The 72,089-nt window shown below is 35.5% G+C and overlaps 2 protein-coding genes across 2 annotated transcripts; both read left to right on the top strand.

Moving 5' to 3' along the window:
• The first annotated feature begins 21,467 nt into the window (after positions 1–21,467).
• Positions 21,468–22,298, top strand: LOC131067403 (uncharacterized). The gene has a single exon (XM_058002387.2). It carries the CDS (start codon positions 21,535–21,537, stop codon positions 22,126–22,128), a length of 594 nt encoding a protein of 197 aa, XP_057858370.2. The 5' UTR covers positions 21,468–21,534; the 3' UTR covers positions 22,129–22,298.
• Positions 22,299–49,099: 26,801 nt separating this feature from the next.
• LOC131067404 (uncharacterized) lies at positions 49,100–49,768 on the top strand. The gene has a single exon (XM_058002388.2). It carries the CDS (start codon positions 49,107–49,109, stop codon positions 49,686–49,688), a length of 582 nt encoding a protein of 193 aa, XP_057858371.2. The 5' UTR covers positions 49,100–49,106; the 3' UTR covers positions 49,689–49,768.
• The last annotated feature ends 22,321 nt before the right edge of the window (positions 49,769–72,089 follow it).

Below are 72,089 nucleotides of genomic sequence, written 5' to 3'. Positions count from 1 at the left end.
TTGTTGAAACATTTGAGAGCTTTTCTCTTTGTGGAATATCCTAGGAATATTCTCTCATCACATTTTGCATCAAACTTGCTCTGATGTTCACTCCCCTTGATATAAAATTTGCTACCAAATACTCTAAAGTAGCTTACCACTGGTGTCTTACCGGTCCAATACTCATAAGGAGTTTTATCCTTACCATTCTTCATGAATACCCAGTTCATTGTGTATACTGCAGTGCTCACCGCTTCTCTCCAAAAGGTGTGAGAAACTTTTCCTTGGATCAACATTGTTCTAGCTGCTTCAACTACAGTCCGGTTGTTTCTCACTACTAGGCCATTCTGTTGTGGAGTCCGGGGGGCAGACAGTTGCCTCTTGATGTCGTTCTCTTCACAATACTTGTTGAATTCATCGGAAGTGAATTCTCCTCCTTGATAAGTTCTTAGGCACTTAATCCTCTTACCGCTTTCTTTTTCAACTAGTGCTCTGAAGGCTTTGAACTTTCTAAAAGCTTCAGACTTGTCCTTCAAGAATGTGACCCACATCATTCTTGAGCAATTATCAGTAAGAATAATAAAATACCTATCTCCCTGCACACTCCCAGTTTTCATAGGACCACACAAATTAGTATGCACAAGATCAAGTAAATTATCTATAGTGAAAGATTTACCTTTGAAGGTTGAGGAAGACATTTTCCCCAATTGACACTCTCTGCACAAAGGATTCTCTGATTTTCTCAACATAGGCAATCCTCTAACTGCCTTGATCTTACTGGCCTTCACAATATTATCAAAATTTACATGGCAGAGTCTCCTATGCCATATCCAGCTATCATCAAACTTAGCCATTAGACATGTACTGATATTTGCATTCAACTGAAATAGGTTACCTTTGGTCTGCATATCGGTGCCATTAGTTCACCACTCTTACCTTTTATTTTACACACTCCATCTCTGAATTCCAGAGTGAGTCCATTATCATTCAGCTGGGCAACACTCAAAAGGTTGTGTCTGAGACCTTCTACCCAATACACATTATCAACACTGCTTTTTCCATTCAGAGAGATGGACCCTCTGCCTTTTACCATACATGGTGCATCATTACCAAATTGGACCACACCACCATCATACTCTTCCATAGATAGAAACTTACTCCGGTCACCAATTATAGGGTGAGAACAGCCACTGTCAATAATCCACTCATTAGAATTATCAAAGCGGGAGACAAGAGCCTTCTTGTTTGACACATCTTCCTTAACTACTACAAACATAATGTCTTCACTTTCTTCATCTTCTAATTCCTCATCAGTGACACCTTTATCAATTGCTGCAAAACAGTTTCTCATGTTTCCTCCTTTGAACTTCTTAAACTTCTTCAATTTGTCCTTATTATCACCATTAGGATAGTTTACAACAATGTGTCATATCCTATTGCAAGAAAAACATTTGAAAGGGAGCTTACCTATGTATTTACCAGTTCCCTTAGGAATTTTCTTAGCAAGAAGAGCTTCAAATTCCATCAGGATCTCCTCATCATCCATTTCTCTACTTTGTCTTGGTTCACCACTGGTACTAGCTTCTTTGCCCTTTCTAGATTGTGCAGCAAATGCTCTAAAGGCTTAGACTACCATCATAATTATTTAGCTCATAAGCTATCAACTTAGCAATGATGGAGTCTAGGGATACCTTTGTCTTGTCTATAGACCTCAACTCCTAAATAGCAGCAACCCTTATTGCATAGACCAGTAATAAGGATCTCAAGACTTTGCTAACGACACTGGAATCATCTATTATACCACCTGCACTCTTGATGTCTCCAACAACAGTTTTGATTCTTATTCCATATTGTTGAATGGTCTCTCCTTCAACCATCTGCATGTCTTCAAACTTTCTCCTAAGGCTATCTTCCTTATCTTGTTTCACATGCTCATGACCACCATAGTTATTCTCTAGAGCATCTCATACTTCTTTGGGATTGTCTTTATCCTAAACATCAATAAACTCAATGTCAGATAGACTTCTGATTAGGGCTTCCATGACTTGCCCATTCTCCTGAATCTCTCTCTTTTGACCATCGGTGAGAGTACCGATAGGGATAACATAAGCATTCTCATCATAGCTCCAGTGTTGAGCACCCATGCTTTTGATGTATATCTTCATTCTATCCTTCCATATTTTAAATTTGTCTCTATTGAACTTTGGACCTTCCCTCTTCATCATTAGAGTAGGATCTTTTCCTCAAGCGGTTAAGCTTACAACATAGAGGACCTGGAGGATGCTCTGATACCAATTGATAAATAAATGATGAACAGTTAGTACCAAACAGGTACTGAGAGGGGGGGGTGAATCCGTATAGGCAAAAACACTTTTCTTGAACTGGTTTGACTGCAAACACTGCACTTTGACTGGCAAGCACTAACACCTGTCTAAACCAGATTACTACCAGTAAAACATAGTGAGAATGTGAAAGACATAAACCAGTAACCCTTAGCTTTCCATACAATCTAATACCTCATTTCCACTTCACTCTTATGCATAAACAAGTAATCTATCATCAGAAGTATAATGACTGCTAGTTCAACATGTTTTACCACTTTGACATAAAACACTAAACCATCACATGAAAGGCATCACACATGACACACTAGTTTTTCACGTGGAAACCCAACCGGGAAAAACCACGGTGGGGATGAATACCCATAAGTTGTTCTTGAACTCTTTTGAAGTCCGCTCTGTTAGGAGCCTAGTCCGGTTAAAGACTTATTGCAATAGGTTCTGCTAGGAACTGATCCTGCTAGGGATCACCCCGTTAAGGGATGGCTAAATACCCGGTTAAAGGTTAGAACCCTGTTAAAGGTTACCTCGCAAGAGGATTTGAAGAACTCATTGAATTGAGTCACCCTGTTAAAGGATTTACACAGAAGCCTGTTAAAGCTACCCGGTTAAGGGATTTTCCAATTGCTGAAATGGTTAGAAGTCAACAGGTAATACACTGATCTGATAACAACACTCAATGCCAAGGCAGATCCACTTTAATTCCTTTTCTTCTGCAATCACACTCTGCAGGTATCAACACACTTCTCCGGTCTAGCAAGAATCAAGTATCACTCTAGGATACACACATAACATTTGCCAACAACTTCAAAATGAAAAACATCATCAACCTTATAGGAAACAAATAGGTCGGTAGCATAAATCCTAAACCCTAAACATTTAGGTTTTACAATCCAGTCGGTTCAATCCTGACCGTTTACAGAGACTTCGCACATTCCTGAGGTAGATAGGATCAATCTCTATGCAAGATCCTCAAGGAAATCCTTCACGCGCACAAGGTTGACGTGGCAACACTTATCTTGTCTTCATTACAATGCTAACTCATCACAAGATGTCATCGGTTGAAACACACAATCTTGGAATGCATCAATCGGAAACCCTGAAGCTGAGACTACCAACCGGTAGTCATGCCAAATGAAACCCTGATACAAAACTTCCATTTATTGGTTCTCATTCCAACATAATACCGGTTCACCTTGAACAAACATACCGTTTCACTTTTTCACAAATACCGGTTTACATCATCATACCGGTTCTCTTTCTAGTTTGCTTACTACAACATATCGGTTCATACTTCAGCATATTGACATCAATGACAACATACAATATCATCATGTCATCATGCTTTGCACATATGCCAACATTCATGTAGGTCATTCTTACACAATTGATGAGCCTGTAATTTGTCCATATTATTCCATGTTCTGTGTCACTTTACCTCATGTTTATAATGTCCTTCCAAGTCATTTCCAAACATTATCTTGGTTTTATGAAGCATTAACTAGGATTAATGGTCTTTGATGTGCATTTGTATGTCTGGCTAGTTAATGCTTAAAAATGGTAAAGTATTATAGTAAATGGTTATTGTTGAATGTAAAGTATTTTGGAATGATTAATATATCGTTTTTGATTGGTCTAATTCTTTCATGCAGCTAGAAAGAAGAAGGAACATGTTAGTAATTGTCATATGTAATTATTGACTAGAAGTGCTAAAAAAGTCAAAGAAACCAATTTCAGTAAAATAGAAACATCTCACTCGTTACTTAACGAAATTCAAATCTTCAAAACGATTTGGAAAGATTAAAAGGAGATCTAAAAATGTTTTAAACTGTTTGGGTTGATTCACAATAGTCAATGAGAAACATTCACTAGAAGTTGATTGAGACAAACTAGCAGTTTTTTCAGGTAGTAGTTAAGGAATGAATTCTAATTCAAATTGGACTCTTCTACCTCTTGATGATTTCATGTATTTGGAGTTATTGAAATCAAGTAACATGGGAGAAACTTGTGGAAACAATATTTGGTGATTCATAAATAATTATAACATGGTTTGTACACATGTTCAATCATGATTGTATTTTATAGTTGTAAGAGTTTGAAGAGGATTAGAACTCTCCCAACTCTTGTTAGTTTACTCTTTATTATTAGTCATGAGTAGAATAAGCCATCTCCTTGTTATCATGGAAGAAATGACATTTGTAATAATTTGTTAAGTTTGTAATTAATCCAACTCTTAAGTCTCATGCATAAATTTGAGATCTTGTTGAGTTGTGAGAGTGGTGTTGAGAGAGTATCCAGTTAGTGTTGAGTCTTATTAATGGTGTCCAACTTCAATCAGCAAGCCTGGTATATGTCCATGTAATCTTTGATTTGCAATAAGAAGATGATTTGAGAAATGAAGCTTGTAGATTGGATGTTGAATGCTAATGACAAATTGAAGCCACTCAAGCAAGGGCCACTTGAGGAAGTGTGACTCCATTGTAGTTTAGTTTTGCAGTAGTTTATAGATTGTTTGAAAAAAGATTTAATATTGGAAAGGATTGTTTGAAAGAATATTTAGTGAAAATTGCAAAGAAAAATGAAGACTTACAAGAAAAGTTGAAATTTCTTGCAAATGAAAATAGTTCTGAAAAAGGTGAAACAAAAAAGTTTAAAGGACAAAATATCCAGTTAGATCAATTTCTTGTAACATGCAGAAGCAAAAATGAGAGTCTTAAGGTAAAAAATTCATTGTGTGATATCTCATGTGATTGAATTGATCTATATTCTTTATTTGATATTGGCGATGTAGCTAAGCCTTATTTATTTAAAGAGCTTGTTGTTGAATATAATGATGTGTTTGAATCTACAAATTTTTTAGGTTTTAATGTTAGCAGCAAAGGATGGTTTGAAAAGAATATTGGTTTCAAGATCATAAAGAAAATGAGGTGTAAAGAAAGAAGGTTTGCTAAAGAATGGACAAGGAATTAGAGATTCCTTTTAGTCAATTGTGAGGTTAAAAAGTGAAGGCCTTGGATATGGTAAGAGAGAGAAATAACATTACAAGTGTTATAGGTTCAAACTAATTACTTCAAAGAATGGAATGCATGTAATGTTGTCATTGTCATAGGAAAGAACATAAAAATGGATATTGTTGGGATCTTATTGAAGAAGCATTTTGAAAAAAAATGTTGGAATAGAGAGTGGAATAGACAATCTATGGAAGATCAAGTATGCAGATTAATTATGGATGGATTGATGGATCCAATTGACAAAATTTACAAATATGTTGAAATGGTTGTATAAGCCGTAATGTTCTCATGTGAAAAGAAAAAGTGGCAAAATATGTTAGTGTGAATGAGGTTATTTTCTATCTAATCATTAGTGTAACCTATTCACATATTAATTTTACTTAAGAGTTAAGTTAATTTTCCTTATATCCTAGGTGCCATTTCTAGAAGTTAGTTATAATGTGGCTATGTCTCATTATATACTTTTAGTCATTTAGACATTTAATATTTCACTCGGGCATTTAATATTTTGCATTGAACATTTGATGTTTGTAACAAAGGTAGTTGACATACCTCATCACACCTTGCATATATAATCAAGGTGCTTGTAGATTGTAACATATCCAATTACATTTATATATCAACCGATCATTTCTCAATATTCAAGCAAGCTCTTGTTGCAACATTTTCTTATGGACGGTCTCTTTCTTGATCAATCCTTAAAGTTTGCAGCTTAATTATGGGCTCATTAGCATTTAAACAAAACAAGGTTTGGATATTGCCATCTGATTGATGATTGCTTGTTATGATTAACACATTGAAAGGTGTCATGTAGTTTAAAATATTGAGTCTTTTCTATGTTAGAGAAATGAAGGGAAAACCTTGCAATCTTTCAAGGAGAGAAATAAGTAAATGAGTAATTCAATTTTACATGAAGTGTATTATTACTTAGTTTTTTTTTTAATAAAACATATTAAGCATGAAAGATACTAAATACGAGAAACTTACAATAGTATAGGAACATATAACATGTCGAGAGAAAGAGATACAAACAAAATGGGAGTAGTGCTCAACCATTTAGGCAACAAAAGACTAAAAACATACTAATAAAAAGGGGGGGGTGCACAAAATATGGGAGTTGAGCTCAACCATTAAAGAAACAGATTCACTATATGGAGGAGGAGAGAGGAGAGATCACTGCTTGGTAGACTCCAATGGCGATCGAGTATTGAATTTTTTCACCATCGTTAACAGACCATAGAAGAAGTCTTTGATCCTACTTATGTGACCGTCAGAAAAGAGGTCATCATTGTTGGCAAGGAACATGTCTATTGGAGAAAAGTCATCATAAATGATGCATGACATGAAGAGGGACCATACCTTGTGTGTTTTTTATGCCTCATCCTCCGAAGCCATGTCAAAAACTTCACCAAGAGGGCCTGAGATTGCATTCACATCAGTTTCAACAACTACTTGAGCAATTGAAAGCCAAAACTTCTCTAATATTATTTTGCTTCCCACCATGAATACCCAATCTGGGAATGCAATTGTCTGCAATGAGGGAGTGAAGAAGAAATCAAAGATCTAACCATCATGAATATGGTTGTCTCCACCCCCAAAATGGTAATGAAGGATTTGAGTGATGGCATCCCTAACATCAATATCCACTTTTTGAAAGAGGTGTTTGCATTGTTGCTATAAAGACTCACTCAAACACAAACAATTCACTCCAAATTGAAAAGCCATATCCAGTCGAAGCAAAGAGATCTTGATGAACTTGGATGCTTGCAGTTCTAGCTTAAAATGATTGAGAAGTAAGTCAATGTAGGATGGAGAAGATAAAAATGAGAGTGATCTTTGCAACACACAACAACACGTGACAAGATATAAGCAAGTAAAGGCATGTGAGCTTGAATCACAAGATTCACACATGTGATCAAGAGACTTCATGACTACAAAGCTTGCATCAATCCATCTAAATAAAAGCCTAATTTCTGTCAAAGTATTGACAGAGAAATCTTGGACTAACCCACATAGACACTCTCCCAACTCAACAAAGTACCAAAGTGAAGAGAAGGCAAACAAGATGTGGACAAGGACCCTTGAAAAGATATTTAAGGGCAAAAAAAAGTAATGTTAGAACTACAAAAAATAGTTTGAAATGAGATATATGCATGTGATGGAATCATGGGAGAGGGCAGAGGCATCAAATGGAAAAAGATATAACAAAAGAAGTCAAGCAAGGACCATGAAAAAATAATTGGGGAAAAACATTTCCATCAACTAAAAGAGGAAAAAGTGAAGTCCAAGCTGGAAGCGAGCCACAAGATGTAGAGTGAAAACAAATAACCTCAAGTCTATACAGAGCAAGACTTGATAGACAATCAAGTAGTCAGAAAAAGAATGCCCTTAATAGGCATGTGAACCGTTCTAGAAGCTAAATGAAGGTTGCCTCTAGTAGGAATGTCAAAACCTAATATCAAACAAATAGAAAAAGTTAGTTGATAGGAGTATCTTCAGTGACCAAGCAATAAAGACATGAATTTGACATGATTTCAATATCATTATAATACCTCTCCTTCATTTCAAGAGAGCAACCCACATTTGCCAACTTATTTGCAACCCTGTTAGCTTCTCTAAAGCAATGGAGAAGGTGGTAGCAGTCAAATAACAACAGAAACTCCCATGCTTCTTGAAGTATGTAGAGAATTTTCTAGTTTGGAGATGATCTATTTTTCAATGTTGATATGATGATCTGAGAATCTTCTTCGATGATTAGGTTTTTCACCTTAGCATTTACTGCTAACTTAAGACCCTCAACTAAAGCCCTTGCTTCAGTCATGTTATTCGAATCATTAGGAGTTTTGGCAGCCAGTGTCATTATGGCCACACCCTTGGGGTCTCTCAGAGTAAAACCCACACCAGAGATACCAAGGTTACCTTTAGAAGCCCCATCAAAGTTTAGTTTGATAAAGTTATCGTCAAAGGGTTTCCATTTGATTTCTTTTCTATTGATGCCTTTAGGAGTATTGTTCAAAAAACTCCCTTTGAATAGATGGGATATGGATTTCCATTCTAACAAAATCTTATCATCCACCGAAGTGAAACAAGAGTCAACTCTTTTTTGTCTAATGGTGTAGGCATTAACTAATTATGCTATTGCTTTTTCAATATTCATGATGACCCCCTCCAGATTGTTTTTCTCATGCCTAAAGATGGGTTTGTTTCTCTTCCACCAAATGTTCCAGATGAGGATGGAGGTAGAAACCTTCAAGATAACAAATAAAATAATTTTTGGTGGAGGATAGGCTGGGAATCAAAAACTTCAAGAAGATCTGCCTACAGTAGAGCACTCCAGAGTAGCTTTCCTTGTAGTCATATCTAGCATGATCTTGAGAATGGTCAGTTCAAGAATAAGTGGTTTTTTTTCTTGTTTTGAATCACAAAGAACACAATTAAAAGGAGGAGCAATGCCCAAATGAGAAAGTCTCACTAGTTAAGATTATGCCCTTTAGAGCCAACTAAGCAAATGAACTTCCCTTTGGTAGTCTTGCTGTTGTAGGAGCACCTAACACAAAGGCACAAAAGGAGTCTATAGGAGGATAAAAATCAATTCATAAGTATATTCAATTACATTTTCATTTGTAATGTCATTTTGAGTCAATATGAATCAATATGTAAGGGTAAAAGAGCCCATTGTAATGAGTTGCCAAATTGTCCTAATAAGGTCTCTAATTAGTCATTTGGTAAAATTTGTATAAAATAACCTTTGAGGGGTAAAATGGTGACAAAAATACATTAGTAGTCCATCCTAATATGTTGTGAAGGTTCTTTTGAAGGTTTAAAGTCATTTGAGTCAAAAGATGTAAAAGTTGTAAAATGCAACTTTTCAAAAATTGTAAAAAGACCAAAATGGGAAGTTGTATGGTCATAAGAGGAAGTTGGGTAGTTGTAACTTCCATTTGAAGATGAAAAGGATATAAAACCTCTGTAATGTTCATTCATAAGAGTATGTAAAAATTGGAGAAGGAATTGAAAAGTATTGGAAACATTTTGGTATCATATTTTCATTGTTTTCAATCTCTTGTTTTGTGGCCTTGAAAGTTTTTCCTCTTGTTTCCAAGCCTTGTACGACCATGTATAGCCTGGAAACAAGTCTATTTCTATAATGATAGTTTATTATATTGAATAATATTTCCATTTCTTTTGGTTTGAGTTGATTTCATGCATTTCTGAGAAAGATATGAGAGTTTTGGTGAAAACTGTCAAAAACCCGTCCAAATTGGGGTTTGTGGAGAGTTTCACTAAAATATTTTGATTGTGCCATTGGAAATTGTTGTAACTTTGGTATTTGATAGAGGGTTGAGTTATATTTCAAATGAATTTAGTTTCAATGTGATTGGTTAATTATTTTATGAGATATTTGATGCCCTGGGCGGACTAGGAATGCAGATTTCTTGTTTTTTTTTGTAACAGTCAAAATGGTCTCGGTGCAGAGACCATAACTCGTAACTCCACCATTGGATTGTTCTCAATTTTGGATATGGTTTTATAAACCCAGTTTTCTACAGCCTCACTGAAGATATCTTCAAAATATTGTCAGGTTTGAAAGTTATTAATAATAGAGTACGGGTCTATCAGACTGTCATTAACTGGGACAACAGAATGCATTGTTTGGGTCTTGAATAATGTTTAAAGGGTTATAAATGATATGAAAGATTTGATATTGGATTGGTTGGTTGATAGTAATCTTGTTAGATTCCTCAAACATATCAAGGTTGCAGATTGATGATTATTTTGGATCATTGAGCACCCTAGGATTGGGACTCCATGGTTGTTTTGGGGTTCTTGGTTGGTTTTTCATGATGCTTTGCATCACTTGCATTTGTTCAACAAAAGGAATACCATCTCCTCTTTGTAACCTCTCTAGGATCCTCAATGAGATTGTATCCTTGTTTGATTGAATATATCATGGATGAAGAGGGGGACCATATGAGGAAATCCATGGTGTCCTTGTAATGTAGGTGATGCTCTGCAAAAAGGATTAGAAAATCTGTTTGATGGCAACACACACAAGAGCACAAGAAACAAACGTTAGTGTTAGCAACAAAAGATTATCCTAAACAGGCATATCAAGAGAGATATTAAGCATGAAATAGAAAGCATATAAACATAAAATGAAATAGCTAATCAAGATGCTCATAGTTGCTCCTCCCTTGTTCCTCTCCTCTCCAAGTCCCAAATGAGTGTAGCTCTCAGCTTTTAGCACTAGCCATGGATGCCATATGGAGATTCAAGATGGTTGAATATGATAAGCAAATACTATGCAAGAGTAGATAGTGATGCTATGAAAAAGCTCTATGCTAATGCTAGTATAACAACAATACTCTAAAATGCTTCTCCTTTTGCTTGAGGAGAAGGGTTCTATTTATAGAAGAAATGGAGAAATGAAGGGTTAAGATTGAGCAATCTTAACAAGGGTTAGGATTGAAAGTTGGGGATCCATGTGCACAATTGGCACCAATAAAATGGTGACAAGTGTCAACATAGGATTGGGTTGAGAGAAGAGGTTGGAGGCATTAAAGGCCTGAGAAGACCTCATGGTTATCTAGAAGGTAAGGGTCAAGTCTAAATTAAGATTACCCATTGGATTAAGAGTTAATCCAAGGATAAACCTTTGTGCAAATGATTAAGAGATAATCATGGTCAAAGCATTAAAGGCTTGATGAGACCTTTGGGTTGGGTAGAGGTTGAGTCAAAACAAATGTTTTAACCATGTGGGAGGGTTTGAGGTAACCATTAATGGTTATTGGAGACTTTGGGGATTAAGTGGTTGAAGGTTGAAAGCCTTCAATGGTTATCAAAGACTTTGAGGGTTAATTTGTTGAACACACAAAGCATTAATTGCTTTTCAAAGACTTTGGAGTCTTTGAGAAGTGAATCCAATTTGCTTAGGAATGTGACAATATTTAGGGGATGGATTAGGCTAATTAGGAAGGGTTTAGAAGAATCTAGAAGGGGTTTAGGCATACAAGTGGATTTTGTAGGAAAATGCAAGTGGGAGAAATTTTGGTATTTTCAATTAAAATAAAATCATTTATTTCAATTAAATGGTGTAATTTGCATTTGGATAAATATTCAAATAAATATTAATTTATTTAAATGAGAAAAATGAAGATAAAGCATTAAAATGCTTGAAGACTTTGAGGGAAACCATTAAAGGCTTGAAGACTTTAAGGAAAACCATTAAAGTCTTAAGAAGACTATAGAAGGAAGCCATCAAGTTTGAAGACTTTAAAGCCATCAAGTTTGACTACTTTAAGGGAAACCATTAAAGGTTTCAAGTGGGTGAGGATAAATAGGATTTTAAATAAATAATTTATTTAAAATAGTTGTGCAACTTGCTTTTGTAGGAAAATACAAGTGGGTGGAGGATAAAGGTGATTTAAATAAACTATTTATTTAAAATAATTGTGCAACTTGCATTTGTAGGAAAATGCAAGTGGGTGGAGGATAAAGGTGATTTAAATAAATGTTAATTTATTTAAATGTGAGAGGTGGGATTTTGGGGGTTTTAAATAAATATTAATTTATTTAAATGTGAGAGAATATTTAATTAAATAAATATGATTTATTTATTTAATTAATGGTCTAAATTTGGTTAAGTGAATTAAATCAAATAAATTGAATAATTTATTTAATTAATAGGAGAAGAGGGTTAAGATGAATTAATTAAATATTAATTTAATTAATTATTAATTGATGGTTAAATAATCAAATAAATACTAAGTATTCATTTAATTAAGTGGACAGATTTATGTGACTACATTTGCCCCTCTTTGAGACGGTGCGGTTTATCGCGTCGTTTCAAAGAAAGAAAAATAGGTGTGAAGAAATGCCCCATAAAATGTAAATTTAATGGGTGGTATGCCCCCTCGAGAGATGGGCCGAATTTTTTTTGAAAAATCGGGCGATCTCTCGAAAAAGAATGAAAAGTGGAGGGGAGGTAGAATAGAAGAAATTAGAACTAATGATGAAAGAATGGGAGAAAATGGAGTGAATATGAAGAAACAACAAGCCAGCGAGTACCCTGAGGTCATGCAAGAGATACATAGCAGATGTAGTGTGGGGTTTGGATTGATGCTATACAATTGATCAAAATTGGTTGGACAATCTGGTGCAATCGGTTGAATTGCCCCGGTCAAGTCAAAGCATGACAGTTGATGTCAGTTGGTCGCTTGGACATGATAAAGTCTGAGTAAGTGAATCAAAGTGACCTGATGTGACTTAGACAATTGATGTAATTGCCCGATGAAGTCAAGGTATATGAAGCAAAATACTCGTTGAGACGTAGACAATTGATGTAATTGTCCGTTGGATTGTGTTTGATTGGCTAATCAATTGATAGTATGTGCGTGTGATGGATGGTTGTGGGGAATCATGGGAGCCCCGTTGAGACTAGGTCATTATGATAAATGCCTGATGTAGTCTAGGATTACCATGATCGATTACCTGTTGAGACCCGAAGATACTTGATCAGAGTATCTGTTGATAGTCTAGGTGTGTGTGAGACGATGTATCTGTGCAGATAGAGTAACTTTCTTGACTTATTGGATGACTTAGGATAGGAAACACAATCCCTCCTATTTAGAGATGGATGGTGATGAACGTGGCTTGATTAGGTTGATTGGGACATGATGTAGGGTATGTGATGGTGATTATCGAGATGGGGAGGGTGAGGGGGGGTGCAATGTTAGATAGAAGAAATGGAGGACCTATTACATTCCTATGGAAGAAGAGGAAAATAGAGTATCCATTGTCATTACTATGTATGAATGATATGCAGCTATTTATGAATGTATGGATGGATGGAATGCAATATATACAAATGAGATGGAATGATGATCCATGGTGCATTATTTTTCATCATTGAGCTTTAAAATGTTGTAAGAAAATACAAGCAACTTGACATAAAGATTCAAGATGACCAGAGTCTTTCTTACATGGATTTTGATATAGCAAGTTAATACAAGCAACTTGATATAATGGATCAAGTTGACCTGAGTATTGCTTGCGGAATAGACAAGGATTATCTCCGTTCATGCATGACTTGGATCGTCCTCCTTGATCTTAGGCTGATCATATCCTGAGACAAGTGCATACCGTACTAAGAAATAAAACCTTTATCCAATTTGGATGAGGAGGAACCAAAGAATGAGCAGTGTACCTGTAAACAAACAGTATATACATAAAGAATAAAAGAATATGGATCCTTGGTAATGGTTCATGCTCATATGGTCGAGGTATACGCTGTAGTCAGCAAGCCGTAGTGATCTATGACTGCATTTGGCATAAGATCACGTAGCTTGGTGAACTTCCCACGTAGACACCATTAGTACATGCCCCAGAACTTCATCGGAAATAATGCGCAAACGATACAAAACCATGCTGAAAGATCCTGATACAGATAAACGAACGATTTGTACTCACAAATCAACCAAGTATTTGATAGCTTAACATAATTTTCTTGTCAAAGAAAACGTCATCTTGTCTTTGTTTTTGATAAGGAAGGATGCATCCTTGTTTTTAAAGACAGGTTGGATTGTTGATGTCGATTGTGTGGTTTGATTGGTAAATGGTCAGTTGTGATAAATTTAGCCCACATCTTGATATTTCTTCGACTTTGGTACTACATACCTTATGAATCCCGCCGTGGCAGGTAAGGATGTGATATACTAAGTCTTGCACGAGCATAACAAATAGATGATCCCTATGATGGGGGAGTCACCACTTTTATCAAGCCACAAGTGACTTTTCAAAAAGCTATGTTTCTACTCAAGGAAATATGTATGGTGAGTATCTTGGGAGCAAAACCATCTATGCTCTTGCACTAAATTATATCGCAAATATCCTCAATCAATAGAACGGGTGGGCTACTACTTAAAGGTGTTTAGTCATGTTCGATGTTTTTGGACATAAGTTCATTCTGCAGTGACTCACTTAAGAGCCTTGTAACTGGTGGTGGGGCCCATTTGTCCTTTCGGCCAGTTACACTGTAGGAACAACTATACCCAAGGCTACAGCTTTCGCTCACACCTGATTTCTATAGCGGCTCGAAGGATTTACCGCTCAAGGTCGTTCCCAAGAGTGATGTGTCTCTTGGCAGGCCTCTCTTAAAAAGATAAAATTTTGAGTGTTACTAACACTTTTCTCTTGCACCTAGGACCACGAAAGCCAAGGGAGAGGATAGTGTGTGTTAGAAGTAGGACCACTCGACCAACTCTTTGCACAAGTGTGCCAAGCACGAAAAACACTTGTTCTTTTTAATCTGTCATTGCAATGTGATCTAACTATTTGGAGATGTTGCTCCAACAATCATGGTGTTCTTTTTAATTTTCAAAGGCAATTGTTTGAGTAAACTAGAATTTGAAAATCCTGGTCAACTTAATGAAAAACACGTTTGCATGAAGTAAAATTGCTTTGAAAATGAGACAAGTTGATTGTGAATTTTATTTGCACCAAAAATGGAAGTGTGGATTGTGAGTTTTATCTCGATGCAAGAAATAAAATTTGCCTTGTTGATTTTAAGCACCAAAACGAAGTTTGTTTTCTAACTTGCAAAAAAAATAAAGTTGTTTTTGTATAAGTTTGTGGTTCTTTTTACCTTTGAACAATGAAATTCTTTTTAATAGCCCCAAACAAATGTGTGATTCTTTTTCAAAAGCCCAAATTTGAAATGTGAAGTTAATTTTAAACCAAAATAAAAAGTGAATTCATTTTTAAAACCAACTTCAAAAACAAGTTAGTAAAAAATATAAAACTACTCTTTAATCTAATTTAAATCTGCACAAAAGAGAAAAATAGTTAGTAAAATCCGCCTATTTGGTGGGCTTCTACAAGCCTAAATTTTTTATTTTTTTTTGGTTTTTTATTTTTTTTGGTTACAAAGTGATTTGTACAACGTTTTGTTACAATAGCGCTAGTTTGCGTTTGAACAGAGGCACTATTTAACACAAATGTATTAAAAGAAAGGGAAAGACAGAGAAGGGAAAAGCACTGAAACAGGGGGAATAGCGCCAAAATAATGCCAAACGCACCAAAACAGTGTCAAAATCGCAACCTGTGTGACATTTTCAACATTCAAACATGTTATTGGTTAAAAAAAAAAAAAAAATTGATCTTTTTGGTGTTTGGATTCACGTCGGGTTCACCAAATGATGCTCTGCAAAAAGGATTAGAAAATCTGTTTGATGGCAACACACACAAGAGCACAAGAAACAAACGTTAGTGTTAGCAACAAAAGATTATCCTAAACAGGCATATCAAGAGAGATATTAAGCATGAAATAGAAAGCATATAAACATAAAATGAAATAGCTAATCAAGATGCTCATAGTTGCTCCTCCCTTGTTCCTCTCCTCTCCAAGTCCCAAATGAGTGTAGCTCTCAGCTTTTAGCACTAGCCATGGATGCCATATGGAGATTCAAGATGGTTGAATATGATAAGCAAATACTATGCAAGAGTAGATAGTGATGCTATGAAAAAGCTCTATGCTAATGCTAGTATAACAACAATACTCTAAAATGCTTCTCCTTTTGCTTGAGGAGAAGGGTTCTATTTATAGAAGAAATGGAGAAATGAAGGGTTAAGATTGAGCAATCTTAACAAGGGTTAGGATTGAAAGTTGGGGATCCATGTGCACAATTGGCACCAATAAAATGGTGACAAGTGTCAACATAGGATTGGGTTGAGAGAAGAGGTTGGAGGCATTAAAGGCCTGAGAAGACCTCATGGTTATCTAGAAGGTAAGGGTCAAGTCTAAATTAAGATTACCCATTGGATTAAGAGTTAATCCAAGGATAAACCTTTGTGCAAATGATTAAGAGATAATCATGGTCAAAGCATTAAAGGCTTGATGAGACCTTTGGGTTGGGTAGAGGTTGAGTCAAAACAAATGTTTTAACCATGTGGGAGGGTTTGAGGTAACCATTAATGGTTATTGGAGACTTTGGGGATTAAGTGGTTGAAGGTTGAAAGCCTTCAATGGTTATCAAAGACTTTGAGGGTTAATTTGTTGAACACACAAAGCATTAATTGCTTTTCAAAGACTTTGGAGTCTTTGAGAAGTGAATCCAATTTGCTTAGGAATGTGACAATATTTAGGGGATGGATTAGGCTAATTAGGAAGGGTTTAGAAGAATCTAGAAGGGGTTTAGGCATACAAGTGGATTTTGTAGGAAAATGCAAGTGGGAGAAATTTTGGTATTTTCAATTAAAATAAAATCATTTATTTCAATTAAATGGTGTAATTTGCATTTGGATAAATATTCAAATAAATATTAATTTATTTAAATGAGAAAAATGAAGATAAAGCATTAAAATGCTTGAAGACTTTGAGGGAAACCATTAAAGGCTTGAAGACTTTAAGGAAAACCATTAAAGTCTTAAGAAGACTATAGAAGGAAGCCATCAAGTTTGAAGACTTTAAAGCCATCAAGTTTGACTACTTTAAGGGAAACCATTAAAGGTTTCAAGTGGGTGAGGATAAATAGGATTTTAAATAAATAATTTATTTAAAATAGTTGTGCAACTTGCTTTTGTAGGAAAATACAAGTGGGTGGAGGATAAAGGTGATTTAAATAAACTATTTATTTAAAATAATTGTGCAACTTGCATTTGTAGGAAAATGCAAGTGGGTGGAGGATAAAGGTGATTTAAATAAATGTTAATTTATTTAAATGTGAGAGGTGGGATTTTGGGGGTTTTAAATAAATATTAATTTATTTAAATGTGAGAGAATATTTAATTAAATAAATATGATTTATTTATTTAATTAATGGTCTAAATTTGGTTAAGTGAATTAAATCAAATAAATTGAATAATTTATTTAATTAATAGGAGAAGAGGGTTAAGATGAATTAATTAAATATTAATTTAATTAATTATTAATTGATGGTTAAATAATCAAATAAATACTAAGTATTCATTTAATTAAGTGGACAGATTTATGTGACTACAGTAGGAATCTCTTTTTTGAGTTTAGTTTGGAGGATGATTCTTTGGTCTAAAGGAATTGGTATTGAAGAGAGATCTTTCCAATGAGCAAAATTTAATCCATTATTAGCTTTTTGGTAGAAATAACCACTCACATCGACACCCATCCTTCTTTAAGGATAGCTTTTGTTTGAGATAATGCATCCACATTGGATAGAGGAGGAAAGCCATTCCATGAATCTTCCCAAAATAGGACTTTCCTCCCATTATGAATAACCCAAGTGAGGAAGGGGAGGAAGATCCGCCTACAACTAATCATGGAGTTTCACATCTGAGAACCAGATGGAGGATTTAATACTGTGAAGATTCTTTGTGGATCATTGGAATCCAAATGTTTCGATCTCAATATAGCAACCTATTTTGAGTTGTGGTTGGGAAACATTCTCCATACCAGCTTTGCTCCTAGAGCCAAATTTTTGCTTTCCATATTGTGTATACCTGATCCACTTGCTAATTTGGGCAAGCATACTTTGTCCTAGAATATAAGATGAAGATTTTCTTTAGAATCCTTATGGCCTTTCGAGAGGAAGTTCTTGAGTTTAGATTCTATGGCGGCCAATACACCCTTGGGAATGGGGAGAATTGACATTATGTAATTTGGGATGGTAGCCAAAACTGTTTTGATCATGAGGAGTCTTCCATAGTGAAAGCCAATTATTCTTCCATGAAGAGAATTTGTTTCGAATGGAATTTGAATGGCTGTCCCAAAAGGACTTTTTGTTTTTTTCCACAAAGAGTGGGATATCAAGGTATTTATTTAGGAGAGATTCCCGCTTGAACCTGAGGAAATCAGAAAGTCTTGAGAGATTCAGGGGGAACAATTGTGGAAGAATATTTTGGACTTAGCTACATTGACTTTTTGACCTATTACCGCACAATATTTGTCTAGAACTTGTTTGATTGTTTGTGCCTCTTGTAATGTTGCTACCCAAAAAGGATTGTGTCATCCGCAAAGAGGATGTGAGTGATTGCAACATCTGAGTTGGGAATGCTGATACCTTTCCACAAATGAAGGCTATATTAGCTGAAATAGATCTACTCACAGCTTCGCCCAAGATGATGAATAGATATGGTGAAAGAGGGTCACCTTGCCAGATGATTAAGGAGACCTCTGTTTTGAGTTGTATCATGATGTAATCCATTGGAATGAATGAAAGTAAGTTTTTTTACTTGTGGAAAAATTTCTTTCTGTTGTCTCTCTATTTCAAAATTACAGATTTCAAGCATCAGTTATCAACTCGTAGGCGATGCACAAAATGGATATGTTGAAAATGCTTTGAAACTCCCAAGCATATCCAACTAGCTGGCGTAAAGCCCAACCTGCACCAAAATAGAGCATGGGTATCCATAAAAGCATAATGGAAAGGTGATTTTGAGCATGGATAAGAGCAATTTCCCAGGGCAAGTTATTCATATCTAGACTCACGAACTACAACAAAGGAAGCTTTCCTAAATCTGCAGGAGCATGACCGCTCTATTCATTTACTTTCAAAGAAACTCTCAACTATCACTACTCAATTCATTTAATGCCTAGTCCTAGTAAGAATTGACACATGACCATCTTTTTTTGGACGACGAACTTTGATTTGGGTACACACTGGTTGATGACATTGACTCGATTAGTGTGGACATTGAACTCGCTATGTCAATCTTGTAAGTGTATAGAACTAGTGCTTGACCTCTAGAAACACAAAAACAAATTATTTAAGTCATTGTCAACAACAAGTAAATGAGCAAAGGATAATTAATGTGCAGAGGCTAAGATGTGAAATATGCCGACATAATGAACTAGTTCACCATGAATGCCTAATCAAGCTCGACCAAGGTGATGACAAGTTTCACATAGGGATAAGGGAATACACTTTGGAAGATTCTTATGTAGAGGTGCAATAGTTTGTTGATACGACACCTCATAAAGAGACTAAGTCTTATTAATCATTCTTGGCGAGATTACTTGACTGAGGTTAAAAAACATATACTAAAAGAGAAGGTAGGCACGAATTTTTAATGAACATATGACATGAGGGTTATTCAAGCCAATAAATGGAACCATAAACATCATCTCAAAGTTGTTGTCAACAAAATATCGGAGGCAAAAGATTTTTGGACAAGAAAACTGAAATTTATTAATTGAAAGATGATATTTATATAGGGATAAGGGACATACACTTTGAAAGATGCTTATACCAAATCAAAAAAAAATAAGTGGTAGGAGATTGTATTCAGTAAAGATCAATTAGAAAATTGATTGTAAGGGTGTGATAGTTTGTTTGTAAGTCACCTTCTCATAAAGATAGTAGGAAAATTACTTGACCAAGGTGACAAATATGAAACTAAAAGAGAAGGTAGGCCACAAATTGCATGAAAATATGACATGAGGGTTATTCAAGGCAATGAATGAAGCCATAAAAATCATCTTCAATTTGTTGTCAACATATTGTTGGAGGTAAGTTGAGATTTTTGGACAATAGAAGTAAAATTTAAAGTTGAAAAATGATATTCACATAAGGGGCATACACTTTGAAAGATGCTTATACCAAACCAAATAAATGGTAGGATATTGTATCAAATAAAGCTCAATTACAAAATTGATTGTAGAGGTGCAATAGTTTGTTGCTAAGTCACCTTCTCATAAAGACACTAGACCTTATTAATCATTATTGAAAAATTACTTCACCAAGGTAACAAACATGAAATTGAAAGAGAAGGTAGGGTGAAAATTGCATGAATATATGTCATAAAGGTTATTTAAGGTAATGAATGATGACATAAATCATCTTGAATTTGTGTCCACGGATTATTGGATTGGACAAGAAAAGTACATTTTAATTTGAAAGATGATATCATATGACATTTTCTAGAAGATAGAACCTTGACATATAAACATATAGAATTGAATAAGACAAGAATACATATAAAAATGTACCTAAACATTGTCAAAATTATATTTTCATATAAAACACAAATTGAAGAACAAACTAACACACCAAAACTTAAATAAATTAGTTGTCTATGCGTAAGCGGTGAGTAATGGGGCTGCAACTTTTTTTTAAGTAATAAATGCTTGGATTCATCCAAGGAGTTTGGATATGATAACCAACTTGGATGCCTCTCTTAGAGCATGAAAATGTTGTAAGAGAATGGATTGTGGTGGTAGAATCTTTAAACATATGAGCTAGAGTGAAAACTTGATTTACAAGTGTTGAAGGAGTGAACATTGAAGAGGAGAAAGGAAGGGATGTATGTAACATCTATTCTTCAAGATACTATAAACATGAGCCTTGCTAGTAGCTTCATTCTTGTAATTTCATTGCTCCAATATAAAAAATAAATATAGACACAAGCCTCTCTTTTTATAGATTTTTTTTTCAAAATATATGTTATGTGAAATATGTTATTGATTTACCTTCTCTCAATCCCTATTTGATTATGCATTGGTTAAATCCAATTTTACCCTCCCTAATAACCACCATAAATGCCTCACCTCACCATATGCTGAACAATTTTGGCTCTTTTATGTGGGACACATCTATTCTGGCTCTAAAACGGCAATACGAATTGACTGACACGCGGGTTAGTCGCACGTTTTACACTGTCGATTTTGCAATAAACAGCTGCGATTGACTAACACGTCGCTATCACACTGTACAGAAAGTCTGTTTTGGAACCAGAATAGCTTGACCTCTTATGTGCCATAAAAATATATCAACCTCCATTTAATAAACACTGTCATTGTATTGTCCTCCATTCATCAAATTTGAAGTAGGCAGTACTATCACCTTCGTAGAACAAACCCGAGTCTTCCACCATGAAGTCGTCTACCTAAATCCACCAACAAAAATAATGAAAATCCTACTTTAATACAACCAAGTCTACTTTAATCAAATAAAATGTCCACAATCAACTGTGATAATTACTGTCACCGACTCCATTAACGAAGATGGCAAATACATATTTCAAAGCTAAAGAACAGTTTAATGGTTCCCAGTTTTTGAATTAATGGCGCCACCTGTTTTTCGAAGGTCGCGAAGGTTGAGATTTCTCACGGCCAAACTCTGACAAACTTAATTGTCAAAGTCCGTCTGGAGCCCACTTCAAAACTTCTGTGCTCAATAAGCCATTATAAGAATTCTCTGCACCAGAGAAAATCTCAAATTTCATTGCATAAGCAAATGGGGAGTTATCTATCTTGTGCTTCTTATTCTTCCGTTGTGCCATATAACACTGTTAAAGTTCTGGCTTTTAATGGTGGTCTGCAAGAATTTCATACAGAGATGAAGGTTGCAGAGATTATGCTGGAGAATCCTCAGCATTTTGTGTGTCACTCAGATTCTCTGGAGGTTGGCCGGCGAATAAATGCTCTGTCAGCAGATAATGATTTGGAACTCGGGCATCTGTATTTGGTTCTACCAATGTCTAAATTGCAGAGGGTGCTTTCTGGTTCAGAAATGGCTTCCATTGCATTCAGGGCTAACTCTGCCATGAAAAAAAGCTCTAAGAGTGTTGTGAAGACTCTTCCAGGGCTTGTGGGTGTAAAACCTCTTGTTAATGGAGGAGGAATGTGCCTGCAAGACAATGATCATTTGGGTGGAGAATTTCATTATGGACCCAATGATCTAATAAAAACTGAAGAGGTGCCAAAGTTGAACATGGAAGATCTCTCTGATTTGCAGATGGGTTTGGTAAAATATATTAGATTACGCAGTTGCAGGTCTTGGAAGCCAAGATTAGAAACCATTAGAGAAGCTGAAAGCCTCGGGGTATGACAAAGATTCTTTTCTACAAGATGTAAGATAAGGAATAAAAATTTGGTGAAAAGGAATCTTATATTAGAGATGATGATAACTAATAGTTAAAATAAAAGAAATTTCGAAAAAACTGTGCATTTTATCTGTAATCATTATTTAAGATTATGATTAAGATAAGAGATTTAAGAGATTTTTTTTGGGTTGATTGAAACGTTTTTTTATTTAGAGTTTTGAGTTTGTGAGGTTACAAAAGAGGATCTCATGAGTATTTTGTTCAGTGGGGATTTTAAGTTAATGAAAACATTTTGACTCAGCAGCGACCTGGCAGGGAATGTAAGGTCTGTGAGTATGTTGGCCCAGTTAAAGTTATTGATGACAATATCAACAATGCTATGATTTAAGCATCACATCATGTCATGAATAACTAATAAAATCAAATTATAAAAAAATTTAAGCATCACATTGTGCCATGAACAACTAATAAAAGCAAATTATGAGAATATTGTATATATAATTTTTCTATAATTATAATTGAATTTGTAGATGATAGAGATTGAAATGCAGATATTTTCTTAGTAGTTATTTCATTACCATAGATGAGATCTAATGTTTGGAGAAAGTTTTGGAAATGGTTTTTTGAAACTTTTACCAATTCAGTATAGGAGTACAAAGCTTTAGGCTGAAACCTCTTTGACTACTAGTCAAGGACTGAGCGGTGTCAATTTTGTCAAATTTGCATGGGGAGTGATCCCGAACTCATCCCTTATGATGATGGGACTGGCACTCAACACGACTTGATCTCTGGTGGGCTCATTTAGAACCATTCAGCTTCACCAATAGATCCAGAATCCATCAAGACTATGTATTACATTTTAAGAAAGTATTACTTTAAATATCTGAAAATTTGAATGAACCCTAAATTTTATTTTTACCAAGAAAACCGTGAAAGCTCAATCATTACCAATTGAAATGATATTCATCATGACCAAACAATGGCCTGAAATTTTACTATTATACCAATAAAATTATTAATATAATTTATCAAAATTAGTTTGTAACTTTGTAATGATGGAGAAGTTCAAACTTGATTGCAAAGTTACATTAATTGTAATTAGTGGAGTACTAAAAGAGATGGGAGACTGAATTTTAATTGCATTTGATAAATATCTGAAAGAAATAGCTTTCATGATATTTTAATGAAAGAGAGAACCTGTTCAATAACTTTGATGATTAGAATTATCAGATTTCTACAATCCATAATGATAAATCTATTGTTGCTTCTGGATTTGATTGTGTGATTTTATTTGCATAAGCATTCATTCTTGTCCTGGCATTCTCTAAACATCCTGATGATGGATCACAGAGTGTGATCTAAAATGTTGATGCAAATAAAGTCACACAATCAAATCCAGAAGCAACAATAGATTTAACTTTGATGATATTTTAATGGATTAAAGATATAGAGAACCTATTCCAAATTGATTCAAGGTAAGGGTGGACTTCCATCTTAGTATAGGATTATATTATCTCATTTATATGAATTTCACAAACTTTCAATAATGGAGAATATAGTTAGGGTTCCCAAATCATTGAAATTTGGATTGTTTCATGATTTATATTTTCTTATATGTTTGAGCACTGAAATCTCACATATGTAAGAAGACTGGAATATGATTTGATGATTAGATAATCATTAGAAGCCATTCAAATAAAGGAATACACAAAATTCTTTGTGCAACATACAGAATGTATCTTTGATCGTGGTTAATAATTAATTAAAACTAAAAAAAAAATTATATTCTACTTTTTAATTAATTAATAATCAGTAAAAAATGAATCTTATATGTTGTATAGACAAAAATGGAATATACTACTCTCTCTTTTATGTCACTAATAGATTTCGGCTAATTTTAATAAAAACAAAATATTGTCAAAGCCATTCTTATAGCTAAGAACAATCTTTGGATTAAGAATAATTGTCTTTCAAGTGCCACTTTTGTCGCCAAAGTGAGATCTTTTCTCAAATTTTTTTTTTTTTGATAATCTTAAAACATGATTAATTAATCACTTATGTGTTAAGATGAAGCATTTTGTTCTTCACAGCAATATTTCAAAATCTAATCATTTGGGAGACCAAATTATACTTATTTTGAAGAGGAATTATCTCACATAGTTAATTAAGGAGTCAAAAAGTACAAATTGATTAAGTTGATCTTTTAGTCAAATTGAGAATAATGTATCTTCTAAGTGGTGTTTTAATGAAAAGATATAAACTTTTATCCTATTAAAATATGATAAGAAATGTTGGAGTAAGTTAACATTTATAAGTTGTAAAAATTAATTAAATCTAAAAGATTATATTGTAGTGAATTATTTTTTAAACTGTGATAGTAATTTATTAGCTTTTCTTTCATTTTTTTTTTTTTTCTCATAAAAGTGGATTATTCCACTAAAAAAACATGGGAAGAAAACCTCCCGTCACAGCTCAACCTATAGTATCTAACAGATCAGTTTATACACCCTAATAATTTTCAAATTCTGTGTGGAGCCCACTTCAAAACTTCTGTGATCTAATAAACCATTATAAGAATTCTCTGCACAAGAGAAAATCTCGAATCATTGCATAAGCAAATGGGGAGTTATCTATCCCGTGCTTCTTATTCGTCTGTTGTGCCATATAACACTGTTAAAGTTATGCTTTTTAATGGCGGTCTGCAGGAATTTCATACAGAGATGAAGGTTGCAGAGATTATGCTAGAAAATCCTCAGCATTTTGTGTCACTCAGATTCTCTGGAGATTGGCCGGCGAATAAATCCTCTGTCAGCAGATTGTGAATTAGAAGTTGGGCATCTGTATTTGGTTCTCCCAATGTCCAAATTGCAGAGTGTGCTTTCTGGCTCAGAAATGGCATCCATTGCATTTAGTGCTAACTCTGCCATGAAAAAATGCTCAAAGAATGGTGTGAAGAGTCTTCCAGGGCTTGTGGGTGTGAGACCTCTTGTTAATGGAGAAGGAACCTGCCTACAAGACAATGATCATTTGGGTGGAGAATTTCATTATAGACCCAATGATCTAAAAACTGATGAGGTGCCAAAGTTGAACATGGAAGATTTCTCTGAATTGCAGATGGGTTTGGGAAAATATATTAGATTAAGCAGTTGCAGGTTTTGGAAGCCAAGATTAGAAACCATTAGAGAAGCTGAAAGGCTTGGGGTATGACAAAGATTAATTTCTATAACATGTAAGGTAAGGAATAAAAATCTGGTGAAAAAGAATCTTATATTAGAGATGATAAGAAGTAATATTTAAAATAAAAGAAATTTTGAAAAAACTGTGCATTTTATATGTAATCATTATTTAAGATTATGGTTAAGATGAGGGGGGGTGGGCGGATATTTTTTATTTAGAGTTACGATTCGTGAGGTTAGATCTCATGAGCTTTGTCTAGTGGAGATTTTTTTTAATAAAGGGTAAAAATTTATTTAAAGCAGAAGAAATATAAAGCAAGGGCATCAAACCGCCCTGACAAGATCCACTAAGTGATCTAAAATCCAGGGGTAACGGACCCTTATCCTCAACATCCCAATTATGCATGTGAACAGAAGCCCATTTGGCAACACCATTCCACTCCTTAGGAATATGCAAAAAAGTAACAAAATCCAAAGAAGTAGTCAAATGAAGAATTTGGTTAACAACCAAAATTAACTGCCAACTAACATCCTCAGAATGCGACCGAGTCAACAAATTCACCACCACCTACAAATCGGATTCGCAAATGAGCCTGTGCCAACCAAGAGCACAAGCTCTCTCCACTACAGATAAAAGAGCAAGAGCCTCCATCAAATTATTAGTATGACACCCTTTATAAATAGAAAAAATAAGCTGAATATTCCCCAAACTATCTCTACCAATGCCACCAATACCAGCAGGGCCAGGGTTTCCCCATGAGGACCCATCCGTGTTGATTTTAAGAATACCCTGCGGAGGTGGACTCCACCTCCCCACCCTATATATTTTCCGAAGAGGGTGCATGCATCTATTTCTCAAGATCTGGTGTTGTGGGGGAGGAAGATGAAAATGATAATAGCAACCAACATCACCTGGGTCCACAGCTTCTGACAAGTTGCATCGAGCTGAAATAGTTTCTCCCAGAGAGTGGAGAATTTTCCACCACAAGTGAGGGTCCCCCAACTGGACATCTTGAAAGATCCAATGATTCATTTCCAACCAGATATTCCAAATAATAAAAGAGAGGCCAAGAGTCCAAGCAACTTGAAGAAAAGAGGTTTTAATAGGAGCCTTGCCCCATCTGACAAAAAACTCAGCCAAAGAAGAAACATGCCAACAAGCTTGGTTCCACACTTCCCACCATAAATGACAAATATGTCTAGTGAAGGAGCTCTGGAAAAAGAGATGAGAGACACTATCTTCACTATCACAGTACAAAACACATCTCGAGGGGACCTGAAAAACCTCGCTTGCATAAATTATCCCAAGTAAGACATCGATTTTGGACAACCAACCACATGAAAAATTGCACTTTGGCCATGAAAACTTGTACCAAACTTGCTTCCAACAAGGAACCTGAGTGTCACCAAAAGTTTGTCGTGCCAACTCAGCATACCCAGCAAAAATAGAAAACCTGCCTGACAAAACACTACTTGCCCAAGCCAGAATATCATTCCCAGCCAAGGTAGTGCACTCATGAGACTCCAGAACCTGAGCCAACTCTGTCCTATCAGCCATGAAACCTCCTAGCGGCCATTCCGCTGGATATTTCTAGCAAAAATGAACCACCAACCCATAGTTATAAGCAACCTTATAATGAGCAACCGTATGCTAGCTAGCCACGGTAAAAGAATCACAAAGGTGCTGAAAGTGAGGATAAGTAGAAAGAATAGCAAGATGACCATCCCAAGAATCTAGCCAAAAAGAGCTTGAGAACCTGTGTGACAAATCCAAAAGAGACCATTCTTAACCAACTGAGCTCCCAATTTCAAAGTATTTCAGATCATAGAACCTTGTCCCACCAGAGGAAAGCGAGGAACATCAAACCCATTAGCATTGTTAAGATACTTGTGGGTTAGGATATGAGTTTGGAGCTGATTTTGGCTAGTACACCAATGCGAATACAACTTAGCTGCAAGAACTTGCCCATTCAAAATAGCGGATCGTAAGCCAAGGCCACCCTCATTCTTAGGTTTGCACATAGTTTCCCACTTAACAAGGCTCCATCTAACATTTGAAAAATTACCACTCCACAGAAACTGACAAGAAATTACATCAAATTCTTGAAGAAAATACATGGGAGTAGCTTGAACAAAACACCTGTAGATAAGAAAAGCTTGGATAACAGACTTTAAAAGATTCAATCGAGCAATAGTAGATAACCAGTGATGAGTCCAATGATTAACCTTTTGGTGCAACTTGTCAAGCAAATTCTGCCAGGAGGACATGGGGTATCTACCAATAGTAAGAGGTATGCCCAAATAAACAAAGGGAACAGATCCAATCTGAAATTGTAGAATATCAGCAATATGCCACTAAATGGCCTAAGGAGTATTAAAGAAGAAAATAGAAGATTTATGCTCATTAACTTTCTAGCCTGAAGCAACAAGGTAAATATCCAAGGCCCGCCGAAAAGAATCAACTTTCCGAAGACGAGCCAAACCCATAAGAGCAGTGTCATCCATAAATTGGAGATGAGAGAGTTATGGTAAACCATGACCTCAATGCCAACCATGAATCAAGCCCTGAGAAACCGTATATTTTAGAAAACGGCCTAGGCCATCAGCCATAATAATAAACAAGTAAGGAGAGAGAGGATCCCCTTGGCGAAGGCCCAGGGAAGCACCAAAAGGCTCTGAAGGTTCTCCATTCACAATAACAAAGAAAGAGGAAGAAGTAACACAACTCATAGTCCAACTCACCCACTCTGAACTAAAACCAAAGGCTAAGAGAATTTTTTGAAGAAAAATCCAGTTAACCTGATCATAAGCCTTGGCCATATCTAATTTGATGAACATAGATCTCTCCTTTGAAGCTGTCATAGAGTGAATAGCCTTAGAAGCCACCCCTACCCCATCCAAAATTTGTTTGTCAGCAACAAAGCCCCCTTGTTCCTCTGAAATCACAATGGGGATTTGTAAATGATAGAGATTCAAATGCAAACATTTTCCTGAGAGGTGTCAATTCTACCAAATTTGTATGGGGAATGATACTGAACTCAACCCTTATGATGATGGGACCTAACACTCAACAAGACTTGATCTCTAGTGGGCTCATTTAGAGCCATTCAGCTTCACCAATAGATCGATAATCCATTGACTATGTATTACATTTTAAGAAAGTATTACTTTAAACATCTAAAAAATTGAATTCACTCTAAATTTTATTTTTACCAAGAAAATTGTGAAAGCTCAATCATTACCAATTGTGATGGTATTCATTATGACCAAACAATGGCCTGAAATTTTACTGTTAGACCAATAAAACTATTAATATATTTCTTCAAAATTAGTTTGGAATGATAGAACAAGTTCAAACTTGAACGCAAGGTTATATTAATTGCAATTAGTAGAGTACTAAAAGAGATGTGAGATTGACTTTTAATAGATGCAATGGATTAGAATTTTGTTTCCAACATATTACATTTGATAAATATCTAAAAGAAATAGCTTTCATAATATTTTAATGAAAGAGAGAACGTGTTCAATAACTTTGATGATATTTTAAATGATTAAAGATAGAGAGAACATGTTCCAAATTGTTTCAAGGTAAGGGTGGAAAGTTTGGCCCAACTTCCATCTAAGTATAGGATTATATTATCTCATCTATATGAATTTCACAAACTTTAAGTAATGGGGAATATAGTTAGGGTTCTAAAATCATTGAAATTTGGATTGTTTCATGGTTTATATTTTCTTGTATGTTGACTTTCAAGATTCTACATAAGAAAATTGAAATATGATTTGATGGTTGGATAATTATTAGTAGCCATTGGAAAGAAGAATACATGGAATTCTTTATGCAACATACATGATGTACCTTTGATCATGATTAATAATTAATTTTTAAAAAAATCATCATATTCTAGTTTTTAATTAATTAATAATGAGTCAAAAGTGGGTCCTATATGTTGTATAGACATAAATGTAATATACTACTCTCCCTTTTATGTCACTAATAGATTTCAGTCAATTTTAATAAAAACAAAATATTGTGAGCCATTCTTATAGCTAAGAACAATTTTTAGATTAAAATAATTGCCTTCAAGTGCCACTCGTGTCACCAAAGTGAAATCTTTTCTCAAATTTTATCTTTTGATAATTTTAAAACATGGTTAATTAATCACTTAGGTGTTGAGTTGAAGTATTTTTTTCTCCATAACAATATTTCAAAATCTAATCATTTGGGAGACCAAATTATACTTATTTTGAAGAGAAATTAGCTCATAGTTAAAGGATTCAGTTGATCTTTTAGTCAAATTGAGAATAATTTATCTTCGAAGTACTATTTTAATGAGAAGATATAAACTTTTATCCCATTAAAATATGATAAGAAATATTAGTGTAAAATCAATGTTTAAAATTTGTAAAAATTAATTGAATCTGGAAGGTTATATTGTAGTGAATTATTTTTTAAACTATGATAGTAATTTATTATCTTTCCTTTCAATTGAGATTAGCTAAAAGTTCTTTTTTTTTTTTTCTTTTTTTTTTATAAAAGTGGATAAAACCACTGAATTATATTAATAAAATTATTTTTAACATGTGTCTGGTTCAAAGAGAACTGAAGGGAGAGAACCAGTAAGAAAACCCTTCAGTATTGCTCAAGATAACATAAACCTATCTACCCATTACAAAAAGCCCAAGGGCTCAAAAAGTCCTTCCCAATTACATAACCAACCTCATTAGATATAAAGGAAGCTGCCAGAAGAGACATACAAAAGACAACTTGTGAGAATGAAACATCAGTCAGAAGTGCACCAATCCCAAAAGAAACATCAAAACTAGATCACCCATGTCTAAGAAGCACAAGTCTCCAACCCATTGATTAGAATGAAACCAACAATCAGAAGAGAACCTATGATAAGTGAACCTACCAAAACAAATATTGTGAGCAAACATAAAATAATCCAAATAAGAAGAAGGGAAGGATGTTGAAGACCCCGAGGAACCAGAATAAGACCAAGCCACAGAGTAGCCCACAGCAGCAACCAAAAAAATATCAGAAGGATGAGAGACCATCTCAAATACCAGTCCATCTACATTTTCCAATTTCTCAAGGACAACCACCATCCCCCAATTTTAACAAAACCTCTCCAAATAAAACAACGCATCTTTCCCAATGAATATCAATACCAAAGAAGCAATGAATACAAGAAAACCATCAGCCAACCCCAGATATAAACAAAACCAGTCGAGGGATCATTATGGAAACAACCAACCCCAAGGCACGAAGCCTCATCGAAAGAATAATAACCAATCCCATATCATAATAAGCAAGCAACGTGCAAGAGGAGTGAGCAAACCATAATGACAAGAATAAATCAAAAGACAGAAGGAAGGCAATCAAACAATGATGAGGCGAAATAATTTTTCAGAAACTCATCCCCCACTCATTACCAAAGCACCAAACGAAGATACTGCCAACACATCATCACATAACGTGTAAATGACCAAAAATCTAAAGTGAAGTCGAGCAATTCTACACAAGCCTTCCAACTCATAAACATGATTGCCAATCGCACCACCAGACTGCAAAAAGAGTAATAATAACAATATGCTCACAAACCACCTGCCAACCTGCATTTACTTGAAATAATCAATTTATGCCTAGACAGAACCATAGTCATGCGAATAGAGCATAAATTAATATTCCCAAACAAATAATGGTTCGAGCCAAGATTGTCATGCAGCCACCATAATCACTTAAACACCCAACACAAGGCCAAATTCATCCCAACTTATCAAATAATGATACACCAAACACAAAGCCAATGCAAAACATGAAGGATATAGGTCAAGCAAGAGCAGTCACCACATCCTCCATGCTCCATGAGGAGATACTTACCGAATATACCAATAACAAAGAAGTTGCCATAAGGCAAGACAACACCCTCCCTACTACCATATGCGAAAGAAAAACCACACCCAACAAGGAGTATAATGAAGGCTACAAAAGCAAGACCCATCACCCTTTAAGAAAGAATACTATTGCAAGAAGTTAGAATGTCCGAAGGAAGAACCTCTAAGTACTCAACATCCTCAGAAACAACCCTATAGGCCAAGTAATCCGTAATAACATTAATCTCTCTATAACAATGAGATATAGTAAAGGCAGAGAAACACTTCAACTGCGCAAGAATACGCTCTAACAAGTATTGTAGATGCCAAGAGATACATTTCTTAGCAGAGACCGCCTAAAAAATCAACATTGAGTCCCCTTCAATGACAATGTCTTTAATGTCCAGAGAGATGGCTAGATCAAGACCAAAAGATAACGCCTGAAATTCTGCTACATTATTAGAGCCTACATCAATATATTTTCCCACAGCTTTAATAATCTTAGAAGTATGATCAAAGATGACCACTCCAATTCCAGATTTCCCCGGATTACCCTTAGAAGCCCCATCAAAATTTAACTTGAAGGAGAATTGGGGGGGAAGCATCCATTTGGCCATCCTATGTTTGACAAGTGAAGATAATCTAGCTGTTAAAGCCCCATGGGAAGGCATAACACGAAGTGAACACCACTTCCAGGTTACCCAATTATCCCAATGAGAAAAAGACCTCAGATGTTCCAAATTTTTGTAGATGTAAGAAAGCACCACCTCAGAAATGGAGGATAGGATCTTGTCAAGAACTTCTTCAAGTGAAGCTGATTTATGTTTAAAAATCCTAGAGTTCCTTTCAAACCAGATGCTCCAAACCATAATAGAAGGTGCCACTATCCAAGAGATGGATAAAACCGGGCCTTCTTCCCATTATGGACAACCCAAGAAAGATGCGGTAGAATAACCGATCTACAAGTAACCAGAAAGTTCCAAAATGCAGATCCCTTCAGAAAAGATGAGGCTGTGAAAATCCTTTCTCTAGGGGCCCCCCTTAAGTACTTAGCAAGCATAATGGAATCCCATTTACTCAAAGGGTCCGCGTATAGTTTCCACACCAGTTTAGCCCCCAATGCTTTATTCTGAGCTACTAAATCTCGGATACCCGCTCCTCCCATCTCTTTAGGATGGCAAACTTTATCCCATGCTAGAAGAGGAAGCTTCTTCTTGCCCCCAACATTATCATTCCAAAGAAAGGACCTTAAGGATACCTTAAGATCCTGGACAACTTAGGGGGAGTCTTGAAAATAGACATCAAATATGTAGGGATGTCATTAAGAATAGATTTAATTAAAAGAATCTTACTAGCCAACGTGAGCCATTTATGATTCCAGGAACAAATTCTGGATGATATCACATGAACCACTTTATCCCAAAAAGAGGCCTTGTTTGAGCCAACAAAAAAAGGAATGCCTATATACTTACAAGGGAAGGCCCCCACTTGGAAACCCCAAAAATGAGTGAGTCTATTCATAACCAGGGGGGACACATTCAAAAAGAAAACCTTAGACTTCAACTCATTAACTTTCTTACCAGAAAAAGAAGAGTATTAAGAAATAATTTTCTTGATAATTCTAGCTTATGTCAAGGAGGCAAAACCAAACAAAAGGGTATCATCCACAAAAGGGCAGTGAGATTGTGAAGAAGGATACCCATCAATTTTAATGCTAGACCACAGGACAAATGTTGTAGCATCAAAAATGGACCTACTTAAAGCCTCTGCCAAAAGTATAAACAAAAAAGAAGAGAGAGGATCTCCTTGCCTAACCCCTCGAGAGGAAGAAAAAAACCCCGAAGGAGAACCATTAATCAAAACTGAGAAACGAGTGGAAGATATGCAAGAGAACACCCATTTAACCCAACTATGTCCAAACCCGAAGCGATTCCAGACAACAACAAGGGACTGTCAATTGACACGATCATAAGCTTTAAGCATATCTAGTTTAAGGATCATAGTCAGAGTCTTTTGTCACGAAATGGAGTGCAGAATCTCATGAGCTACAATCGCACCTTCTAAGGTTTCCCTTCCAGGCACAAGGCCACCTTGCTTAGTGGAAACTATCTTGGGAAGGAGCCTAGCCGGCCTAATTGAAATTGCCTTCGTAAAAATCTTATATAAAGTAGTACAAAGGGCAATAGGGCAAAAATTAGAAAAGGAGCTAGGATTATCCACTTTCGGAATAATAGCAATAAGGGTAGTATTGAGTTCTTTCAAGATCGTTCTATTCCTCCTAGAGTCTTCCAAGGCTAGCAGGACATCATTCCCCACAAAATCCCAACACTTTTGAAAGAATAAAGCCATAAAACCATCCGACCGGAGCCTTTTCCGAATGCATGGAAAAGACTACATCTCTTATCTCCTCCAAAGAGAAGGGAGCCATAAGAATCTTATTATCCTCCTGAATCACTAGAGGGGGGATCGAATTAACAAAAGTATTATGTAAGGACATAGGCTCAACCAATAACAGAGACTTAAAAATCCTAACGACTTCAGAGGTAATAATATCCTCATCTAGAAAATTCCTTCCATTAGAATCAATAATACACGAAATTCTATTGTGTTGCCTTCTAAGCTTAGTAGAAGAATGAAAGAATTTGGTATTTCTATCACCCTCTGATAACCAAAGATCCCTAGATTTCTACCTCCAATAAGATTCCTCCCTTGCCAAGACTTCTTCCAGTTGAGTGTTCAAAAATTTAAGCCTATCAAAGGTCACATAAGACATACCCGAGTTGAGAATAATATTATTAATATGTTCTATTTCTTCCTGTATCCTAGCCTTTTCCCCAAAAATATTCTTGAAGTGTAAAGAACTCCAAACTCTAATCTTATTTTTTAAATAAGCCAATTTCTTAACAATCGGATACATCCTTGACCCATAAATATGTGGAGCAGACACCCACCATTGTTTTAACAAAGGCAAAAAAGATTTATCCTTAAACCACATTGGTTCAAACTTGAAAGGAAGTTTCCTAGGAGCCCTATCCTCAAGTATAGAAAACATTATAGGAAAATGATCTCAACCAGTGAAAGGGAGAACTAAGGAAACAAAATCCTAACCAGAATTAAAACAGTTTTCAGATACCAAAAACCGATCTAGTCTTTTAGCAATTTGACAAAAATCTTTTCGCATATTGGTCCATGTGAAAGGAACATTAAGAGGTTTACAATCAACTAAGTTTAAGTTACTGCTAAAGTGGCAAAAATCTGAAATAATATGCTTATTAGGAATGATCCCCCCAGCCTTCTCATCTAGACAAGAAATAGCATTAAAATCACCCTCAAAAATCAAGACGACATCCAACAAAGGAGAGGCCACCAAGGCTAAGTTCTCCCAAAAGTTTCCTTTTTTCCATCACCCCGATAGGACCATAGACATTAAAAAGCCATAATTTAGTATTTGATAACCTACTTTTAACTATTCCAAGCATCCAACTAGATGAGGAGGCAACCAAAGAGAACTCCACACTGGAATCTTTCCAAAGAAAAGCAAGTCCACCTGAAGCCCCTAACGAGGATGAAGCACAAAATTTCCAAGATTTCCAAGAGGAGAATAACAAATCTGCAGAGGATAAATTTAACTTAGTTTCTTGCACCATCACAATATCGCACTTCATTAAGTCAAACTAAGACTTAATCAAGCATATTTTGTTAGGGTCATTTAAGCCCCTAACATTCCAAGATATAATCTTCATTGGCCCAGAGGGGAGGCATCAACTCCCCTCTTTTCACAAAAAGAATTCTGAGAGACCTTTCCCTCAATAAACACCTTATGAAGACTCCTTTTAGAGGCCAAGGCTCTTGTAACCGGCGGGCTAAAAGGCTTTTTGGACCACTTCTTTTTGGAAGACTCCAAAGAAGAAAGAAGGGTTGATTGGATACCAACATCAACTTCCAATTGAGTCTTGACATGCTTAGGCTTTCGGCCCCTCTTCCCAGGAGTAGTAAAAGGAGAAGCGGGGGAGAGGGGGGACTAAATCAAGGGTAAACCATTGGACCCAAGAGGTGCAGTATCAACAGATGCCTTATCCTTGCCTTGATCCAAACCGCCAAGCTCAATGGAATCCTTAGGAATCCAAAGAACCAACAAAATCATTGCCCTCTCTGAATTAAGTACTTCAAAAGAGTTATTTGTAAGGAAAGTAGCTAAGTCATTATCCAATCTACCTAAATCAGCTGAAATCAAAGTAATTACTCTATCAGCTAAAACAGAGTTTAGAGCAATGTTACTATTGCTAACAATATTTTGCACCTGAGCAATAATATGATCATCCAAAACAATAATATAATTATCAACCTCTCGAGGGAGTTCACCATTCTTCTTAACCAAAATAGAAGGCCTAACAGACAAAGGAGTACCCTTAGCAACCCTCTTATCTTTCTCCAAACCCCCAGAATGCAAAGATAAATTACCAACATTAGACAAGCAATTAACAATATCCACATCCACACTAGAGACCTTATCAAAGCCCTCAACAGGAGAAGGAACAGGGCAATTAGATAAATCTGAATTAAGCTCAGTTGAAACATTTTTATCCAAAGGGGGAATAACAGATGCAATATGTGACTCTTTAATACCTGCTTGCACCTTATTCCAAGAGAAAAATTCAATATTTTTATCAACTGAAGAATCAAGGGTTCTTGAAGCAAATTTAATCTTCTTCATATCAAAAAACAAAGGTGAATCCATAACAACAGAAGTGCGACCAAACTCCACCAAATCCCTAACAAGGCCTTGACTTCGTATACCAGAAGAGGACTGAATATTACAAGTTCTAGGAAGAGAAACATTCACAACAACTAAGACACAAATTTTGACCACAAAATAACCATCCTCAAAAATAAAATGTGACAATAAAAATTTGCTAAAAGAGTCCCCAATCCTCCTTAAAATATCAGATTCAACAAATTCAGAGGGCGACATAGGGATTTTAAACCAGGAACAAACTTGTTTAGTAGAAACCTCAGAGGGCTCAAAAAAAGGTTTCCAAGTTTCCGCAAAAATCATTTTTTTTCCTAGCCAAAAATACGAAACATCCAGAGCCTTATCCCTAGCTTCCGCAGAATCGAACACAATAATAAAAGAATTTGCAGATAAAACTTGAAAATACAGGGTACCATACCAGTGTGAATGGATATTACATTGGAGCTTTGAAAGAGGAATGGTGTCACCCCAAACTTGAGTAATGACCCCCAGAGCTTGAAGATCACGAGCCTTCTTTCCTAGAACAATATCAGAGGTATCAATCAAGGGAACCAGAATCTAAACAAAGTGTGACTGCGATGACATTTCAGGGTTCGGCAAAGGGCGAGCAGCTTCCCCCAAAATTGCCTTCGGCGAAGGAACACCCGACTTTACCCTAGTTTCCTTATTCACTGTTCCCTATCATGCCTTATTTTTAGGTTGGGAAGCCCTAACATTTGAAGCTCATTTGCCAACTCGTCGAACACCAAGAGCCTTGGTTCCCATTTAATGGCCCCGATCCCCCCGCTTACGAAAAAAAACCCAAAAATAACCAGAGGAAGGGAAATCATGAAAATCTCGCCTGAAATGTTTACCCCAAGACAAACCCTCATTACCATCGCAAGCACCAGAGTGAGGAAGGCCAGAAGAAACCATTTGTCTGACTGCCATATCCACCCATTGCCTGCCTCGAAATACCCATTGAGGCACATGGTCTGTGTTACGGCCAAATGGATCCTTGGGGGGAATCGGGTTTGTCACCGCTTCATCACCCCACAACACATTCTCCTACATGGCACGCTTCAAAAAACCCTAACTTCGCTCCTTCGAAAAGTCGCCAAAAAAAAATTCAATATCATAAGCATTTAATTACAATTACATTTCAATTAATATTCAAATGTTAGCAATAAAGTCCATTCCTATACCCCGGGTCAGTGGAACAAGAACTAGCACACAATATAGCTTACCCCATGCCTTTGCCCACTACGAAGCGGAGTGGAACTTGTGACCTTGAGGGATGCAAACCCCAAACCCTAGCCAACTCTGCTACAAGTTCTATTTATTACTTACAAAATAGGTTTTAATTTATTAATATCATGAATATATTTGAAATCTCTCTTGATCGAAAATTCAAATATTCTTTTATCAAAAAAATTTCTAAATTGGTTCAATTTTTTTATAACAAGATGTAAAATAATAATAAAAAAATATGAATATTATTTAAAGTTCTAGATAACAGGACACTTAAAAATCAAACAATATTTTAAAGCTATAAATCATAATAAATTCTATAATTTTATTTATTTTTAAAAGATAAAATCTATTCTAGATTTATTCTGTCTAAAGTAATTTTTCACATATAGGAGAATCAAATAAAATGTCAACAATCAACTATAATAACTACTGTCATCGATTCCATCAATGAAAATGGGAAATACATATTCAAAATCTAAAGAACAATTTAATGGTTTCCAGTTTTTGAATTAATGGCACCACCTGTTTTTCTAAGGTCATGAATGCTCAGATTTCTCACTGCAAACTCTTACATTCTGGCACCACCTGTTTTATCTGATAATTTTCATTGTGATTTTAGAGTTAGGATTACAAAGTTATAAGCACACATACATATATGTGGAGAATTTTATATCATCTACAAAGAACGTTTACCATTTCAGTATAGGAGAACGGTTCTTTATATTGAAACCTCTTTGGTTAAGAGTTAAGGATTGAGTGGAATCTATTTTACCAAATTTTGGGGGGGGCACAATATCGAACTCATACCTTGTGTTGTTGGGGCCTTGCACTCAACAAGATTTGATCTCTAATGAATTCCTTTAAAACCATTCAACTTCACCAGTAGATCAAGAACTCATTGATTATGTATTACATTTAAAGAAAATATTACTTTAAATATCTACAAACTTGAATTGACTATGAATTTTACTTCTACCAAAAAAAAAACTATGAAAGCTCAATCATTACCAATTGATTTAACTCTTTAATATACAATTTTATATGATATTCATCATGACCAAACAATGGCCTGAAATTTTTATTTATTTATTTTGATAAAAGTGGGTGAGACCACTAAAATTATATTAAATCTTTAGTTTTTTCATAGGTGTCTGGTTCAAAGAGCATTGAAGGGAAAGAACCAGTAAGAAAACCCTTCAGTATTTCTCAAGAGAACATAAGCCTATCTACCCATTACAAAAGCCCATAGGCATCCCAAATAAACCCCCCAGATACATAGCCAACCACATTAGATATAAAGGAAGTTGTGAGAACCAATCTAGAAGAGAACATCTCAAAATGGAGCCAAAGATGTCCAACAAAATTCAGTGCCATCACCTCAAGAGCCAACCTGTCTATACACCACATATGTCCAAGGCTCTAAAGAAAACAAAACTCAAAGCCAAAAGAGAACCAAGAATAAGTGATCCTGCCAGCACAAATATGGTGAGCAAACATATGCCATTCCAGATAAGAAGTAGAGAAGGATAATGAAGACCCTCAGGAAGAAGGATGAGACTGATCCAAAGAAGTAAAAAAAGGATAAGAAACCCTCTGCAACACCACGTTAACTACTCTTTCCAATTCCTCAAAAAAAGCCACCATCCATCGATTTTGACAAGAACTCTCCATAGAAAACAGAGCATTTTGTTAGAAAGGAAAACAAAACAAAGATAGAATGAATGTCATAACTGCACGCCATCAAGACTATAATAGAGAACGAGATAACTGGATCATAATTATCTTCTCCTCATAAGAGAAAACAACGAGCAAGAAGATGCTCAAGCAATGATGAAACCAACTCATGCCTCACAACATCCCCAATCATTAAAATACAACTCCCTAAATCGCAAATCAACCACAGTGCCAGATGATCCAAAGAAAGGACCAATTACTATCATTAAGATATGAAACCCCATGGTAAAGGCATCAATCTTTCGACCACAAAGAAAAATGATTACCAAATAAAAAATAAAAAATAGAGGATATGACAGTTATTACTAGCATACCCCTACCGAATAGATAATCATTAACATGTAATAAGTGTCAGTACCCAACAGTCCCCAAATTATCGAAAGGAAATCAAAATGCCCACCAACAAAGATAACCAATGACCAAGCATGCAGCCAAGTAGGGCAGACAGATAGTAAAACAAAGGCCCATTCAATACCAACACTACCAGCCAATAAAAAAATGTCCCTCCATCCTCCATACTTAATGAGGAGGTACTACCACATATAGCTACAACAGAGATGCTGCCATAAGGTAGGTCAACATCCCCCCTATAGCCATATAGGGAAGTGAAAAACCACATAAAGCAAGGTGACGGGAGAAGAAAATAGCATAGTAGGAATCTCAATCAAATAGTAGAAGCCACAACAATCTCCCTACTCCATGAGGAAATTCTAACATGAAATGTCAACAACAAAGATATTGTCCCAAAGACCAACACCTTCACTATAGACACTAACGAAAGAAAACCACACCAAGCATAGAAAATGAAGTAGGTTTCTGAAAGGAGGGCCTGCTGAGAAAGAAGCTTCATGCAAGAAACAGGAATGTCCGAAGGAGAAACCTCTAAGAAATCAGCACCCTCAGCAACAACCTTATTCGCTAAGAAATCCGTAATGACATTGATCTCCCTAAAATAGTGAGAGATAGAGAAAGTGCAAAGGTACTTTAATTGCACAAGAATGTGATCTAAAAAATACTGTAAAAGCCAAGAGAGACATTTTTTGTCTATAACCACCTAAAACACCACCATTGAATCGCCTTCAATAACAATATCTTTAATGTTTAATGAAAGAGCAAGATCAAGCCCAAAGGATAAAGCCTGGAACTCAACCACATTATTGGTACCTTGACCAATATATTTTCCCACGGCTTTGATGATCTTTGAAGAATGATAAAAAATAACTACTCCAACACCAGACCTTCTCGGATTCCCCTTAGAAGCCCCATCAAACTGAAGTTTGAATGAAGGGAAGGGTGGAGGACTCCATTTAACCATTTTATGTTTAACAAGAGAAGATAGACCACCTAATATAGCCCCATGGGAAGGCATCAGATGAAGCGAATACCATTTCCAAGTGACCCAATTATCCCAATGAGAGAAAGACCTGAGGTGATCTAATTTTTTATGAATGAAAGAATGTACCACCTCACTAATGGAGGTTTGGATTTTACCAATTAAATCAATCAAGGTGACAGATTTATGTTTGAAAATTCTATAATTCCTTTCAAGCTAGAGATTCCAAATCACCAGTGATGGGGCCACAACCCAAAGGGATGAATAAAACGAAGAGGAAAAAAACAAGGGCCAGGCCATGAATTGCGAAATAGATTAGGACAAATAGCAAAAGACCAACCAAGCATGCCAAATAGCCAATACCAACACTTAGAAGCAAATGGACATAACAGGAAAAGTTGATCCATGGATTCCATACAATAACCACAAAAAACACAAGGAAATACTGTTGTAATCCCAAGTTCGTCCAATTGCATCCCAGTGAGGACTTTATCTTGGACTGCCAACCAAACAAACAACCCTACCTTAGGAAGACAAGACAGATGCCAAAATAGCTTAGAAGGCCAGCAAGAGGGTGAAGAAGTCCGAACCAAAGAATTATAACCATCTTTAATTGAATATGAACCTGCAACATTCTTAACCCAGACCAAGGAGTCCTCTTTATTGTGAAAAACAAGATGTGTTTTGTGAAGTTCTTCCACTAAAGCAAGTATAAGATTATTATCAATAGACAAGGGAGGAATATTCTTCCATTTAGCCACTACACATGGACTTGTGGAAACAATGTCAAAATAATCTGTAACAAAAGGCCCCCAAAGATATGATAGAATATTGGGCAAAGGGGACCAGTCTTAGATAGCTGAAAGAGTAGGATGCCCATTCCAAACTTCATCCCAGAACCAGGCCTTTTTCCCATTATGAACTACCCAAGATAAATGTGGTAAAACAACCCTCCTACAAGATACCAAAAAGTTCTAGAATGCAAAACCCTTCGGAAGAGATGTAGTAGTAAAAATCCTCTCTCTGGAAGCACCCCTTAAATACTTAGCAAGCATGATGGAAGCCCATTTTCTATGAGGGTCTACATATAACTTCCATACCAATTTCGCCCCCAATGCCTTATTCTGAACAGCTAAATTGTGAATACCCACACCCCCCATCTCTTTGGGATGGCAAATATTGTCCCAAGCAAGGAGAGGGATCTTCTTCCTACCTCCCAAGTTATCATTCCAAAGGAAGGACCTAAGGGAAACCTTAATGTCCTTAATAACTTGAGAGGGAGCCTGCAAAATAGACATCAAATATGTGGGGATGGCATTCAAAACTGATTTGATTAAAAGGATCTTACTAGCCATCGTAAGCCACTTATGGTTCCAGGAGGAAATTCTGGAGGTTATCGAGTGAACAAATTTATCCCAAAAGGAGGCCTTTTTCAACCCCAGAAAGAAATGAATGCCCAAATACATACACAGAAAAGTACCTAATTGGAAACCCCAAAAGCAGACGAGTCTATCCCTAACTAGAGGGGAGACATTCACGAAAAAAAAATTAGACTTGTGATTATTAACTCTTTGTCCAGAAAAAGAAGCATAATCAGAGATAATTTTCTTTATAACTCGAGCCTCCCTCAGAGAGGTTACCCCAAACAGAAGCATGTCATCAACAAACATGCAATGGGATTGTGGGGAAAGGAGGCCATCCACTCTAATACCTGACCATAATCCAGATGTTGTAGCATTAGAGATGGCCCTACTTAACGCTTCTGCCAAAAGAATAAACAAAAAAGGAGACAAGGGATCCCCTTGCCTAAGTCCCAGGGAGGAAGCAAAAAACCTTGAAGGGGAACCATCAACCAGAACTAAGAAGCGAGCAGAAGATATGCATGAAAACACCCACTTGACCCAATAGCGCGAAAACCCCAAACAATGCAAAATAGTCACAAGGGACTGCCAATTAACACGATCATAAGCCTTAAGCATATCTAGCTTAAGAATCATGGGCAGAACCTTTTGTTGAGATATGGAGTGCAGAATTTCATGAGCTACAATCTCACCTTCAAATGTCTCCCGACCAGGCACAAAGCCACCCTGATCCAAGGAAACTATCTGAGGAAGGAGCCTAGAAAGCCTAACCAAAATTGCCTTAGTAAAAAATTTATATAAAGTAGTACACAAGGCAATCGGACGAAATTCCGAAAATGAGCTAGGATTGTCCACTTTTAGAATAATAGCAATAAGAGTAGTATTAATCTCTCTCAAAATTGACCTATTTCTTTTGGATTCCTCTAAGGCTAATGGCATGTCATTTCCTATAAAATCCCAACACTTCTAAAAGAAAAGAGCCATAAAACCTTCTGGGCCCGGGGCCTTTTCCGAATGCATGGAAAAGACTATCTCTTTTAGCTCAGCCAAAGTAAAGGGAGCCATAAGCATCTTATTATCTTCTTGAGATACTAATGAGGGGATCGAATTCACAATCTCATTGTCTACCGCAAATGGATCCGCTGTAAGAAGTGACTTAAAGAACTTAACGACTTCAGAAGCAATATCATCCTCATCAACCAGACTGTTACCATTGGAATCAATAATACAGGAAATTCGACTACGAAGCCTCTTGATCTTAAAAGAGGGGTGGAAGAACTTAGTATTTCTATCCCCTTCGGAGAGCCAGAGGTCCCTAGACTTTTGCCTCCAATAAAATTCTTCCATAGCCAAAGTCTCAGTCAGTTGAAGATTCAACAACTTTAACCTATCCTACAATAGAGAGGACATACCTAAAGCCATAATGTGATAGTTCTGATATTAATTGATTAGTACAGATGCCAAGCTAACAGGATGAGAGGGGGGGGGGGGGGGGGGGGGGGTGAATCATACGAACTTAATCTTCAATATATTCAATAGATTCAACCTCGGTAGCTTTAACAAATATATGTAACCAAAACTGTAAAACATGCAAACTTAAGAACACATAATCATAACAACACTCATAACACCAAATTTAATGTGGAAACCAAAATAGGGAAAAACCACTATGGGATTTCTGACCCACTAAGAAATATACTCTTCTAGAGTATGCTCGGTTAAAAGCAAATCCTATTAAAGATTACAAACACATTGCTAGATGTGACCCGGTTAAGGGATTTCCCTCAAATCTGTTAGGATCTTCACCTTGTTAGAGGTGACCTTGTTAAAGGGTTTCAAACACTGAATTAGAATGTCACCTTGCTAGAGGATTTACAAATAAGACTGTTAAGTCTACTCGGTTAAGAGATTTTCTGTCACTTACAAATAAATAACAGTAATGAGTATGTCTGCAACTTTGCATCTAAAATGCTAAAGCAAATTCTTATTTGCTCAATACAATCTAGTCATAGGACTTTCTTGTCCCTTTGTTGGGCTCCTTACTCTGTTATTCAAACAGGTCTTCAAGCTTCTGTGCTTGGTAATCACTATGTAGCATCCCCGTGCTTACACTTGCCCGCAAACATTGTTTATCAATAGTTCCTTACTTATAAACAATTTGCTAACCGCTTAATCTCTTTCATCACATTTCCCATGATCAATCATAGCCATCAGATCTTCAAACTTGACCAGGTTCAATGTATCCTTCGATCAGAAAACGTTTTACCTCGCCTTGGAACTTGCATATATTTCTTGGAACTTGTGCTAGGGTATTGCGCTTTAATCTGAGCTATAGATCTTCCTACCGATCTTCCATTGCCATAGATCCTTAACAAACTTCATACACGTTGTATCAATCATTTAATCATATCTAGCTCATCAGCTTCCTTCATTAAATAATGCATGTATACATCCAATGCATTCTATTATTACTCGGTTGCAACTCGGTAAATACTAAACTTCACTCGATAGACATTCCACCTTCATTAACCGATAGCGATAACCTTAGGGTTTACCAACTAGGTTCCTTGCTCGGTAACATAGTATAGTATTAACCTTACAAACAATAGCATATGTAGGATATCAAAACAATCTAAACAACATGATCTCATCATTGTCTAACTCGGTAATAGTTGCCCATTGAATAACTTATTCCTCCCCTTATTCATCACATTCTTCTGTGTCTTTTACCGACATCTTAATTCTCTTCAAAACATACTTCTTAAGATATGGCAACATCCTACTAAATCAGAAAATCAATTTCTTGACATCAATGACAAAATAATATTGTGAAGATAGTAAACATCCTTAATCAGTTATATCCATAATTATCAACAACCTTCTCAATATCCTAATTGAAATGCCAACAATCTCTTATTGTCTGTTATAATGCCAACATAATGCTCTTGTTAAGCTATTCAATTTCTTCCTGAATCCTGGCCTTTTCTCCAAAAGTGTTCTCAAAATGCATCGCAGTCCAATCACTAATCCTATGCTTTACGAAGCCCAGTTTCTTAACAAGCTAAAACATCCGAGACCCAGGAAAAAATGGGGTCGAGCACCACCATTTCTTTAATGAAGGTAAAAAATATTGATCCTGAAACCACATTGGCTCAAACTTAAAAGATAACTTCCTAGGTGCCCTATCCTCAAAAATAGTAAACAGAATAGGGAAATGATCAGAGCCAGTAAAGGGGAGAATTGAGGAAATAAAATCCTGACCCGAATTGAACCAATTTTCCAAAACCAAAAAGTGATCCATCCTTTCAGAGATTTGGCAAAAGTCTCTCCGCATGTTGGTCCATGTAAATGGCCCATTAAGAGGTTTACAATCGACCAAATTTAAAGAATGAATAAAGTGGCAAAAGTCTGGCATAAAATGTTTGTTAGGGATGATTCGCCTAGCCTTTTCATCCAAACTAGCAATTGCATTAAACCACCCCCCCCAAAAAAAAAACCAAAAAAATATTACGCAGCGGAGCAACAAGGGAAACCAAAATTCCCAAAGGTTTCTTTTTTCTAAAACCCCAAATGGTCCATAAACATTAAAAAGCCAGAATTTTAAATTAGATATCCTACTCTTGACCAGATCAAGCATCCAATTGGATGAGGAAGCAATTAATGAAAAATGTACACTAGAATCTTTCCAAAAGATCGCAAGATCGCCTGAAGCACTCGGAGAAGGAGATGCACAAAAATTCCATACTTTCCAAGAAGAGAATAACCTATCAGCAGAAGATAAATTTAACTTAGTTTCTTGTACCATTACCACATCACACTTCATTAAGTCCATTTGTGACTTAATCAAGCGACGTTTGTTAGGGGCATTTAAGCCCCTAACATTCCAGGATATAATCCTCATTGGTCTTGAGGGGAAGCATCTGCTCCCCTCGAAACTTCCAAAGAAACTGGAGAAACCTTACTTGCCGAAAAATTCTTATGAAGACTTCGCTTAGAAGCCAAGGCTCTTGTGACTGGCGGACTTAAGGGTTTTTCTGTTCTTTTCTTTCTGAAAGTCTCCAAAGAAGAAAGATGAGTTGTTTGAATTCCCGCATCAATTTCTAGTTTAGTCATAGCATATTTGGGTTTACGGCCTCTTTTCCCTAGAGTTGACAAAGGTGAAGTAGGGGAAAGAGGGGTTTGAACAAAAGGAAGCCTATTAATACCCAAAGAAGTATCCACGGGTGGCCTATTTTCAATGGAACTTACCTCAAGAACTGATGGCATCCTAACCTCTTCCCTATCTGGAAGAATGGGAGCCAAAGATGGCCCAAGAACTGACGATACCAAAGCCTTATCCGTATTGAGTAAGTCAAAACAGTTAGTAGTGGGAAAAGCAGCCAAGTCATTCTCCAGGCTACCCAAATCAACCGAAATTGAAGAAATTACTTTATTAGCTAAAGCGGAGTTAAGAGAAACCTTATTAGTATTAATAATATGTTGCACCTAAGCAATAAGCTGCTCATCTGGAACAATATCAATATCCACAGGATGTTCAGAATTCTTCAAAACCACAAGGATTTATGTCTCAGACCCTAAGACATTTCCCAAATCAACGGATGCAAAGAAGACATTCCCTTGTTTAAAGCACCATTAGAATTATTCAAAGGAGAGACATTCGTAAAACCAATCTTCGGGGAAGGAACAGAGCAGTGAGGTACCTCTATTGAAACCCTAGGAGTGAAGGTTTTTTTCAAAGGGGAAGATGGATTAGCAGCAGAGACATCTAAATGATCCTTATTCCAAACGAACAATTCCACATTCCCATCAAAAGAGGATTCAATGCCCCCCGAACCAAATTGAATGGTTTTCATATGAAAAAACAAAGGAGAATCCATAGTCACTGAAGAACAACCAAAATTCCCAGAATCTTTGATAATATTTTGACGCCAAAGACCAAAAGGAGACCGAATGTTACAAAACTTCAATAGAGAGACCTTTGGTGAAATTAAAACACAAATTTTAACAACCACCACCCCATCCTCAAGCACTGAATGAGACGACAGAAATTTGCCAAAAGAATCCCCAATCTTTGTTAAAATATCAAATTCAACAAATTCCGATGGCAACAAAGGAAGTTTAAACCAGATAGGAACCTATTTTGGGCCAACCCTAGAGGTTGCTAGAAAGGGCTTCCAACTTTCTACAAAAAACAAATTCTTTCCAAGCCAGAAAAGTGGAACACTCAATGCCTTATCCCTAGCAGACGCAAAATCAAAAACAATAATAAATGAACTTGCAAAGAGAACATGGAGTACAAAGTGCCATACCAGTGCGCATGAATTTTATAATGGAGCTTTGACAAAGGAATAGAGTCACCCCACACCTAGATAATGACTGCCAAAGCCCAAAGATCATGAGCCTTTTTCCCCAAGATAACATCTGAGGCATCAATTAAAGGAATCGAGAGCGAAACAGGCTATGAGGGCAAATCAACATTCGACAATTGACCTTCCGAGCCCTTTGATATTGGTTGTGATTTAGAAGAATCACTCGCTAGGACAAGCCAAGCCTTATTACCAGAAGCCCTAGCATTTTGATTTTGATTGCCCTTTTGCCAATTACCCTCATTCCTCAAATTACGGCCCTGATTCCCATTCCGTCGAAAAAACCCTTTGAAATACACAGAAGTAGGAAAATCGGGTATTTTGCCCCCACTTGGGCGAGCAGATGAAACCAGAGCATTGACCCATTTTCCACCTTGGAAGACCCATTGTGGAACATGACCAACTTGTGTGCCAAAAGGATCTTTGGGGGGAAGCAGATCTGCCACCGCCTCATCTCCTTAGCGCATACTCGGCTGCATGGCAAGCACAAGTCTCCAAATCTCGCTCATCGAAAACTCGCTCGAAAGATTGGCCTGAAATTTTATTGGTATATACCAATAAAACTATTAATATATTTCATCAAAAGTTAGTTTGGAATGATGGAAAAAGTTCAAACTTGAATGCAATGTCACATTAATTGTAATTAGTGGAAGACTAAAAGGGATGGGAGATTGAATTTTAATAGATGTAATCCCTTTTCAAAAATGGATTAGAAGTTATGGTTTATTTAAATTGGATAAGGATATGTTTCAAACCATCTATATATTTGATAAACTTTTGGAAGATATAGTTTTTATGATATTTTAATGGATATTGAAGTTAGAGACAATCTCATAGAAACTAGATTTTCACAATCTATTATGATTAGTATTTTTGTTTCTGGATTCAATTGTATAAGATTTTTTGCATCAGCGTTTTGGATCACACTTTGTGATCCATCATCAAGATCACCGAATGTGATTTGAAACGTTGATACAAAAAATCTTACACAATTGAATTCATAAACAAAAAATACTAACTTATTCAGTAAATTTGATGATATTTTAATAAATGAAAGATAGAAACAACATGTTCCAAAATTGATTTAAGATGGACCAACTTCCATCATAGTATAGGAATATACTATCTCAAGTGATGGAAGAAACGGCTAGGGTTCTAAAATTCATTGATACTTGGATTATTTCTTGGTTTATATTCTCTTATATGCCCAAGCTTTAGAATTCTACAATGAATTTCACATCTACAAAAAGACTAATATGATTTTATGGTAGATAACTATGAGAAGCCACTCCAACAGAGGAATACACTTCTCTCTCATTTATATGTCTGAGCCAATTTTAGTAAAAACAAAATCTTATAAAACCATTCTTGTAGCTAGGAACAATCATTGAAATAGGAATAGCTGCCTTTCAAGTGCAACTTGTGTCACCAAAGTGAAATCTTTTTTCAAATTTATCTTTTGATAATCTTAAGAGATGATTGATTTATGTCTTAAGTCCGAAAGTTTTTTCTCTACGACCACATTTCAAAATCTAATCATTTGAAAGACTAAATCATAAATTATTTTGTAGAGGAATTATCTTTTAGAGTTATAAGAATCAAATTGATTCGATTGATCTTTTAATCAAATTGAATATACTTTATTTTATAAATAATTTAAGATTTTAATGAAAAGATAAAAACTTTTATATGTTAATGAGAATATGAACTACAACAAATAGCTGAATGAAATGTTATCACCTTAGAATAAACCCCAATCTTCCACTATGAAGTCGTCTACCTACACCAACTAACAAAATAATGAAAATCCAACTTTAATAAAACCAAGTCTACATTATCTTCACATATAGAAGAATCAAATAAAATGTCAACAATCAACTGTGATAATTACTGTCACCGACTCCACTAATGAACATGAGAAATACATATTTTAAAGCTAAAGAATAGTTTAATTACTTGCTTTTCTAAGGTCACGAATGTTCAGCAGATTTGTCACTGCCAGCCTCTGACATTCTGGCATTACACAAAACGTGGTCAAATTTAATTGTCGAATTCCGTGTGGAGCCCACTTCAAAACTTCTGTGCTCTAATAAGCCATTATAAGAATTCTCTGCACAAGAGGAAAACTTAATGCATTGCATAAGCAAATGGGGAGTTATCTATCTTGTGCTTCATATTCTTCCGTTATGCCATATAACACTGTTAAAGTTCTGTTTTTTAATGGTGGTCTGCAGGAATTTCACACAGAGATGAAGGTTGCAGAGATCATGCTGGAAAATCCTCAGCATTTTGTGTGTCACTCAGATTCTCTGGAGGTTGGCCGGCGAATAAATCCTCTGTCAGCAGATGATGATTTAGAAGTTGGGCATCTGTATTTGGTTCTCCCAATGTCCAAATTGCAGAGTGTGCTTTCTGGCTCATTAATGGCCTCCATTGCATTCAGGGCTACCTCTGCCATGAAGAAAAGCTCAAAGAATGGTGTGAAGACTCTTCTAGGGCTTGCGGGTGTAAGACCACTTGTTAATGGAGAAGGAATGTACCTGCAAGACAATGGTCATTTGGGTGGAGAATTCCATCAAGATCTGAAGACTGCCGAGGTGCCAAAGTTGAATATGGAAGATCTCTCTGAATTGCAGATGGGTTTGGGAAAATATATTAAATTAAGCAGTTGCAGGTCTTGGAAGCCAAGATTAGAAACCATTATAGAAGCTGAAAGGGTCAGGGTATGACAAAGGATCTTTTCTCTAATATGTAAAATAAGTTATAAGAAATTGGTGGAATAATGTATAGATTTTGAAAAACTTAATCATTATTTGATGTTTCTGAATTCGATTGTGTAAGATTTTTATTGTACAATTCTCTCATCTTATGATGGATTATGGAGTGCCATCCAAAATATTGATGCAAAAAATCCTACATGATTAAATCCAGAAACAAAAAATAAGAATCGCTATTTAGGAAATCCAGTCTCTTTGACCATTATTTAAGATTATCATTAAGATAAAATCATTTTTTGGCGTTGATTCAAACATTTTTTAAGTTATGGGCCATTGAGGTTACAATAGGAGGACCTCCTCTTCTTGCATGAATGACACTTTGGCATTAATGCATTGCATCAACATTACTTGTTCAAATCCATCCACTAAAAGAGGAGTAAAAAATTATTAGAACAAAGAAAGAGTTACAAAAGGGAGGGCCACACGCCCAACAAAGAAAGAATTACACCTTTGTCAGTATCCAATAAGTGGTCCAACAAATGAGACATATCCGGAGATAATTGCCTCCTTGTCCACAATATTCCAACCTTGCCCATGATCAAAAGCCCATTTGGCCAAGCAATCAACCCATGAAGCAATTTGTCTAGTGGAGATTTTAAGCCCATGAATATAAACCTTGATGATAATATAAACAAGAATACTATGAGTTAAGCATCACATTGTCCCATGAACACCTAATAAAAATAAGTTATGAGAATGTTGTGTATATAATTATTCTGTAACTATAATTTAATTTGTAAATGATGGAGATGGGATTGCAAACATTTTCTTGGTAGTTATTTCATTACGATGGCTAAGATCTAATGTTTGGTGATTTTTTTTATATAACTATGTTTTAATTCTTAAGAATAAAGGTTTTAGAGCATGAACATTTTTGTCTGCCCATTTTCTTGATGACTTTAGAGTTAGGATTACAAAGTTATAAACATACGTACATATGGAAAAATTTATATTATTCATAAAGAACTTTTACCAATTCAGTATAGGAGCACAAGTCTTTAGGCTAAAACCTCTTTGACTGCGAGCCAAGGACTAAGGAGTACCCATTCTGCCTAATTCACCAGGAGCATGATCCTAAACTCATCCCATATGATGTCGGGACCTTGCACTCAAACAGACTTGATCTTTGGTGCGCTCATTTAGAACCATTCAAATTCACCAATAAATCAAGGAACCATTGACTATCTATTATACTTTAAGAAGGTACTACTTTAAACATTTACAAATTTTGACTGTAAATTTTGTTTCTATCAAAAAAACTATAGAGACTCGATCATTGATTGATTAACCTCTTTAACCTAAGATTTTATATGATATTCATCATGCCCAAACAATGGTATGGAGTTTCGGTGTTATACCAATAAAACCTTTAAAATGTTTCATAATTTTTTTTGGAATGATGAACGAGTTCAAACTTGAATGCAAAGTTACATTAATTTTGGGTCTTTGGAATCCATTGCTTTTATTCACATTTCTAGGGAGTGGAATGGAGTAGCAGATTGTCTAAATGGAGTGGAATGGAGTAGCAGATTGTCTGGCCAAATGAGCTTCTGAATGACTACAAGGTTGGACACTTGGACTATTGTGGATAGGGGTAGTTATCTTTAGAATTGTCTCACATGTTAGATCAATTAGTGGATACATGCAGGGTTGTATAGTGCTCTTTTATCTACTAGGCGGTTGGCCCTTCTTGCTATGCACTTCTCTTGTTTTGAATAAATTTTTACCCATCTTTAAGTGAAAAATATTGTAATTACTAGAATGTGAAAGGGATGGGAGCTTGAATTTTAATGGATGGAATCCCTTTTGAGAAATGGATTAGAAGTTCTTGTTTACTTGAAACAAATAAGAATCTAATTTCCAACATCTTACATTTGATAAATTTTTAGAACAAAATAGCTTTGATGATATGTTAATAGATTAAAGATAGAGATAACTTGTTCCAAATTGATTTAAGATAAGGGTGGAAAGTTTGGGCCAACTTCTTAGTGTAAGATTATCCTATCATATCTATATGAATTTCACAAACCTAAAGTAATGGAGAATACAACCAGGGTTCTAAAATCATTGAAATTTAGATTGTTTCATGATTTCTATTTTCTTATATGCTTGAGCTTTAGCATTCTGAAGTGAATCTCACATCTACAAAAAGACTAGAATATGATTTGATGGTTAGATAATTATAAGAAGTCACTTGAACAGAGGAATACAAGAAATACACACAAATGTCTATCCAACATACAAAATATATCTTTGATCATGTTTATTAATTAATTAAAAATAAAAAATCATTATATTCTAATTTTTAATTAATTAATAATCACAATCAAAAGTACATCCTCTATACTACACATACAAAAGTTTTTTTCCCTTATATGTTTGCTAATAGAGTAAAGCCAATTTTAATAAAAACAAAATCTTATCAAAGCCATTCTTAAAGCTCCTGAACAATCTTTGAATTCAAAATAACTACCTTTCAAGTGTCACTACTTGTGTCACCAAAATGAAATCTTTTCTCAAACTTATCTTTTGATAATCTTAAATGATGGTTACTTAATTACTTATATGTTGACCTTGAAAGTTTTTTTACTTATATGCTGAGCATGAAAGTTTTTTTTACCTCTACAGTAACATTTCAAAATCTAATCATTTGGGAGGCCAATTTATACATTATTTTGAAGAGGAATTATATCATGGAGTTAAAAGAGTAAAAGATATAGATTGGTTGAGTTAGATTTTTTAATCCCAGTAAAATATGCTTAGAAATGTTGGTGTAAAATTAATGTTTGAAAGTTGTAAAAATTAATTAAATCTTAATGTTATTGTAGTGAATTATTTTTTTAAATTATGATAGTAATTAATAGTTTTTTTTCAATTGAAATTAGTTAAAATTTCTATTTATTATTTACAAAATATAGGTTTTAATTTTTTAATATCATGGATATATTTAGGATATTTCTTAATTAAGAATCTAAGTGTTCTTTTATCAAAAAATTATTTAAATAGGTTCAATTTTTTTATAACAAGTTATAAGATAATAATAATTAAATTTGAATATTGTCTAGAGTTTAATTTGATGAGAGATTTAAAAATAAGGTCGTGTTGTGCATAGTTTCTGCCATATGCTGGGAGATGTGTTTTGATCTTTAGAAAGGGACAATCTAAGATGAACATTAGTAAATTCTAATTGTATTATTGAGCATTTTCGAAATCAACTAATATAATTTGCTTAGATCAATGAAACCAACTTTAAAATTATGTATTTTGTTATGTATCTATTGATTGTCAAACTAAATATACTTATTTTTTATTTTAAAATATTTATCAATTACCAATATTTATTGTCATTCATGTACGACATTAAAGGGAGTTGTTTTCCTTCATAATTTGTAAAAAAAAATATTTACTCTTCAATGATTGTTTGTTTGTAGTCTTGTTTCTTGTCATTTGTTATTTTATTTGTATCTACTCTTTTGTGCTTTATTCAAATAAGAAAGTCTATATATTTTTAAAAAAAACTTAAAAGTAAAAAAACATATAATTTGGGATAAAAGTTTGAAAGATTCCACTAAATATACCATTAATTAGATTAGTTGTCTTACATCCAAAATATTCATTACATTGTTAACCAAAGTGATGGGATGAATATTAATATTGTTGCTATTATTTAAAATAAATTTGAATAGTAACTACCACCAATATATGATATATAATTTCTTTTGATTTGATGTGTTGTGTATCATCTATAATTCCCTTTTAACACACACACAAATAAAACCATGTGCAATTGTGTTTCATTGGACCCAGTTACTCTTTATTAAGTAATAGTCACCAATGGCGATAATAATTAAGGTTTGGATTATTAGTTGAGTATGAACTTGTAATAGGCCCTTGGTTCATGTAATTAGGTCTCAATTCAAGAAGTAAATTTGTGTCCCACTAGGCATGCCAAAAATTGTTGATCCTCAAATTCACACTTAAATACCAACTAAAGCAACTATCTAAGACTAAGGTGATGCAACAAGAGATGAGATAAACACAAACACAAACTTCTAAAATAGTAAATTTCATGATTTAAAAACAATAATTAATGTAATTATGACAAGAATTACATAAGCTAAATATATCAAGGACAAGAATTAATAATTCTAGAAATGATTAGTAAAGAACACTATAGACTCTTCATTGTTGAAAGGAGAACAAAGCACATAAAGCCATGAATGCACAATACAATATTCAGATCCCTCCATGAGAAGAACCTATTAAGATTTGTTAGAATAAAAAACTGCTAACCATTTTTCCAAGATTTCCCCCCATATTTAAAGATCAAATATCTCTAATCCCAGCAATCATCTTAGGCTAAGAAATAGATAACTAGGTATTACCCCGCAGTTACTTGAGAATCAAAATTACATGCATTTGTAATACCCTAAAAATGCTCATCTAAATCATAGGCCCCCTAGTCTCGATTTCATCACCACGGTCCTAACCAAAGGCAATTAAAATTAATCTTGAGCACACAAATAATTTCTTAAATCATCAAATGTCACATGGAAAATTAATCACTCTGAATTAATTAAATAAATATATTTAATTAATTGATCATTTCAAGTAAATCATTTTTAAACAATTATCCTATTTGTTTTTATTAAATATCCTAGTATAATAAATCAATTTGTCATTAAATCACAAAAAAAAATTAATTGGAAAAAAGAATTAAAAATTGAGGAAAAGAAATCAAATGGAGATAATCCTGAAAATCAAATTAAAATTTGAAAAATCTCAGAAAAGCAATTAAAACAATTAAATCTCAAAATTGAATAAAATGTAGAATAAATCAATTTTTTCTGATTTTGTCTTAATTTTAGTTCAATTTGCTTTAAAATCAAGGAAAGCAGCCAATCACATCAATTCACCTGGATTGTGCTTCTTCTTGGAAAATCTTGACCGCTAATCATCATTTGATCTCAACTGTCGGTTTCTTTCTAAATTTTCTATAAATTCAGGCTCTCATTTCCTAATCAAGGATCTTTGAGAATATATTGTTATTATGTTGTTTTTGCTCCAAGTTCATTAAGATTTTATATTGAGAATATTTGCATCTTAGTTATTGCATATTTGTTAAATCATTTAGCTTAATTTTTATTCATAACTTAATCATGTTAGCCTAATATTCATTAATCTTGCATATCTTGCATTTATCTAGCTTAATATTGCATCCATTTAGCTCAATTTCATACTCATATAGATTAAATCCTTCGTTTAGGTGTTGTCTAGTCAGTGGTATTGCATATAGAAATCTAAGAGCAAGACTAAAATTGCATCTACTAGAAGGCAATAGGTCGCTTTGTGATGGTTTATTATTCATTGATGATTGATTTACTAACCATACATCTAATGACTTATTGAAGTGTTGTGTATTCCAGATATAGATACGATCCACTTTTCACACACACATTTTTGGCGCCCACCGTGGGGCTCAGAATTCAATTTTTCAGCCTCAAAATCATTTTTTCTATTTTTCAAGTTTCGTCCGTACAAGCCTCTGTAAAAGGTTGTATAAGTATTTACCCAACATCGTACGAGTTCTGTCTTTTATCATCTAGTTCATCAAGAATACTCGTAGGAGTTTCTACTTTGGACATTTGATTCTGTCAATTGTCGTCTGGGTCTGTGGGAATACTCATTTGGGAAGGTATATATTGTCATACAAATTTCTGTTTTTCTCATTTCAGAAACAATATACTTTTAGGGTTTTTCGTGAATTGAATTTGGATTTTACTAACGCTAACCCTGGTCTATCTTTTGTCTGCCTAATATTTTCACAGCCTAACTGGTTTCTTGCAGTAGCTTGCAAAGAATTTATCAATCAAACATACGCCTGTCAAAGAACCAAAAGCAAAATGACTACTGATGTGTTGGTTTTGCAGGTTGCCTAAAGAGAATCGACCAAACATCGTGTATTCTTTAAATTCATTTTTAGGCAATTAAATTGCTATTTGGTTAATGAACAAATTTGTCTTTTGTGTTTGAAGAAAAATATAAGAGATAGGAGAGTATGCTCTTGTCTTTTACAGATAATCAGAAATCCAGACCCTTGAGGCTTTTTCTAGATTTGAGATTTGTGTACCTTTAGCGGGCCTGTCGTACTGGGAAAAAGTAATCACCCAGTGAGAATGACCCAAGTGAGTACAGTTGGACCTGAGCATTCCAACTCACTATAATAGCATTCCAACTCACTATAATAAACAGGCCTCTAGTGATTAAAGTCTCAGAGGACGGGATTATTTGAGTTTTCTCTTAGAGATCTCTCATATCGGGCATTTTGTAGGGCCTTGCGGTCTCAATCACGTTTACGTGACTATAGCTTGTTTCAGTACCTTGTTGGGCTATAGGCCTCAATCATGCTTGCGTGACTTCAACGAGTAATTTCTAATGGAATTCCTGACTAAGAACTATAAGATAGAGGCTACCCAATTCACCTCCGAAAGGGGGATAATCTTTGTGAAAGAGAGATAGTAACTCTCCCAAGACACTTGTCATATCGTGCCCCCATTGGCATTTGGAGTCGGCTAATACGGCATTGAGAATCCATTGCGTGAGACTCAGCAGTCGTATTCTGATTAGCTATTGGGTGTGTACCTAAGTCTGCAAGCAAAGGTTTTCTTCTCTAAGCCAACTTCCCTAGGGTTAGCGTGTTGTGATTGAAATTCATTATAGATCTTGCGTGTTTATTGTGTTTTCATCCCTAAAACTAAAAACTGAAATACTAAAACTAGAAAAAACAAATCAACAACATCAACATCTTAGTGATCAAAACTCTGTCTGTGTCCAAAAACTGGTCTTTGTCAGTTGTCAAAACTATGTCTGTGTCAGAATCTCGTCTTTGTCCAGTCCTCTGTTGTACAAGTCTACTGAATTGTCGTCTGACTACATACCTATTGTCATATGAGTCTTCATTGATCCTATCAATTTGTCATCTAGCTCTGCTATAATTGTCATACGAGTCTGCAGAATTATCGTTTGGACCTTATCATACTGTCATACAAATAACTATCATACTCAATAGATTGTCGTCTGGAGGCCACTAAACTATCGTGCGAGTTTATGCAGCAACTCGTACGAGAAACTGTCTGTATCATCTGGGAACTATTAAATTGTCGTCTAGGTTATAAAACTCTATCGTATGAATTCTTGATTTTATCAGTCTAGAAACTTGTCTGTCTACACACTTTTCCATAATAGTCAAACTTGCCCAATCAGTCTACAGTGAGCATAAAACCAGTCATCATAATCTTAAGCATAAACAATCTTGATAGTGTACCCCTGCCATTGTGCTGCATGATTTTGTCGATCATCTTTTAGCTAGTTCAATTAACTACTTATCAAACTTAAGTCACTTAGACCACATCTTATACAAGATAGATCGTTCCTGAAACCAGACTGAGTCTTAGTCACTTCTCTCAAATCAAAATAAGTTGCTTAGATCACGTCTTATACAAGATAGATCTTTCCTAAAACCAGACTGAATCTTAGTTACTTTTCTCAATCACTACGTTAAACGAACAACTAGCTTCAATTTGATCTTGACTTCTACATCACATCTAGCTCTTGGTCATATCTGTTATAAATGCCTACTCAAACCAAAAGTTCTCGCAAGAAAGTTGACAAAGGTAAAGGACTATCCTTTTCATCAAAAGATAATCCATTCTTTGTAGAAGACCCCATCTCTAATAAACCTTCATCATCAAATTTACCAATTTTTTATCAGCCCTTATCTCCCACCATGTCTGGAGAAAGGCAAGAAATACAAGTTGCTAAACATGATACTTATGACAACCTCAGCACCCATGCTAATGACAGTGATTCCTCATCTAGCGATTTTAAAGCCTCTGAACCTATAGAAGCAATTATAAATAGTTGTCAAAAGGATAAATATTTCCAAAAAATGATGAAGATTATCATGGCTAGAGAAAAAGAAGATTATTTCGTAGAGCTAGCAAAGAAAGGCGCTAAACTTCCTATTGATTATACAATTGAAACCCTTATCACTAAAGAGGGAGAGACACCTTTAGCACTGGTAAACAAACAATTGCAAGCATTACAGACTGAGATCACATAAATGAAAAACAAGGATTAATAATCAAAGCAATATTCTCTGGACACAATAAGCCCATTTCTATTTGACAAAAAAAAATTGCATGCCTCCATTTCCTTCAAGAGTGGAGATTCATAAGTTTGACAAATATGACAGTAATGCAGATCCTCAAGACCATGTCAGAGAATTTTGTTCTTTATGTATGGAGTTCATGCATGAACAAACATATCTCATGCACCTTTTCTCGAGGAGTTTAGGAGGACAAGCTATGGAATGGTTTTTGAGCCTACCTATGGGAATTCAAACTTTTGAAAAATTAGTTGAATCATTTCTCCAACAATACTCCTATAACATTCATCATCCAGTCACTATGATTGAGCTTTGCAATACCAAACAAAAAACAGGGGAGCCTTTTCTCACTTTTCTTCAACATTGGAGAAAGATGTTCTCCAGATATTCACGGCCTATTCCAGATTCTAAGAAGATGGATATCTTTGTCAATAAGCTGATCCCTGAATTGAAATACAATATCTGAATGCAAGTGTACCCTTCATTCAACAAAATGGTAGATAGTGCCCTCAGAATGGAAGATGTGCTTATAACGAAAGGAGATATATCACTTTGGAAAGAAACACAAGGTTCTAGTTCCAAAGAAAAGAAAAAATATTGGAAATACGACAAAGATAAAAATGGAAACGTTGTTAATGATGGAGTGGTAGACATGGTTAAAACGAAATCAAAACCCACAATATTTAATCTAGCTAGTGGCACACAAGCACTCAAAGCTGCTGAAACTGTAGCAGAAAATCCTCCGAAAAAATCAAAAGAGTGGTTTAAAGAGAAACCTTAGCTTTCAAAGCCTAAATGCGATTTCACTCCTCTGGAAGAATCATATGAATCAAATTTTAAGACTTTATTGGTAAATGATCTAATAATAATGCCAAACAACTCTAGACCATATGATCCAAAAGTTAAACCCAAATGGTGGAGGGAAAACGAATACTGTGAATATCATTGAAACAAGGGTCATACAACAAATAATTGCATGAAACTCAAACATCAGATCCAAGCCCTCATCAATTCTAGAAAAAATGTTGTTGGAAATCACACGACTAATGTTGATCACAAAGCTTTTAAAGATCCCTTACCTGCTTATGAACAAGGTAATTCCTCAAAATCCAAGGGAGGTGCCAAAGTCAATTACACCTACACTAATAATGACAATGTGATCAACATGATTGAATCTTACCAATCCGAGTATTGCATTGTGATCAGAATCAAAGATAAACAAAATAAAGCACAAATTGCAAATGTTGTGACTCACACTCAAAAGAAGGTTACTCTCCAAGGAGCTAGTTCCTCAACTCTTGATCAAACAACATCAAACATGTCGACTTCTTCAAACAGATGACCGGATACGATCATAGCTAAATCTAAACAACTAGTTTCATCATCCTCTCCTAGTTATAGCATTATCGAACAATTGAAAAGAACTACCACTCAAATCTCAATTTTTGAACTGCTTAAGATCTCTTCTGCTCATAGAGAGATCATGGACAAAGCTTTGCTTACTACTAATGTCCCTAAAGATTTAGATATAGATCGGTTTCAATCTATGGTGGGTCACCTGACTTCGCTTCATTACCTCACCTTCTCTGAAGAAGATGACAATTCATTGAATTATCTAGCCATTACACATCGAAGCTATGATCCATAAACACAGAGTCAAACATGTTTTGATAGATGGAGACGTTGGGTTGAATATTTGTACCTACAATCTACTGACATAGCTTGGATTTTATAAAAATATCATTGATCCAACAAAGAAAATAACAATCAAAGCTTATGATGAAGAAGAGAGAACCTCTAAAGGTCTGGTGCTATTACCAATCAGGGTAGGACCTGTCGAAAGAGATGTTATTTTTCAAGTGCTTGACCTTCCTCTTTCATACAACATCTTACTGGGCAAGCCATGGATTCATGAAATGAAAGCAGTACCATCTACATATCATCAGTGCTTGAAATTTCCTTATAATGGAGTTGAAGTCAGTAGTCATGCTGATACAAGCTATACCTGCAATGCATTGACGTAGTGTACTGATACCTTTGTTCCTCATAACAAAGCAGCCTCTACAGCTGAAAGTTCAGCAACTTTGATGAAAGATTTAGAAAATAAATTGAAAATCACATATACTGGCATGGATGGATACAAAATAGAACATGTACTTTCACTAATGTCTCTTCCTCCATCACCAAGACAGTCTAGACAACCATCAGAGGCTATGAAGCCACAAACTTCAACTCCAAATGTCATTTATGATGGTATTTTTGTACAGTCCTCTACTTCCCGTTCAGATGAAATAGAAGAGGATGTTGTTCTCAAATGGCTTTTCAAAGACAATAGTAAAAACAAAGAAATACAACACTGTGAAATTTCCCTGACATAATATGGTCCAGGCTATAAGATGATTCACCACATGGGATATTCAGGTGTCAGTCCTCTAGGCAAGTGTCAAGAAGGTATTGTTGAACCTATTCAGCTACAAACTAAGCCTACAAATGATAAAGATGGACTTGGATATAATCTAAGAAAGTCATCAGATCAGAAATATACTTCTCATCATTAGTCTAAGTGGAGGAAAAAGATACTACCTTCAATATCACAGGAAATAAAAACTCAACAAACTTAAGAAGAGTATGAAAATAAACAAGAAGAATTGGCAATCAAGAGAGAAGAAGCAGTTGGTAATCGAGTTCTAATTGTATCAACAATAACACTACAAGGAGTAGAAGTCCCAAAAGACATGAAAGAAGAAATCGAAGGAATTAAAGAGTTGTTTGCACCACTGAACATTTCGGTCACATACACAGGTAGAATGCAAATAGATGGTTCATAAACTGACTCGAATGAGTATGAATGGGGTCTGGATCCTCTCTCAGATACATCTACTAAAGAAATTCTTGAAGAATCTAATGATATCATAGATGAAGCACAAGAGATAATATGCTTAAAGCTGCAAAAGGAAATAGAAGAAATCAGAATAAAAAGACAAGAAGACTATGAACAACAGTTGAAAGAAGAAAGAGCACAAGAAAATTCTTCACCTACTCCCTCTAATAAGATAGAACAAATTGGGTATGGAACTACAAAAGAAGAATTGGAGGCTACAGAAACAGGGCCGGTCATTAGTCCAAAGGAAGTTGAATGGAAAAGACAACAAAGACTAACAGAGTCATCAAGGTCATGTCAACAGGTATGTCAAATACAAGTGATCAATGAACCAAATCACAAAGGAACTTGCAACATCAAAGATGTAGATATTGATACTATACATACTTTTACTAAATCACTTGAAGAAGAGTTAGAAATTTTATCTTATGACTCTAATCACTCTGACGTAAGCTCTATTTATGACAATACCTATTCAACACCAAACTATGACCACTTTGTCATGAATGTCGAGGCTCTACCTGCTGACTCTGTTACTATCAAACCACGATATGTAGCCCAGTCTGAAGTAGAGGACGATGCTAGCAGTAGGTTTGTTGGGTTAGATCCCCTAAATATTAATGTACACTTTAATAATCGTGTTGTAACTCTTCCTGGTCTTGAGACACTTAGGGAAGGTAGCCTTCTGGAACTCGACTTATCGGTCTGAAGCTATGATGATAATACCGTGAACTCCCTTAAACCTGTTAAAACTTTATCCTTGGTACATCCTGAACTAATTGACTTTACTCTTCAACATCAACCTTTGAATATAACTACCTTTGCCAATGACTATACATTAGCCTGTTATCTTAATGCAGTTGAACCAATGGACTCTTCCACCAGTGAACAAAGTGAGAACATGACAGCAACAAAGGTCAAGTATCTTAGTCACAAAAATCAAAAAAAGAAAAATAAGAGTTCAGATGGCAAAAAACACACTGTGGCGGTGTTAGAATAAAAAATAGTAAAAATAAAGGACATGCCTAATGGTAAAAACCTCTCTGAGGCACCTGAAAGTGAGATACTTGACATTTTTTCTGATCACTTTCAAGGGCAATCATCAGTGCTAATTGAACCTACACAGCCAGTAAACATTAGAATAGAAGAAGCTCTTCACACCATACATGTAGCTCAATCCTTGTCAGTCAAAGAACTAAAAGAATTTGTCGATTTCTTCATGGAAAAGAAGATCAATTTTGCATGGACATATGTTGATATGCCGGGTCTAGATCCTGACCTCATAATGCATCATCTCTCTATCACTCCTGGAATTAAACCTGTTAAGCAAAAACTCCGAAAAATGCATCCTCATGTTGTGTTACTTGTTAAGGTTGAGCTAGAAAAAATACTAAAATATGGATTCATTAGAGCGATTGATTATGCCGAATGGATATCTAATATTGTACCTGTTTTCAAACCTGACAAATCAATCCGTGTTTGCACCGATTTCAAAGATTTAAACAAAGCCTATCCGAAGGATAATTTTCCACTACCCAACATAGACATGATCGTGGACAGGACTATTGCCTATGAAATGCACTCTTTAATGGATGGTTTTTCAAGATACAATTAGATCAAAATTGCGCCTGAGGATCAAGAGAAAACAACATTCACCTATGCATGGGGAACTTTAAGCTGGAATGTAATTCCCTTTGGTTTAAAGAACACAGGTGCTACTTATCAAATAGTCGTAACAATAATTTTTTATGACATGATGCACAAAAACATGGAGGATTATGTTGATGACACTCTAGTGAAGTTCATGAAAAGTTCAACACATCTATCAGAATTAGGTCCAATATTAGATAGAATAGAAAAATTCAAACTCAGATTAAATCCTAAGAAATGTGTATTTGGAGTTACATCTGGTAAGCTCCTAGGATATATTGTTTCAGCAAAAGGAATTGAAGTGGATCCAAAAAAGGTTAAGGCTATCATGGAAATGTCGCCTCTAAAGAATATCAGTCAAATGAGAAGTTTACAAGGATGCCTCCAATCAATAAGATTCTTTATCTCTCAGCTAGCAGATAAAGCTTAACCATTCACAAAGGCATTACGAAAAGGAGTCAAATACAATTGGGATGAAGAATGTGAACAACATCTAAAAAAATCAAGGACTATCTTTCAAACCCACCTATATTGATGCCACCAATTCAAGGTAAACCATTGATTCTATACATATCAGCTACAGATACATCACTGGGAGCACTTTTGGCACAACAAGATGAGAATAAAAAGGAAAGATCTATATATTATATCAGCAGGATCTTGGTGTCCTATGAGATGAACTATACTATCATAGAAAAAGCTTGTTTGTCATTAGGCTCTACATCACAGAAATTAAGACACTACATGTTAGCACATTCTATCAAGCTGGTGGCTAAGATTGATCTGCTCAAATACCTTCTCAGCAAAGCAACACTTACAGGAAGATTGGCTAAATGGGACATTGAATATGTAGAACGCAAAACTATCAAAGGACAGGTCATTGTAGATCAACTTGTTGATGCTCCGCTTGAAGATAATCAACCTTTGAACATAGAATTTCCAGATGAATCCATCATGCACCTTACTCGGCGATCATGGAAAATGTTCTTTGATGGGTCTTTCACTCAACATGGTTCTGGTGCTGGAATACATTTTATCACTTCTCAAAGATATTAAATCTGAAAGGCTTACAAGATTCTCTTTCCTTGCACAAACAATGTTGTAGAATATGAAGCTTTGGTAAATGGGATCAAGCTGGCTATCGAATGGAAGGTTGTTGAGCTATACATCTATGGAGATTCTCAGTTGATTATCAACCAAATCAATGATATATATCAGACTCGAGATGAGAACTTGATGCCTTATAAGAGAATGGTTGATGATCTCAAGAAATACTTTACCTCTGTATCATTTCAGTAGATTCCCAGATCAGCAAACAGAGCAGCATATGCTATGGCTACCTTGGCATCTATACCCCAGCTATAAGAATCTAACTTCCGCTTTGAATTCCTGGTGGAAGAGTTATATTATCTTGCTTATGATTCCCCTGAGTCCCAGATGGTTTGTTCTATAATTGGACATGACTCATCTCGCTATAGCCACATTTACTCTTATTTGTGTGACCAAATTATTCCTGCTAATCTTACCCATAATGAGAAAAGGAACCTAATCTGAAATGCTTCACGGTATTTCATCATCGCTAACGATCTATTTAGGCGAGGTTTGGATAGTACTTTGCTTAGGTGTCTAGAAAATGAAGAGTCCTAACACACGTTATCTTAAGTCCATGAAGCTATTTGTGGATCTCACTCAAATGGTCTAACTTTAGCTCGAAAACTACTAAGGGCTTGCTACTACTGGCCAGATATGGAAAAAATTGCTATTAAATTTGCTAAAACTTATGAGAAGTGTTAGCTACATGGGAATCTCATACATGCTCCAGCAAGGGATCTAATACCTTTCATCACACATTGGCCTTTTCAACAATGGTTGTTTGACCTCATTGGCCAAATATATCTTGCATCATCTAACGGACACAAGTTTATTATAACTATCATTGAGTACTTCACTAAGTGGGTAGAAGCAGTTCCACTAATCAAAGCAACTAGTAAACAAGTATCTATATTCATCCTTAACTATATTATCTGTGGGTATGGGATACCTTCTTCCATTGTCACTGATAATGGAGGGCAGTTCAAAAACAAAGATCTAGAGAGCTCTGTGAAAAATTCAAAATCAAACAACACTGGTCATCCATATACTACCCTCAAGGTAATGGACAAGCTAAAGCATCTAACAAAAATCAACTGACTATCTTACAAAAAATAGTAACACAAATCTGGAAAGGATTGGCATTTGCAACTCAATCCTACACTATGGGCTTATAGAACAAGTATCAAAAAACCTGTTGGGGCTACACCTTTTTCTTTGGTGTATGGGTCCAAACCAATCTTACCTATTGAGGTGGAAATACCTTCTTTAAGAGTTTCCTTGCAGGGTCTTGTTACTGATGAAGACTACAGAATATCTAGATTGCAAGAACTCAAGTTGTTGGATGAACGTCGGTAAGTGGCGTTCGATCATCTGAGAGCGTATCAAAAGAGAATGTCTAGAGGTTATAACAAGAAAGTTCAACAATGAGGATTTCAGGTTGGTGACCTTGTTTTGAGAGAAAATCCTAAAAATCAACAGTTTTGAGACAACAAAGGGAAGTTTGAACCCAACTGGCTAGGTCCCTACATTGTTACTGTAGTCTTTGGCTCTGGTGCCTATCAACTCTCAACATCGGAAGGAGAATAGCTCCATGAGCATATCAACACCATTCACTTGAAGAAATTATTCACGTAGTATTCTCTGCTCTAGCAACCTGTACAGCTAAAATGTCTGAAAAAATTCTAAAAATCATAAAATGTCCTAAAAAAAAGAGAGAGATTATTTGGCAAGCAGGTGAAAAACTGGTAAACAGACGCCTCTTGTACTCAAGTGCTCCATTTATCAATGCAAATTTGTCATTTCTTGTTCTCATTCCCGCTTTCCTACATCTTTTCTTTTGCTTGTATATAACTTATAGTCGCTTTTGTGACATCCTGGTTCTTTTGGAACCCTCATGGCTTAAAACAAATCACTGTCCTAGTCTTAGGGTAATCGAATGATCAATTTACATGTCCTAAGTAATTCAACCAAGTCATTTTTCTATCGGTAGTACCAGGTCATCCACTCCGAGTCAGTCACCTGTCTCCAAACTACTGGAGAGTTTTATCACTGATTACATAGGCAAAACAAGACTACTGAAAACAATCACTAAATAGTTTGAGATATGATTGAATTTTTCTTTGTGTGTTGTCTTTTACATTTGTTTTTAATTATTATTCCCTCTAAGTAACTCGAGGAAGTCTATCTTGACTAATAGGAGCAAGGATTGGGGGCATAATACTTTTCTTTGTTTTCTGCTTGTAGGAGTGAATCTGATGATCTGGAAACATCTAATCGGCTGGGTGTCTATGATAAGTGCCTTCACATCAAGGTGAAATCACCACACATACCTCGACTCCGCTAATTTGTATGCTACAGGGAGGTTGGAGTCATTTCTTTGTCTATTTGAGGGAATTTCTTTAATGTGCAATCCAGATGCATGCATAATCTGTCCAAGGATATGAACAAACAATGAGTCATTGCAGGCAAGATAATTAATATTGATTATAAAAAGATAGGAACTCTATTTTGTCTTCTCTATTTGTAAAATGCTTAGTGATGAAAATTAAGCATACCAAATCTAGTAACTAGGTTTAGGTTGCATTCATTCTAAATTTTATGCATTTAAAGTGATTTCGGCATGATAACAATGATCTCTTTATCCTTTGAATGAGTGTCTAAAGCAATTGTCATTTCTCAACTAAGTGGTCTCTTTTTCATCATCGTTTGTCCGATTGAGTACTTGTGTATTGAGATGTTAGCTGCATACATGAACATCTTATATAGATCCATATATTTCATTATATACTTATTTGCATTATTGCATGAAAAAAAATTAAACAATTGTATTACTAGTTACTCATTCTCATCATTTATTTGCATAAAAAGAAACAAAAACAAACATCCATATTACATACATCTATACTAAAAAAATATATGCATACATATAGAGTAAAGCATATAGAAAGACATCTCATAATCAATCAACACAAGTACGATGAAATCAAATCAAGAGCTCGTATATCTCATCATAATCTCAATATTCCATAGTACAAATGATATCAACTGTCATATACAATGTCTCATCGGAGAAAGAATTGCATAGGCTACAAAAATGGGGTATATAACAAAATCTAGGAGATATAACAAATCTAACTCTCTACCTCTCCCTCATTGTCGGGTGGAGGAGGTGGTGTCTGCTGACCAACGTTCTGTCTGGGTGCCCTAGCTCCCTCAAATTGAGCCATATACTAAGAATACGACACAACCTAATGTGCTACTGGGACCACTACACTATAAGTTGTGACATAATAGGCTATCTGGCTCATCTAATGTAACACCTCTTGTTGAAGAGCATCACACTCTTCTCTAACCTCAACAAGATGTCGATCATGCTCTGCTCTGACCTCAACAAGCTGTCGATCACACTCTACTCTAACCTCTGCAAGTTGTCAGTCTCGCTCTGCAAGCTGCATTTGCACCATTATCAACTATGATTGCAAACCTGTCAACCTCGATCTCAACGACTGTACTATGTCTGGTACTCCCTGCTCTCTCCCATCATCTCCCTCTCTGCCTCCCTGCTCATCTCTCTGCTGCCTAACTTGCCTAGGAGTCTCTCTCTCCTCCTCACCTCCACCCTCTGCTACCCTAGCACCACCAGCCTCAACCCCAACAACTCCTAAAGATCCACCCTCCCCTCTTTGTTGTTGTCTAGCTCTAGCTAGTACCCTGCTGCTACTAATCTCTGGATCACCTCCCGCCCACCTAGGTACATCCGCTCTCTATCCCTATACCTGCCCCCATCCCTGTACCTAACCCGGTACATGTGCCTGTGTAGGTGCCTCATCCTCAACCTCCTCTATAAGAGGTGCATGCTCTCCATGATCTGTAAACTGAGGAAAAGGATGTCTCTTAAACCAATCTCTGTACTGGGGCAATGCCCCCACATCTGCTACATCCTCTAGATAATCCCATCTCTTTGGCTATAAACCCGCTAACTCCTACATGCTCAACGCATATGATATCCTCGGTGCCCATCCTCATCTCTCCTCCTCTCCATATCGAGAATAGGTTGTGAACTCTTGGGATATACGTTGTGGTCTCCCATACTGCCTCATCACCCTAAATACTACAAATCGCTCAATGATAGACACTAATCTGTCAATGAAAGGTCGAGTCATGAACATGTCCTTCCTCTAAGCTCTCCAATCATCCCACGGCTCTATACCCCTATACAGTCTCCATACTACCGCAATCAATCATCCAACTGCTTCCTCCAATAGTCAATCTTGCCTAGATGGGGTTGAGTAACATAACCTGAATAACAGTAAACAATAGGTTGTGTCATCTCTCTAGAATCATCTACTATAGGTCTACATACTGGGATGTGCTCCCATTCCCATATCTGTAGAACTAAAACACCAGTTGCCATTCTCTTTCCCTCCCGATACACAATCTCATGCATCTCATGATACATGTGCGCAAGCAAGCATGATCCCCACCCTAATCTCATAGGATGAGTCAACAACCTCTCAAGCATTCTGGCCCAACCACAAAGAAAACCCTGATGTCCTCTATCAAGCATAACAAAACAAGCAATCATAGCTGGTAAAACACATGTCAGAGGATGTTGCTCGCCATATCTACTCATCAAATCATCCCAAGTAATGGTGCGCTCAAGAATAGTCTCATCATGGATTATTTGTCTCAATGCTAAAACACTTGGTCGCTGAGTAGTATCATAATCAACCTTGTCTCCAATAATCAAAATCCTCAGAATCCTATATTCTCCAATCGATAGATGAAAGGTATTATGCTCTGAATGAAAATGCTCAACTAAAGCAATAAACATCCCATGATTCACACGGATATCAAGAATCTGTAAAAGGTATCTGAATCCACACAAATCAATATGTGCTCTCTCTGCATCTGATAACCCATGGACTAGCCTCATCGTCGATGGAAATACACACCGAAACTAGATATCCGACAACTGAATCTGCAAAATCAAACATACAAATTGTCAGCATGTGATCCAACTTGCGCTAAAAATATGTTAAACATGCTCGCGAATCCAAATATACAAGATTAAAAATTAAAAATTGTTGTTTAGACTCTAAAAAATGCTTGTTGTTTTTCATACGAGTTTCCACAAACAAGCAGAAAATCGTACAAGTAAACATTACACCACGCACGAGCAAACATGTCCATATGACAAAACATATCCTATCGCACGATACAATGATCAGTCAAGAACATTGTCATACGAATCATGGGGCGACACCAGACGACAAACCCTATATGACCATACGACAAAATAGAAGGAGGAAACATTGTCGTACGAGAAAACGTATTCAACTACATGACAAAATGAGGAAAATGACTTCAAACGAAAAATAAATTGCAAAAATTCAACAAAAATTTGAAAAATAAGAAATGCATAGGCTAAAGATTGATCACTTACCGATGGGTCGTAGTTTCGCGGTCGATTATGACATCTTTGGCGCTCGAATCAATGCTCTTGGATCGGAATGGCCATTTTTCTTCGCAAAGGGTTTTTCAAATTTCAAATGTTGGGAGGTAACAATGACTTGAAAATGACACACTAAACCCCTTATATAGCCCAAACCCTAATTTTTCAACTTGCTCCGATGGATGTAAAACTTGTGCCCTAAGCTAAATCGACTGTCCTGAGTCCATTTTCAGGATCGAAATTGAAATCCGACGTCACTTCTCTAGTCAAAATTTCCCGATGTTGACCACTTAGCACTTTCATCCTCAAGTCAATTTTTGAATCATTTTGCGCTCAATTCTAAATCTCAATTTAAATTCTCAAATCAACTCTGATTTTAATTCTTCAACATCACTCTTCATGCTCAAATAAGTATCATCACTAAAAATTGCCTACAATCGTTGTACCCTCTCTATCTTTCGATTTCACTCCTGAGGGGGCATACTCATTACGCCTTTTCAGTGATCATCATCATCAAAAGTCAAGAAATTTTTTCAAATATCCATCTAAAGTCAAGCAAAAATCTTTTCAAACAAAGAAAATCAATTAAACCTCATTACTAGGGGCATCTTAACTAAATCATGTCATATCAAGTTGAGATTCTTCAATGTCAAATAAAGCAATCTCTAGGGGCATATCAATCTTTGTCCTTGTCTTAATCAACTCTGTTTAGTTTCATCACAACAAAATCAAGTTGAACATTCTCTCTTGCTAATCAGTTCTTGTTTAATCAAGTTCAAAATCAGTTTTATCATTTTGCTAAGTCGATTCTTGTTCAATCAAGTTTGAAATTGGTTGTGTCTCTCGCTCAATCTAGTTCAATCAAGTCCTAGATCAAAATTACATGCATTTGTAATACCCTAAAAATGGTCATCTAAACCATAGGCCCCCTAGTCTCAATTTCATCACCAAGGTCCTAACCAAAGGCAATTAAAATTAATCTTGAGCACACAATTAATTCTTAAATCATCAAATGTCACATGGCAAATTAATCACTCTGATTTAATTAAATAAATATATTTAATTAATTGATCATTTCAAGTAAATCATTTTTAAACAATTATCCTATTTATTTTTATTAAATATCCTAATACATTTAATTAAATAAATCAATTTGCCATTTAATCACAAAAAAAGGAATTAATTGGAAAAAAGAATTAAAAATTGAGGAAAAGAAATCAAATGGGGATAATCTTGAAAATCAAATTAAAAATTGAAAAATCTCTTAAAAGCAATTAAATCTCAAAATTGATTAAAATAGAGAATAAATTAGTTTTTTCTGATTTTGTCTTAATTTTAGTTCAATTTCCTTTAAAACTGAGAAAAGCAGCCAATCACATCAATTCACCTGGGTTGTGCTTCTTTTTGGAAAATCTTGAGTGCTCATCATCATTTGATCTCAACCGTCGGTTTCTTTCTGAATTTTCTATAAATTCAGGCTCTCATTTCCTAATCAAGGATCCTGGAGAATATATTGTTATTATGTTGTTTTTGCTCTAGGTTCATTAAGATTTTATATTGAAAATATTTGCATAATTGTTAAATCATTTAGCTTAATATTGATTCATAGCTTAATCATGTTAGCCTAATATTCATTAATCTTATCTTGTATTTATCTAGCTTAATCTTGCATCCATTGAGCTCAATTTTGTACTCATATAGATTAAATCCTTCATTTAGGTGTTGTCTAGTCACTGGTATTGCATATAGAAATCTAAGAGCAAGACTAAAATCGCATCTACTAGAAGGCAATAGGTCGCTTTGTGATGGTTTATTATTCATTGATGATTGATTTACTAACCATGCATCTAATGACTTATTAAAGTGTTGTGTATTCCAGATACAGATACAATCCACTTTTCACACACACAACATCATTCAAAACTACTGAAAACTACATTCACGTCTCCTTTGATTCTGAATGGATTTTAAAGCAACCATAAGAAAAATTGTTGGACCACTAACACAATGCTTTTTAATCTACCAAAAATTCCTCTACCCCATTGAATGTTATATTGGCACGTGACTCTTTTCATTTTCTTCATTGGGTCTCACTTACTAACCATTCTTCAAAATTCAACCAATAGCGCGGCTCCAAGGATTTCCTTTTAATTTTTTTTAAACTCTACTCAATGATGACACATGGACATTCTATCCAATAGCACACTTTGCATAGAAGTACTATGTCTCCCTACCTCTTTCGCTCTTAAAAGAAGGAAAGCCTTACCAAAAGAAAACCTTCAAAAAGAACACGTTTCCTCAATTTTGGCATGAAAACAACAAAGAGGAAATATTGTTACTATTGATGCCTTGCATCAAATCAAAATGTAGAGTTAATGGATAGAAATAAAGCATGGCATAGTCACTATATATCTTGGCATCCCTTTTGGAGTAGGAATTTCTTTAAAAGATATGTGCAATTGGTTTATGAACAAAATCAAGGCCTAACGTTTGAACTGGACTAATAGATTCTTATCTATGGTTGATCGCATACAAGCGGCATACAAAATATTGCTTGTTAGTCATTTTATATATCCTCATAGTGGTTGTCTTCTCAAAACTGCTACAAGCAATTAACACAACTTATCAAGAACTTTTTATGGGCCAAATGAGGAAACAAAAAGGGACTTTTTGTTTCTTCTTGGAAGCACTGTATTTAACCTAAGGACAAGGGAGGACTAGGAATCATTGATCTATACTCACAAGGAATCTTTCTTACAACTAAATGGATAACTAGAGCATTAGATGGAGATTCTCCTTGGAAGGAACTGATTAAATTTTGCATCCAAATTGTCCCTGTTGGTCGTACTTGGGGGGTTGTTGGCTAGAAACACAAGATTCTTTTAGCTTTGTTCATTAAAACTCATAACTCAACACCATTTAACTCTATTTGGAAAGCATGGCAGATAGATTCAACAAAACTAATTTGGTTTGATTAGTCTCTTAGTTATGGGCTAAGTTTCCCTTATTCCTCTATTCGGTGGAACCGATAGGTTCAACTAAATGGCAAACCATTAGGTACATTTAATAGATTCAAAGAAAAATGCCTATTTAAAAAGGGTATTCAAG

Source organism: Cryptomeria japonica, chromosome 9 (genome assembly GCF_030272615.1).
Source record: "Cryptomeria japonica chromosome 9, Sugi_1.0, whole genome shotgun sequence".
Classification (NCBI taxonomy): Eukaryota; Viridiplantae; Streptophyta; class Pinopsida; order Cupressales; family Cupressaceae; genus Cryptomeria; species Cryptomeria japonica.
This window is presented reverse-complemented; position numbering and strand designations above follow the sequence as displayed.

Coding starts and splice junctions, on each gene's coding strand:
- LOC131067403 (XM_058002387.2), top strand. CDS start 21,535: ATGGGGAGTTATCTATCTTGTGCTTCTTATTCTTCCGTTGTGCCATAT.
- LOC131067404 (XM_058002388.2), top strand. CDS start 49,107: ATGGGGAGTTATCTATCTTGTGCTTCATATTCTTCCGTTATGCCATAT.